We start from the raw sequence: 72,089 nt of genomic DNA on the forward strand, positions 1-72,089 counted from the left end.
AAAGTAGGGGTTATTCAATGGATCGCTGTTTTGCAAAGATAAGTGTGCCTTGAACACAGAGGCATCAAATGTGAAGGGCTAAAATGAGAAGGATTTTGATTTTTGGCCCAGAGATTATACATGCCCATTTAGAGATGTACTTCATGGCCCAGATGACATAAGGCTGTTGGCAGGATGTTGGTTTTTGTTTGTGGACCTTCATGCAAGAGAAATTGTTTGGCTTGAGGCAAGATATACTATACATCTGCATGTCTTTGATGCTGTGATTCTGTTGATTTACATACTGGGTCTGTGGTCAATGAGAAAGCAGTCATTAAACATCTAAGTAGTATATATAATAAGTAGTTATTACCCTGGTTGAGAGTTGAGAGTAAGTGTATTTAGTATTCAGCTCCTTTTATTTGGTGTTTTCAAATGTATAGAACATGCTGAGTGGATATTCAGTGAATAGGGTTTTTATAAAAATATCATGGTGGCCATTGACAAGGTTTGTGACATAGCAAAGGAACTTTGTGCTGTATTCAAGTTATGACTCTCAAAAGGTAGCATTTCATTAGCAATAGGTGTTTCATAAATCACTGCTTGGTCCTGTAGTATCTAAAGTGGAGTTACCTTGGAGAACAGTTGGATAATAGATCTTATTTAATCATCTTAATTAATGACGAGTTTGTTTTTGCATATGGAAAAATTTAATGGAGTTTGGAACCAATAACCCATGTGTGTCTGCACTTATGTTACTAAATTATGATGCTCGGGCCATTCTGTTAATTATATGGTCAGTGCTTCTACACAACTTTATTGCCAGACAAGAATAACAATTCTGGATGAGCCTGAAAGCCTACTCATTATGTTCAGTGACTTTTTTGTATTTGATATTTTCTACATTTTATATGTGCACATGGCAACTATAGTAAGGTCAGGAAAAATTCATAGTCATGGCAAATAACTGGTTAGATATTGAACTTTGTTGCATGTCATGGTATTGTGTCTCCAACTGTTTCTTGTCTCTTTAGTATCAATTGTCTAAAAAATGTGAAATGCCCAAAAATAATCACAAAAAGAAATTTTAGCTGCCCATTCACCACCCTGACCCTACACCTTTATATTAACTTCATTACATCTACTCTACTACCTGCAATGGGGCTGAACATTTACCATTAGATGGAAATTTTTGTGTTTAAGACTGAAGTGGGTGGTTGGGGTCTTGGTACAGATGTGTGGCAACCTGCTCATACTGGATAGTTCCAATGTTGGCAACAAAGGAAGTAAGAACTCGGTGGCCCATCTGCTTACATCTTTTCCACCACAATGTGGTTATAATATTCCTTTAACCTCATGCTGACTAGACACTAATGGAAATCCACATCGACACTTTCATTATTGTCTGAATATGCACAAATGCCACACGCTGTAACATGCATGTAACCATATTCACATGCAGGTGCAAACAGATGTGCATGCTCATTTGCACATTCTCTTATTAGCATATCACATTTGCATGTATCCATTTGACTAGGCAAATATTGATGGTTTGTGCTAACATATTGTGTAAAAATAATAATCTGATGATTGCCAATGTCTAATTGCCACAGCTGTGTGTATGTCTCACACTCTCTTTCTGCTAATAGAGCAAGTGGGTCCTAGCTCATTACTCTGGTAGGGAGAGGCTGCTTTATCTACTATCTGGCCCATTTTAAATGCTAGCCTGTTTTAAATGGTTTCCTCCACATTGCCTTGTAAGCAGCAAAGAGCATAATCTCTCACTAGGCTTCTCTGTAACTATCCAAGCTTCTCTTACACTTATTGACTTTCCTTTCTCTGATGTTACCTCAGATAATTATTGTGTGGGAGACACAATGCTGCATCTTTTTTCAATAAATAATGAGTTTCACAGGAAACAATGACCATGACCGTATAAATTTGTTGCTATTTCTGTTTGCATATAAAATGACAACAAATTCAGGATAGTCTGTGTTACTGTTTATGTTATGACGCTGATATCTGATGCGTCTTCACTTCCTGACTTCAAATTTAACACCTGGCTAGAGTATTCAGTACACTGGAAAGCTAGCGAAAGCACTGTACTGCAGAGGGGATGAGCAGCTAAATGGGTAATTGTATTTGCCTCCGTGCTGGAGATTGACTGTGTTGTTTCACATCTACAAAATGATCTGCAAAATGAACTGCTTCCCTCTGGAGCAAATCTTGAGCGCTTGTTACTTGAAATGATTTAAGGATTTTCACATTGTCCATCTTCCTCACACTCTTTGCCTCCTGCTTTTTCTCATGTCCTCCCTTTTATTTTCCATCTGTTTCTCTTTGTCCCCTGTTACTAAGGGTAAGCTCAGCTCTCTGGCTTTTGCTCCTCCACCCTCCCTCTCTCTCTTTCTCTCATGTGGTGTGCAGGGGATACTTGGCTGAAACCCAATTTGTTGGCAATGTGTTGTAATTGCTTTTAGTTGGTGGTAAAAAAAATGAAAAATCCATTTATTCTATCGTATTTGTTTATCACTGCATTCCTTAACATGTGCACAGTCTATGCATGTGGATCAGACATACCTGTATTCATGTGATGGCTTTGTCTGCAGGTGTGTTTACATAATGTAGGTTATAGTATATTGCTTTTGTACATGATCCCAAAACTATCAGTTTATTGTTTTATGTTGCATACAGTACCTCAATTCTGAGGCATTTGCATGTCTGGGAATTGGCTGCAGGAATCTGCTGTGAAGGACAGTCTCTTTGTCTTTGGAGAGAACTCATTAGGTGTGCAGACGTTTGCCCCATCCTTTTTAGCACTTACTCCGTCAACACCATTTGTGCTTTTCATTTTTCACGCCTGCTCTTTACTCTCTTTGCATCACCCCCTCACTCCTCACTCACATCACCCATCAACCCCAGCCCGCCTCTTGCTGTTTCCCCTTTTGACTCCGTCTGCTGTTTTTTTTTTTTTTTTCCTATCCTCTCGTCTTGGCCCACTGCAAATCTAGAACATTCTACTGCAAGGGCTGATATTTCTGAAGCCACATAACACATACGTTTATGTTTCAAGCACCCATGACTGTGACGGACATGTGTATAATGTTATCAGACTCTGTCAGACATGCCAGCTCTCTGCTGTTGTTCATTTGAAAGTGTCAGGCCCATGTGTAGTGGAGGCCGACAGTGGCACTTTGCTATACCATGACTGTGATTGTGCAGGTGTTAACACAGTACTGCACATGAATATGAAACACATTTTACATTTAAATTCAAGGTATTTACCTGATGCTGTCATCCAGAGTGACTTACAAAACATGAGCAGCATGGGGAGTTAGTTTCTGTAGTAAACTCCAGACTGTCATGGCTGTTGCAAGGATGGGGAGAGAGAGAGAGAGAGAACGGTGGATTTAATGTTTTTCATTGTTAACAAAAGTCTAGAAGTTCAGCTTTTCAAATCCATGGAGAGTAGAAGTCTGTCTTTATCTGATAATGAGCCTCTTCATATATGTCCCCTCTTGACTCTGTGCTCCAGTTGAAGAAGCCGTTTACCCTTTGAGTATACAACCAATCACTGGCTCCTGAGCCCTGTATCAACATCATACCATCTTTCCTCAATCCTCAGAGACACCATGTTTCTCTTTTAAAGGGCTAACATTTCAGCTGTAATGTAAATGTCTCAACATTTCACTGCTCTTTGGAAGATTTAAATAGCAGTCAGAGATAACTGTAAGTACATTGAAGTTGTACAGTGGGACATCAGTTAACTCTACAGAGCATATTTTACTTAGTGTAGAGGTAATGGTTTATATGACAAGATAAATGTACAGCGGTGCAAAGTAGCAAAAGTTATAATGTGGGAATGTTTTGATTTCTTTGGACAGAGAAGTCATTGGCTGCGGTTCATAAGTTTTATTTTGCTGCTGAATCTTATCTGTTCCAGGGTTGTAGCTGGGATTTCAGAATGACAGAGGTTAAGATCTGAGTCCCTCAACCCAAAGGACTAAAAGGAACAAAAGACCACCAAAGAGAAAGACTGAGGGTTGTTTCATTTAGTGGTGGGATACTCTGCTGCATAGTAAACTGATGCAGAATTTAGTCTGGGCAAATGACTTTCATATTGCAAAACTGTAGATGTTATCATTAACTAAATCACTACATCATAAAGTGCCTGAAATTAAACACTTTAAAGTTGTACACATTGAGACAACATTTTCTAACCCACCTCTGACACTGTTATAGTGTTCCCACTTCAGGTTTGAGGGCAATGTGGTGTGTTTTGATGTGTTGGTGGAGGTCCAAAGCGGCTCTTCAAAATTAAACTGTGGAAAAGCCCCACAGTCAACATTGGCTTAGTTAGTGCCACTGGCAAATCGAGTCAGACGTGCAAAAGTCACCTTGACAGTTTCCACAACAGTGCTGTCATTGGTAGACAGCGATGTCATCCAAATAGATGGTGGGTGTTAAGCGCATTAAAGGACATCACACACAGTCCAGAGGAGAGACTGCAAATGTTGAAATACAGCAAGCAAAACAGAGGCAACGTAGTGTCTTACCTGTTACTGCAATAGACACGGGCAATATCATCACATACACAGGTAGGTATATATGCCATGGTTCTGTCTGGTATGTGTGAATTTATGTGTATGCTTTTTGGCTTATGATTCTTTATTTCTGCCCTGTTCATTATGGCTTTTATTTATTTTGGTAACTTAAGCAAGAATAAATTGAGTGGTATTGGGTTTCATCCAAAGCCTTTAAGTCACCTCCCAACCACCTGACCTGATATGCACCATTTCCTCACACTATAGAGGATTAATGATTTTCCTACATTACTACAATGCACTGCATATGTTGAGCTGACACTTTTAGTAAATCTTGTCAGCATTGTTTTTAATTGTAACGTGCACTTTTTTTCATATTATGTAGGACTTAAGAGACATAACAAACTATGACACTATCTTTGATAAATGGTCCTTGAGTCACAATATTAAATTCCACTGTTTACAGTTCCTCAGAAGCAATTTTGTTGCATAAAATCAAAATTACCAAACATTTGACTGAAAAATATAAACAGAAGTGACTTGGCGTGTTCTACTGAATTCTTCAATATAAGTGCTGGTTAATTTGTTGAAAAACATCTTTTCATGAATGCATAGCAGTCCCACAGTATATATATCTTTTGATAATCAAAACTCCAATATTCTACATCTGAAAATGTTATTAGGCAAGTGAAAATCCTGTCTTTAACCTGCAAATGTTTCCCACACTCAATCTGTAATAGCATTGAGTTCCTAGGGAGTCCTATTGGACTTCTGTTTGGCAGGGGGGCTATTGATTTCATTAAGAAGACGTGTGGAGCACATTACAGAATGATGACTGCTTCATGGGAGGTCAACAAGAAATCAATATGAAATTATATTACAGCTTTGACTAGCTGGGGTAAGGTCCGCTACCAGTAGTGCATACTGCCAACACCCGACTGGAATATAAGGAACAGATTTTTTTATTCTTTTCTTTTCTTTTTTTTTTTGCAGGATTGTGTGAATGATAAACTTACAAAGAAACTGAGGATTAACAATGTTCTTGTCTGTGGATAAGAGGCTGACGAACTAGGCCAAAGTAACTATGATCCTCTTCACTGTTTCCTATTCACTGTACTCACTGGATGTAGTGTCAGTGTAGAATTTAAGATGTTGCAAAATAACATGGAATGCTACACATACACATTTTACACACACAGACACACATTTTTACAAAAAGACTTGAGATAGTGAGTCCTAAATTCTCCACAAATGGCCATGTAACTCAAACATTCAACACATCTGCAAGGTATTCACATTCAACTTACTCTCGAATCAAAGTCGTACTCACGTTTCCAGTGAACCAACACAGCTGCAGTTCTTTCCTCTAAAACATTATTTACCAACTTTTAGTAATAATTTCATTTCTAGGACACAGAGTTGACATAAAATATCAAAGGATAACATGTTGACATACACTATAAAAGATTAAAAAATATATCATTCTCATTAAAATTTACAGACAAACCCTTACATGTTATGTTATCTGCAAGAATTCGAAAAATACACCACTGGCCAGATAATGAGTATCAGGTATTTACTGCATTCTGGTTTGAGTGTACACAAAAAAGCAAGCTCCAAGTAAGCAGTGCATATCTCTGTGCTGCAGCTGGGATTAAAGAGAGGGATGGGACAGGGTTGTCATACTGTACATGTGCTGGAATCTGGCTGACAATCATAAACAATGTATGATCCTGAAACTTCTAAGAAAAAAGAAATGGCAGAATAATAGTAGAGTACCCCCCAAAACAACATAACATACATTTAACCATTAAATTCTACACATTGTTTGAGGCAAAGTCAGACTGAAAACATATTCATATTCAGTTCCCCACCCCCATGCTAGATTAAAAATGTACCCTCATGTGGAGCAAGGGAAAACCCTGATCATTAATATAATCATTACTCTCACATGGGTGTTAATACTACAGTACATATTACTGATAAAAATTACTTTTGAAATGGAATGTCTGACCTCTTTAAGATGTCTCGCTCTAAGGTCTTTCACTTTGCTAAAACATATTCTCATATTAATGAAGTTCATATTCACAGTTCTCTATGGTGAGGATTCATCTACTACTGCCCTTGCGCTGTATCATTAAACACTGCTGTATAATTTATTGTTGGCCTACATTCCACACACTATATTCCAATGCACAGATTTTGTTGCATCGCACTTTGCAATACTATCAAACTGTATGAATAATAGAAGAGTGTTTGGCTTGATCAGATAATGGTGGAGAAACAATAAAACAATAAAAAAGTCTTAGTATTGTGAAAGAGCTGTGGTAGATGCCAAAGCACAGTTTATTACAGAGGGACAAAGTGCAGCCTGCTGCTTGTATATAAAATGTTTTTTTTTTTTACTTTCTTCTTTTTAATTTTGAAAGTATTTGAGGATGTAAAAAACAATAACTGTGGGATACATTTAGCATATGTTTTATTTGCTGAAAACCACTAGACTGCAGTAAGGGCATTTATCACTGATATAAACACACCTACGTAGTTAAATGAATCAGTTCATCACCACGCAGATGCACTTTTGGAGGCAAATGCGGACACAGATGAGATTTATCAAAGCTGATGCTGGAACCATGGTTTATGAATAATCAAAATAAGACAGGAAAAACATGGCTCCCAGCAGATACTTTATACCTGCTTTTCAGAAATAGGATATCTACATAACATTGTGAAAGACCTTGATGATAGATGATTAATTACTGTATGAATTAATTTGGGATTAATTACATTCTCCAGTAGACATTATTAAGGTTCTAGATAGACTCTGGTTCTACACTGAAACCTGTTTAAGTTTCCAGTTTGGTTTCCTTATTGTAAAATCTAAATATGTATGGCTAAGTTAATCATATCATTTATAGTGTATCATAGATAAAGTAAAATTTTATTAGGAATTCACATTTTTAATTGATTGAGCCAAGCCCTAACAACTGGCACATTTGCAGTCCTTTCTTCTTATATAAGTCTCCTGATGGGAATTCTGTGTAAAGGTAATGACATACTGGAGTACTTGGAATGGGGTGGGAGGTTGCTCGGAACTTAAGCCATTTTACCAATGAAGCCATGAAGTCTCGGTGAGGAAAAAAAGAGCAGAGTGAGTGACAAGTTAATTGGCAGGATCTGTGGACCTCAGGGTCTGGTCCTGATGTGGAGGCCAGACGGGTGGGATGGTATGCCAGCTAATCCGCCTTTGTCCTTCCCACGGTGCAGGCCTGGCTCCTTAGAGAGGAAGGACCTGTTCAAGTAAGAACTTCAGCAATTTGATTGCTGCCAGCACTAGTTCCCAGTGTTACAAAGGCTGGATTTCAGTAAAATTTATGACTTTATTTTTCAGATAACAACTTATTTTGTGAAAAGAGCACAAGTGTACACAAACAACAATTACAACAAGCAATTGGAGACAAGTTATGTCTCTTATATATTATGTATGTAATATATATATTTAAAGTGGGATTTTGTGAATCTTGTCCATTACTCCAAACCAAACTATAATGCTGAAAGTCAGATTTGATTAATTAAAAAAACATATAACAAAAAAAAAAAAAAAAAAAAAAAAACCTTGCAGACTTGACCAGAGATGGTGCTATTGTACCAACATTCTTCCACAGATCTGATTTGCTGACAAGGAATTCAGTCTTATTTGCAGCAGTTATGGTTTGGTTTTAGAAGCAATGTTGAGATATTTCCCTCTGCATACTTTTCAGAAAAATTAGCCATTTGAATCTGAAGCCATCCCACAGACTGTGCTGTCCACAATGACTGTTTGTCTGACTGTTTGATGAACCAGAAAGGGCAGGACCCATCAGATGAGGTAGGATAAGGTACAGATTGAGGTTCATTTTAAGCAGCTTTTCTAAATGGGGTTGGACTACTGTACATTGAAAGCACTTGAGTTACAAGAATCCTGACTTATACCTTTAGTTTCTCTAAGCGTGGTGAAGTTCTATATGTTAGCAAGCAAGCTGTCGGGGGTCAGTCTGTGAGTCTAGCCCTTTTCACACTGCCTGTTCAAGGTGGGAATTTTGTGCATTTTCCACCTTGCCATTCCATGTAAAAGGTACAGTATCATCATGGGGGGTTGACCCTCCATGCATTCTTGATTTTTTTATTTTGAAAAAGACTCTCTGCCTTTTACCTGTACACTCGCGTGACCTGTTTTTTAATGTGCCCTGTTGTGATTCTGTCCTTTTCTTATTGTTTTCAGATCTTTTGTAGTCTATAATTTGTTGTTAGAGAACACCTTAACAGTTCTTTTTTTGTGGGGATTGTCATCTCTTCACAGACAGTAATATCCATCCATCCATCTTCTATACCCGCTTTTCCTGTTCAGGGTCACGGGGATCCGCTGGAGCCTATCCCAGCTCTCTCTCGGGTGGAAGGCAGGGGTACACCCTAGACAGGTCACCAGTCTGTCGCAGGGCCACATATAGACACACAAAGACAGACAACCTCACACACTCACACTCACTCCTACGGGCAATTTTAGAGTTTCACACACTCACACTCACTCCTACGGGCAATTTTAGAGTCACCAATCAACCTGACATGCATGTTTTTGGACTGTGGGAGGAAACCCGAGTACCCGGAGTAAACCCACGCAAGCACAGGGAGAACATGCAAACTCCACACAGAAAGGCCGGGATGCGAACCCACGACCTTCTTGCTGTGAGGCAACAGTGCTAACCACTCAGCCACCATGCTGCCAGACAGTAATATAATGAGTAATAATGTTAGCTGCCTCCCCAGGGCTGCATCCACAGCCTAGTCCATACAGTCAAAGCAGCTTTTTATTTATTCACTTACATTACTGTCCTACATTTTTGTATCCTTCTTTGTCGCCCAGTTGTAATTTGCAGCCGTAAGTGGGGCTGAAATGGATAGTGTTATGATCTGATCACCTGCACTGAGAGGTACAAGGATTTGTATATATCTTTTATGTTGCTATAACGACAGTTAATTGGCTTTTTAGCTCTCATAGTAATATATTACTAGTATGTGGGAAACCATTAGCGTCGCAAAATATTAAGGCAGAGGAACATGGAGAGATACACTGAAGAGGGCATCTTTGCATTTACATTATCCTGCAGCTTGTCCGGTTAGTTATACAGGGATTGGACTTTAACTGAAATGAAGAAAGGATGCAGAAAGCAAAACTCTGTGCCAGTGACTCTGTACAGTGTCTGCCTGATTCCCCCTTAACTTGGTTACCTTGTCATGTACATCTTTCATCGATGATTGTGATATTTTCCTTGGTGTTTGGCTAAAGAAGCTCCAAGCTCTCTTCCATAATGTGCAAGTTGCTCTCCATAGTCTGGTGCAGAAATAGCTTATTCCATGTGCACAGCATTTTCTCTGCTGTCTCCAGGTGAACTCAGCTCCAGCGGTGCTGGGTTAGGCGTGTTTGTAGATCAGCAGTCAATAACGTAGTCGCATGATAAAGAGAAAGCAGTCGTCATCAAGACAGAAAGTTCTGCTATCAGTTTAATTAACTATATTAAATAGTAGTATACACATGCTACCAGTGTTCACATGTTGAAGCCATTGTATGAGTCACCATTATAATGCCCAACCATGATTTTTACTGAATGAAATGGCCTTTTGCATGTACATTTGGGTTTATTTTCATCAAAGAACGAATGTCTGCAAGCTTTAGAAAAATCAGCAGTTATGTAAAATGGTAACTTTGTTTTTGACTATTAATAACCTTTCATTTTAAATAATTTATCTTACTAGCCTATACACATATCATGAATTCATTATTGAATGGCTGTGAACTCACTGTGACATTTGTAACATTTCTAATGTGCCAGGATCAGAAAGATCCATTAAGGCTAGCCTAGCTGTGTAGCATCTATCAACATCTATCAACAACAACCAACAACACAGTTTAAAGTGTTTTACAAAGACATCAAATGCATTAGGTCATGACAGAAAAAACATCAGAGGATATTAAAAGGGTGGATTAAACCTCCATAACTGTGTTCATAAAAAACAGCAAATCTGCATTTGAAATGTGACATCTGCTATTTTTTTTTTTTTTGGCATAAGCAAGATCATGAACTTGGACACACAAGGTGTGATGGCCATGTACAGGCAATGTTGTAAGAGTTTAATAGGGTGTTTTGCACAGTAGTCATAGTTGAAAATGCTAATTACGCTGCCCCCTCTTACTGGGTCCTTGATTTCACAATTATAGCCATAATGATTTTGGCTACATTAAGCTGAGTGGTTTTTACCTCTCAGTTTAAAGGGACAATTTTGTTCAAAATGGGCATGCTTGGGGCATTTTATATTACTCTTCATTGCACACTAAGCTCACTGGTCTCTACTTTGGGTAGAATAAAAGCATATTTCTCAGACTATACTAATATGTAAACATATGATATTCTTTTCTCTTGTAACTATAGATGTCCTTGCTCAGACAATCACCAGAAGCAGGATAAGATTATCTTCAGTTTCAAATGATGTATGATATAAGCCACTAATAGATACACTAAGAAAGTATATCCAAACTTTCTCTGGTAATGTACTTTAGAAGAGTTAACAGGTTTAGGCACTTTTGGGATACTCTTAAAACCTAAACATACTCTTTAAATAACCCTCACATATCCTTGCACTGTTAACATAATTAGTGAATGTCCAGTGTTAGCTTGTAATATAATTCCCTTATTGGTTTGACGTCCCTCAGCGTTTTCATCTATGTTTGCTCCATTTAGTCATTTCCAACTTTTAGAAAATCCCTTCTGAATGGATGGATGGACTTTTAGGCTTTTCGGTTAAAAAAACAGAAGAAAAAAATAAGTTTTAAACCAGCACTCTTTCTTCCAGCTGAGAAAAACTCTAAATGAAACATGTCCTGTGTCTCGACTGCATTATGGTCACTAGAGAAATTAATATCACCTCTCCTTCTATTGTTAAAGAATTTAATTTCAGCATTATCAGTTTCCTTGAACTTTCATAGCAACACGAATAAAATAAAGGCTGTACTTGAAGCAGTTTATATGTTTGATTTAAAGGACAATGTCTATAACGTGAGATCTATAGGATCTGGCACAATGACAAAGGAACGAGAGCTCAAAGAACACAGACTACCATACCACCATAAAAAAGTAACATTGCAAAGAAAACCTCTGACTCATTCATCACAATTTAGTTACTTAGCCCCATATTCCACACTTGGGCACCCAGCTTGCCATTAATGTCAGCTGCTCACCAATACAAGACACTGCAGAATATCCACTCTGACACTCTCTCCTTGCTTTGCAGATTAGAGATTCATATTTCCATTAGAGATGTTATGTTTACAGCTCTGAGACTTTACATCCGATAATATTTCTGTTCAGAAGTGAGCAACTTTGGAGCGAATGGCATAAGTTTAAAGATAGAATGATAGATATTAAGTATTGAAACTCATTACATGGCCAAAACAATGCAAATATTGTTAAAGTTTATCATGTAATCTAATTTAAATTTGCTGATATTTGGAAAGTACTGCTGAAAAAAGTTTGATATGACCTACCAAGCACAGCTTTTTTAAGACAAAGTGATTTGTGTCCTCTGAGAAGAGGAAAGACATCAAAACAAATTTATTGTGAATTTCCAAATACCATCTCAGCACATCAACTTCATACTGTACGCCAAAGAATTAGCAAGGTATTCCCTATAATTTACAGGGAATTATGTACAAGTGCAGTGTTTTTCTCTGTATTTGTTAAGTGGCATATGCTATACCTTCTGTAAAGGATTCAGTTTGCAATAAAAAAGATGTTCTTTATTTTTTACTATTTAAACAAAAATTTACTTCGAAGAGCCAGAATCATTACACAACTTGATAGATTAGATTAGTGAAATCATATATAGAAATGAAAATTCACATTAAATTCATACTCTAAAAGGTTAAAGACAGTCCCATATTCTTTCACCCTAAATTACTTACTGACCCTTATGTCATCTCCAACAATCTGTAATGTTGACTGAGGTGTTTGACGCTGACATGTGATCTGGGAAGTGATAAAAGTTGTATTTTTTAAATAAAAATTTAGAGAGTTTTTGCATAAAGCTGATTCACATATGTCAAGAGTAATTTATTGCATGGCATAAGGTCTTTGATATTAGGGAGCAACAACATCGCTTCAATAGAAAACAGAACATCAGTTTGAAAATGGATGACTTGCCTCACTCATCAGATGTCCTTTTTGTTTCAACTACTGCAGTGATGAATATTTGTCTGTGTTTTTTTATAGCAATATTGTTGTATCACAGATCCCTTGAACTTCCCCACTGCAAATAAATGGCCTTCAGAGTAACATCACACACAATAGACCCCACACAAATATCTAATTAATGGATTGAACCCAATTCAGAGACATATTACAATCAATATAAAATGTCCTTCCTCCTTTGCTGAGCCAGCTTGAGGTCTCTGTAAATGTACATACTGAATGAGCACCACTGAGTGCATCTGCACACATCTAAGGAATACCACCATTCCAGTCTTAATAACAATATTAGATTTGTATTCATATCAGGCCCCTGAGGACATGTCTAAGCAGGGTGCCACTGTGGGGGGTGTGGTAGGATGGGGTACAACCCTGCAAATCAACAGCTTACTCAGAAGCAAGTGTTAAAATTGCATGCATGCATTTTCACCAGCCAGAGTAATGCTTGTTCATTCTAATAGGGTTCAGTAAACAGCCTGAACAGTGTTGCTGATAAATTCTGTCCTGTACCGTGCCATTACTGCAACTGTATGACATCAGAATGAGTCCAAGTTCAGGGGATACATCCTTTGAAGGACATGGTCTACAAAGGCACAGACTTCATAACCGTTGTAGACTGCATAGGCCAAATTACTGTATGGGCTGAACTGAAATGAGACGGCCCAGCCTACTGAGGAGTTCCTATTTGCATCTCCAACTGTTCCTGCCCTTGTCATTGAGTTATGAATCACTGTTCCGGTCCTCTAGCAAACTAGTACTGGGAAAATTATCATTAATGATGGAGCCAGAAATGTTGATTACATTGTCTTGCTCTCTGTTGGAAATGAGATGCCTCACCACCACCTTTAGAAGGAGCAATGCTGTGATGCAATCTGCTTTCAAATGCAGCCTTTGGGATGTGGCCCCTGAATTGGGACACAGCCATTAGACAGTCTAGTGACCTCACCAAACCTTTTGAAATTGTTAGTTAGATTGTTACTGAGCAGACAAACAGCAAACAAACAAACACTGTTATGTAAATTGTATTTCTTTAGCTCTGTCTGTTTTCTCCATTTCATCTTTTGCTTTTGCCCACAGACTCATGTGCTTACGCAGAAAAATCACACAAGTTTCTGAAGTTCAACCAGCACACAGAAGCTGAACGTCTCAGATACATATGCCTCAGTGTTGATGAAATGTTGCTGTATACTCAGCCTTTGTTCTGCAGCTCTGTAAAAATAAACAAGTCTCACCACGCCTCTTCACACTGTGAATTTCAAGGCTATGTCTTAATTGAAAAGCTCGAGTGGGCCATTACATTTTGTGTAGGAGGCAGGAAAGAATAATTTGAATTCACGTTGTCTGTTTAAAGTGATGACTCAGATGCCTTGACTAATGGCATTTCTCTGGCAATCAAATGAGAAACAACATTATTAGTAAATCATACTGACTTCTTTATGTTTGTAAAGATTTGTCCATTAAATCCCCAAAACAGGTGTATTTGAATTAGCCCTCAACATTAGTACCCCTGGATTTTATTGGTACTAAACCGGTCAGGACCAAGTTTTCAGTGATCATTTGTTGGTCAAATGTCAGGAAAACAGTAAACACAGAGCAAAACAGTGTTCTAATAGCCACATCCATAGTGAAAATGAACCATTCTTCTTATGGCTTTCCTGTCACTATTTTAATCAGTTTTCAGTTTACACATGTATATGAATGAACTTCTGGCAAGCATACTAGAAAGGTGGTTAGGGTAATATAACTTAGAGGTACAGCTTGGAGGTAAAGTGGTAGAAGAAAGTAATAGCTGTATGGTAATGAGACCAAAAAAAAGTAGAGCACTAGAGAGGCAGGGTTTCATCAGCAAGTGTTGACACGTCATTGAGTTGAGAGAACCCACAGGGAATGGCAGCCCATTGCTATTTCTAGCCTAATGCTGAGATAAGATGGACAAGGGAGAATCTTCAGCATATCTTCAGGACAGACCATGTGGAGTCTTCCCACACTCAGTTGTACATTCTCATAACAACTCTTGGGTTGATTTATGTGAATGGTTGGAGAACCTCATAAAATAGATTATTGTCACAAAACTAGTCAATTAATCAAATGTTAGGCACTCCAATATTGTAAACTTTTGAGTGCAAATTAAAAAATGACAAATAAATCAGCAAGTTGCTTCTATTTCCCAAGATGATAAGATATTTTATAGTCATGTTTTGGAGAAATTAGTTTGCCATTTAGACACAGAACACATAGGGAACTGATTGATACTGGGATTATACTTTTGTCAGCCAGGAAACTTTAAACACAATCTCTTAAATTGAACCATATAAGCTTTTCTGTACGCACAACCAGCCTTTACATGGTGCTCCTTGTGAACCCCCGAGGCTAACCATGCTCCAGGTATGGCTCCTAAAATGGATTAAACAGCAATCGTTGAGATAGAGGGGTCCTGAGCCTGAGGTTATGTATTCATGAACCACCCACCTCCCTGAGGGTGAAGGCAAATAGAAAAGCAAGCCTTATCCAGAGTTTGTTTTTGTTTTGTTTTGTTTTTTTTTTCTGTGCAGGCCCTTAACAGCACAATGCCATCAGCCTCTCAGAATGACCAATAGTTGCAGTTTCATTTGACTAAAATTGGCTTTTCCTGTTTTTGTGTGTGGAGTGAATTTCCAAAGCAAAGTGTGTGATTTAGACTGGCAGTATAGGCCAAATGAAATCACATTTAATGTGGTCCTACAGGCAAAATGGCTGCTTAGTGGCCACTAAGAAGTGCTGCAATTATGTTAGAATACTGCTCTGTGTGCAGTTAATCACCAGCTTTTGCATGGCCTAACAATACTGCATATTATCAAAATATATTAGTTTTAGTGTGCTCCTTAGTGCAATTAAACAGAAGTGAAACTATTTTGTAATAAGGTTCACAATCACATATATTTGGATGTATTTAAGGTTTTCCTATGTATGAGTTTTTAAAATGCTTTTATTTTGTTAATGAAGAAAACGCTGTCATCACTGAGCGTCCTTTTCAACTGAACACTAATTGCACGATCTGAAGTAGGGATTTACAAAGACCAACTTTTTCCTGTATGACCAGTGATAAGCTTAGTTGTCACAAAAGGTACATTATTCGTCTGTCTGAATGCAAATAGCAAATGTTTTTTTCAATTTCTTTTGAACCATCAATTCTTTGTTAGTAACACCACAGATGGTGTGGACCGACAGACGTGTCTCACACACACATGATGAATCAGTGTACTGTATGTATGATAGACCGCATGACTGTGCCTCTGTGAAATCGCTGCCTGTGTTTGTTCCTGCGTATGCATACGGATGACTGCATAAATGTTGTATGGATTTACTGCACCAACTAGGTGCATGACACCATGTAAGAAAGTCAGTTACACAGCACGTGTGTGACTGCAGCAGTTTGGGGCTGTGTGTTTACATGTTCAACATTCAGCACCTTTTCAAGTCAAACTTTCACATGACCTTTTTTTTGGGCTGCCTGTACATGATTGTTTCAAAACGCCATTAAGGCTTAAAGTTTAAAGAGGCATGTATGTTCAGGCAAAAAGGCCTCTATAATTGTATAATTGTAATTTGTATTTTAATATGAAATATTTATAGGATTTTCCTGTACTGAGAGATTATACTTTTCTTGTATGTGCATGTTGTAATATAAAAGTAGAGGGGCAACAAAATTTGAATTGCATGTCTGTAGCTATGAAGATGTAGCAGATGTATGGTAGGGGAAAGGTGTAAAAATGAAAAAAAACAAAAAACAAAAATAAAACAAGATTCTATAGGTAAAGCCAAAAAGTCTGTCATTTGTCTTCCTGTGCTGATGTGTAACAATTTGAACTAATAGGAAACTTGTTGATTTACTGTAGTTAAGTGGACCCCCCATTTTATACTTTGGATTTTGACTTTGGTTATAGGCACCACATCTGCCCCATTTTTTACAGTCAGTGTGTCACTAAATCTGATCAGCTTGGATGTGATCGAGATTAAAATACAGTATCAGCAAGTTTCATGTTATGGTAACAGAATCTGCAAATAGAAAGATACAGATATTTTGCTTGGTCATTTCAAAGACAAAACATAGAAATCCCATTCCATTTGATGGAATGCACACCCATAAGTTTCTGAAACCTTTCTCCTCATGCACCTGTTCACCATCGATCCATTTTGTTGCCTTCCAGACAAGGTTTTTCAAGGTTTTCTTATCTCCACTACTTTGGGGATAAGCAGTAGATTGGGGGATGTTAAATATGCCAATCCCAACTTTCACTTCCTGTAACCCCCCCCTTTTTTTTTTCTCTTTCACAAATCTAACCCAGATATTTATACTAGACAAAATGGCTGGGAGCTACATCTAGGTCCCTGACTGAATTGAAATTTATTATGTCAGTTGCAGCAAAGCCAATGGCTTTCCACTAACAACATCCAAGTGCAAATTCCATGTGCCTTCACAGTAATACGTCAGTCCAGTGAACAGATTTATAAGTTCTTCCATAGGCTCGTAGAGTGGGCTGCACACAAACTGACTGGAGACATCCCTCACTCTAAATGAAGCACATAATTAATCAAAGGCTGTGCTAATGTCAAGGCCTACTAATAATGCCTCAATGTGATGCATTCCTGGATATTTTATATCTGTAAGGCGGTAAGACTAGGTGTAACACAATATCCAGGAAAGTGGATGAAAAGCAGGGGGTCATGGAGGGACTGAAAGGACAACATGACACAGTGTGGGATTTAAGAAAAGCAGAGAACATAAGGAGGGTGGGCTGGGAAAAAGCTTTAAGGAGGAAGACTGTCAGTGACCTATCCCTAGACAGTCCCACTGCTGTACTGGGTCTGCTGGATGTCTCTGGGGAGGTAAGGTGCCTGGACAGTGCATTCCCAAAGAATAGGGGGGATTAACATTCCTAGGATGCTACAGTATGAAGAGTTACAGTATGAGAGAGGTGGCCCCAGGGGAAATCATTTACTAACAAGATGTAATGGAGAGGAGGGGAAAAAAAAATCTGATTTACTTACTGTTTAATGTTTTATGTAAATAAGTGAAATCAGCAAAAAAATTGTGTATTTTCCACATGTTTAAGCAGGCATATTTATGAAAATGTAGTGTCTTTTTTTCTTAGCAGCAACTGCCTAAATCTTGTTAATCACTGAGTGCTTACTGTACCTCAGTTGTTTACAAATTCATCATCATTGGACTGCACTGTAGTACACCTTGAAAAGAAGTGTGTTGCTCCGCTTCCTGCACCAAGAAAGGCGCTGTTTAATTTTCATTTCCCCAGGCTTCCTCAGCTAGGCCCATGGAAAGCTGAAACAGTTGTGTTGTGAGGGTGAGCAGGATTGGAGGGTGGAGGGGTAGGGGGGCATACTTGGTTAAGGTTGTCACAGAATGAAATATGGGTATTTAAAAGGAAAGTGTTGTGACATGCAATACCGCACTGAGTAAGCCAGAATTTGTGTGTGTCTGTGTCTAATGACATAGGACGGACACTGTCTTGTCTGTTTTGCCCTCCCACTATTTCCTCTGAACTTGTCTGTGCACATAGGACAAAAGGCTCCTTCAGTGGGTCTGTCTGTGGGCCAGCGGAGCAGCGGAGGCTTTGTCTGAATACACACCCATCAGGGTGTGTGAGCATATGCACAATTTTATTTGTGTATGCAATTAAATATAAAACAAGTATGAGTATTAATGTAAGTGTGCACGCTGTGGCAAGATTGTAAACTTTGAGAGGAAAGACATTTTTTTTATAAAGTGAGAACACTTTGGCTGGGCCTCAATTCTTCAAATGGTTTTGAGAGGTGATGACTGGTTTACGTTGAGGGTACGCTAAAGGTTGAGAACAGGCATTAGTAGCTAGTTAATTTTAGATTTACATCATTTACTGTACATCACGATCTAACTAAGGGTTCACACAAATAGAGACTGTGTGAGTACATATCTCCCTCAGTTATTTCAGCCCAGATGCAGCATGCATGTGTGTCCCAGTATTCTTGCTTTCTCTTTCTTTGTGCAGTTTTTGTTGGAGTGTTACTGTAAGTTTGATGACTGTGTATGTTTGTGTGTTTTGTGGGTCTGTCTAGGTTTCAGTGTGTGGGTGTGGAGATGACAGTGGCTGTCAGACTGTAAAGCATTGTGAGGAGTCAGGGGAGGAATGGGTCTGTTCTCAGATGCTTCCCTCTGTGACCTCAGACCATCATAAATCTCCTAATCCCTCATTCCAGTGTCAAACAGAGCAACGCTGTGATATGCTGGAAACTTCCCTGCTCTCAACCATTAGAAAACAATTCTTACATAGCTCCACTACTGAAACCTCTCTGTACAATCTGACAGGGGAATATGGTCATCCATGACGTTTACTGCCTACTATTGGTGACAACATTGACAGTTCAACTTTTGTCTTATAACATCCCCTTGTGCCATGAAGGTAAAGTCAGTTTTTCAAAGTGTGCCTCTTCAACAATCATCTACTGAGAGCAACTGCGCAAAAATGTGCAATAATAATAATAATTCATCCAGTACAAATACTACCCAAACAAAACGCTACCTCATAATGGAAAATAAAAAAAAAAAACAACAGACCTTTTAGGAAGAAAATGGAAAGGGTGGGTTGTTATATGTTATCTTTAGCACCTATGACAGAATAATAGACCAAGCTTAAGTGATAAGATTAGGCAAAGCTTATCATCTTAAATGAAATAACATACGAGTGCATTGTTGGGTTGTAATGCAGTAGTGGCTGGTACTTAGCACATATCCATAGCAGTGACAATTATGTGTCACTGGACTGTATTTATATATTGCTGTTCTTTTTATCCAAAAGATGTACCTTTTGTGGCTCTAATTCACTCCTATTCACACACTAATGGCTGCACATTATCCTGCAAGGCACTGGTCTAACCACTGGGAGATTTGGGGATTTTTGCTCAAGGATATTTTGACATGTGGACACGAGCAACCAGTAATTGAACATCCAGCCTTGCAATTAGGGAACAATATGTAATGGCCTGGGCATTTGAATGGACTGATCAGTGTGACAGTGATGAATTCGTGTTCCCACTGGATTATTATGAAAAGGATATGTTTGCCTTTTGCTTTCTGTTTTTAGAACAAAGGTTTTCAGTCTTTGTAAAAGAGATATCCTGTAGTCTCTGCTGCTGGCTTATAGGTCTGTCCTCCATCAGTGAGTAAGCTGCAGAACAGTCGGTGGTCTTGAGAGATTGAGAGAGTCTTGCCAACAGACAGATAGTTTTTTATTCATCCATCCTAAACCCTGCATTATGTTCATTTTACAGTATGAGGGAGTCGGAATGCTGCTTACAAATTTTAGCCTTTACAACCAAGGTCATTCATCACCATCAGCTAGTTAAAGAAATGACAATCCACATTCAGCACAAGGCTTGTTCATACCAGTCCATGGTTCTCTGGTAGTGGGACATTTAAGGCATAAAAAACAATAACAATATAATACTGAGTGGCTGCACATTTCTGGAAAGCAATTTGTGGCAAAATGCAATGTCCGTTGTGTGACTTTTTGTGTGTAAACGCATACATAAAAATCCCCCAATTGTTTTGTGAATGACGGGCCTTTACCCTGAGAATTTGTCACAGGTCTACCACACATTGTTAATTTTCCCAGAAAATTACAATCATTACATGGCAATTAAAACTCCTGAAAACCCTGCGACTACTGAAAAATGAAGATCAGTCATAAAAGAAAAATAGTAGCAACAAAAAGGGAAATGAGGAAAAAAAAGGAGCAAGAAGGGTAACTTGACTGAAAATGACATCCCAGCGATCACGTTTCAACAAGATTTGCTGCTTTAATATCAACTCAGTTAATTCCAGTGTAACAGGAGTAACGTGTGGTGTTATTAGGGCAGCTGTAAAACCTATATACATGTTTACAGTGATCGCTATCCACATATGCTTTGGACTAGGATTTGATCAGAAGTACTCTAGCCTGTGGCCCTGTTGGGCCTTTGCATCCAGGGAACCATCTTTCTCCCATGCTTCTGTTTATTAACCAAACTCATGGCGATGTGTTTCTAGATTTACTGCTCACTTCATCTTGAAAGCTTTTTTATTGTTGTAATGTTAACCCTTAAAGAACATACTAAGTCCCAGTGCAGGTCTACATCAAACACAGGAGTCTTGCCTGTGAATTCAAACCCTGTGGTATATGTACACACATAAATGAAGGATGGCAGCCACGTACCATTAACCACAACCACATATACATGCACACATATATTTACACATCCCAGCTGCCCTTGAGGTGAATTCTATGTTTCCACAGGCCTGAAGGGATTAAAATAAAAGATTAGTAAACATGTTACTTTGTAGTGTGAAAATTAAGCCTCTTTCCTCTTCAATTAATGACAAACACAAACTCTACACACACTAATAAATATTAGGTAAGAGTAAATTACAAACACACACACTCACAGAAACAAGGCCATTGAAAGCGAAATGCCAATGCAGCCTCAATGCACACTTTTACCTTATTTCAGTTCTGACCTGAGGCTTCACATCTCCTGAGCTTCACAGGAATGTGCCGTGTAATGGCGTTATAGGACGGCTGAAGGAGGGGTAGCAGCAGTTGGGTGTGGGAGGAGGTGCCCGAAGGAGGGAGGAAAGGGAAATCGTCTCAGTGTATTTCTTCTAAACAGTCCAAGTCTTGACAGCTCTGCCTTCCTGAGGCCCATCTCTGCCCAGGTAGCAGCTACTATAGCATTGCCTGAGAAAGACATTTTTTAGTTGAAATGGCTCAGAGGCTGAATAGGTGACAAAGGAGTTCATACTGTGGAATTTAAAGTGCCAGTGAATCTGGGTGGGGTAGGGGTAAAGGAGCATAAATGGAGCGAGCCCTTCGGGGCTGCTGTCTCCTTGAAGCTGATCCCACCGAGCTTAATCCTTGACATCACGTGAGCAAAATCCTAATTCTGCCTTTACTGTCTTCTCCAGACACTCTGTGGATGTGGGTTTTATCAGACTAGGGATGGATATGGGGCAGCATGTCAGTGAGTTCCTGCTTCTATGCTTGCTTTGCATTTTTCAGAATTGGATATAGGGCATGGAATGGCTAGATAAGGTCAGGACCATTGGTTTCATTTTAACTTGTAAAGGGGAGGCTATGTTCCAGGTCGTAAACCACGCCTGATAAACATTCACAAGTATATTATACAGCACTATTCAAGGCAGTATTTTAAGCATACAAGACAGAACCTTTGTTAAGGCTGAACACTTTTACCACATTGAATAATTTATTTTCTCTTCAATGTTTAATGTTGGATTGGATTGTAATATTTTTAAATATTTTATGGGGTATTTGTTTGCATTAATTAGATGGGAGAAAATAGAAAAAGACACAAAATGTGGGGTGATATATTTATGATTGTTTTAATTATACAGATTGTGTATGTGATGCGTGACTAAATTGATTGAAACTCTATCTCTCTCACAGAGGAAACCTTTGATTTAAATGAGACTTCCTGAATAAATAAAGCTTGACAAGTGGAACAGCTTAACAACTACTGTAGCCTCTCAAGCCCGGACTGCTGAAAGATCACATGTCAGCCTGAGTGCTCAGTACTGTGGCGTGCTTTTTGCTCAGACATTCATTTTAGCTTCTTTTAACCTCAGTTTAGCTTCTTTACTGTTGGTGCCACACTTGCAGCCATTTACAAGTTACTGTTGTGACTATTGCTCCCAATCTCAACCATTTCCTTTTCCTCTGCATTTACCAATTTCAAAGTATAGGGTCTATATGTAAAAGCAGATTTTAAAGCTGTATTTCAGTTAACTGACAAATGTACAAAGACAAAAAATGCCATTAAGTCATACCATGCCAGACTAACCATTAGAGGCAAAGATTAGCGATCAAGTTAATGACTAAATACGGACAAACAGTGGCCTGTTTCACTGCTCCACTGCCACACAGGTGCACTCATCCACACTCCAGGTGCACTGATCTCATCTGAACAAGACAGTGCGACCTAACAAATCCAGATTATGGTTAATCCATGACATGTCAAAACATCTGTCACTGTGAGGCAATCCAGGATACGCATCAAAACATCTGTCACAAAGGTCACTTGCTGTGAGCAGAGCCATTCAAAGCTGAACCAACTATTCAAAAAGGCAGTTTACTTTCTAGGTTTAAGATTTTTCTGGACAGATTTCCAGATTTTTTAAATTGAGTTTTTGATCGTCTCAAAATGCAGGTTAAACTAGTGAATCTACAGCTGACCCCAAACAAAATCTGTAGTACGAATTTTTAAGGCAAAGATACTACAAAGAAAAATTGTTCTTAACATACACATACATGCACAAGACAAATACACAAAGAGAGGACAAGGAGTGACAGGGACAGAGATACAGAAAATTGTATATATGAAACTGAGTTTTGAACCATACATTTTTTGTTTAATTCAAAAATTAGATCAGTATATTGGAAGAAACAAGGGTTCTGCATGTGTCAATAAGCACAATATGTGCCTATGATGTGAGATACACTATAATCTATAGATAATAATTGCTTCATTCGTGTGGTCACACCTGCGTTTGTTGACAATCCCAGTGCCAATGATAGTACACCGAAGTGAGTTTCACACTGTGGTTGTATTTTCACTCATCAGAACAACACAAAAACAGATACCCAGTAGTATCACACTTATCTACAGTGGCTGGCTTATTCTCCATGTTTTGCAGCGGCAAACTGAGATAAACAGCAGGTTTCCATGAAATACTCTCCAACAACAACTGTGTGGTATTTGCTTCAGGTCAAACACACTTTTTGATCATATTATCTAGGTTACTCTTGAGTGCAACATGTAGAAAGTCACAATGTGATGAGTGCTGTGATTTCATATTTGATATATGGATAAAGGGCAGCATGGTGGCTGAGTGGTTAGCACTGTTGCCTCACAGCAAGAAGGTCCTGGGTTTGCAACCCAGTCTTTCTGTGTGGAGTTTGCATGTTCTCCCCATGCTTGTGTGGGTTTACTCTGGTTTCCTCCCACAGTCCAAAAACATGCATGTAATTCTAAAGTGAATGTGAGTGTGTGTGGGTTGTTTGTCTTTGTGTGTCTATATGTGGCCCTGTGATGGACTGGTGACCTGTTCAGGGTGTACCTGCCTGAAAGAGAGCTGGGATAGGCTCCAGCAGATCCCTGTGACCCTGGTTAAGGAATAAGTGGGTATAGAAAATGAATGGATGGATATATTGATAAAAGGTGTCTCAATTTTAGTCAGTCCCACAGATGAAGGCAAAGACTTTCAGTTATCCAGTGGGCCCCAGGCTGCTCACCCATTTAGCAGGGTGCCAAGTCACAGCAAGACATGTTATGCTAAAATGTAAAAATATTAGCACACATCAGGGATGTCTAGATCTTCTTGATTTATTTAATGTATGCATCTTTCAAGACAAAAATATATCTAATAACATTACAGCAGCTCCCTGAAGTGAACAAACTGAAAGTCTGAAAGTGTTTTTTTATCATTAAACCTAAAGAAGCTGGAAATGAAAACAGCAAAATCAAAGTAATTTACTTTTGGAATGAAACAGCCACCTCCTGACCTTTACTCTGGAAGTAACAGCTTTGACCCAAAGTTCAAACAAATTCATTTTGTCAAGTGGCTCACCAGTCTGCAATCATCCCTCTGTGTTCAAGAGCTCATGTCAACCAATGCTAAAATGTCACAACACACACATAATCTCTCTCTCTCTCTCTCTCTCTCTATCTGAGACACTCATATGCTTGTCAGAGGAGGCCATACAGCTCTTTAGTTGCATCAAATAGCTCGTTCAGCACAGTTTAGCAGCAAAGGACAACAACCGACCGTATCGGCAAAATCCATATCCCAATTTCCTTGACGTCCCATGGCAGGCGGTGTTTTATCACAGTGACAGCTCCTTTCGCTGGATGTGGAGATAGTGTTATTACAGTCTGAACAGGAAGCTTAAAAAGGCTGGTTCTTTCGTCTGTCAGGAAGAATGGTTAATGTTACACTTTCACTTTAGGATCATCATGCATGTTCACTTTGAACATTGATGGATAGTATGATCCAGTTCATCATCACTATCTTTGTAGCAAGCTGGATTGTGTAAAACTTAGGATCTTGAAGGCCATTTATAATTCACCTTGAGATGAGCGCAATGACAGAAGGGTAGTGGTACACCTTGATGATATTGGTGTCCATTGTCGCACATGGCTTAATGGCTACTCGAACAGGATATTGACCCAAGCAAAGCATGCCTTCCTGGCTTTATGATTCTTATCAGAATGAATGAAGCTGTGGATCCTACTGAGAGTGATACTTTAGCCATCCATTCATAGTCATTCATCACTGAGGCGGAAAGTGAGATTCCTATATCCATTAAGCGAAGATAGATTCACAGTTCCCTTGTGGCCATTTAAGTGAGCAAGAACGTCCAGAGGAGGTCAACTCTCCTGAAATAGCCTTGAACCTACCTTGATATTTCAAAGCATTAATTTTAGATGAGCTGCAACATCTTAATACAAAGTTTTTTGGCCTTGTTTTTTCTAGAGCTATTCTGTAATAATTGAAAATGTGATGTTATTGTATCGCAGTTAGGTTTAAAAGCAGAGTTTTTTCAGTCAAAAACAATATGCTCCATATTAAAGTTGCAAAATTTTAGTACTTTATCTTCATGATACATTTTCTTCCATCATCACAAAGTCATTAAATTGCATCACAATAGTCTGAACGATAGTTTTCTAAGTCCAGAAGCATTTGTCTGATCAGTGCTTAGATGTGTGCTGTTGCAGGCTCTTTTTCTTTTTTTTTCTTTTTGCTTTGTAATCAAAGTAAGACTCGATTTGTAGCTGCCTTACCCTCAAAGAGGTGAAGTGTTAAATCGTATGATGGACATTTTCTCAGCCAAGAAAGAGCTGCCACATTCAAGGGTGTTTGCCGACCATCTCAATTAATGCTTTTGAAATGCCATCTCTCATTAAGCCATGAGAGCTGGGGCGACTCAGCAGCCAAAATAGAGTATTGAGCTTTGGGTCTCAGAGGAAAGGACTGCTGCAATACCAGATACAGCATCTGCTATTGATTCAATTACTTCCATAAATAAATAGATTTCTCTGGGTTATGGAATGTGGCCAGCTTTGAATATTTAATGACTTTAGTCAATGGACCTCATGAGTACAGTCTTCCAAATGAATAGGGAATTTGATGCTACTTATGTTTGCAGAGATGAAGAATTTCATCTAAAGATTTGTCAGCAGTTCAAAATAATGGGGGTGTGGCTGTATCTTTATAATCATAACATCAATGGTTCAACATGATTTAATAGCTTGTAAAGAAAAAAAACATGGGTGTGAAAGTACTGGTTGAATATTGTTTCAAATTTATCATGCCTGCGTTAATATATGCTCTTGGTCCTTTGTCTTCTGCCTAGAATCCTGAATGAAAAAATGGAATATCATATTTATGACTAATGTTCTCCTTTGTTGTTTAAGACATTAGCTGCATCTCAGTGTATCACTGGAATAGTTGGTGACAGTGACATTCCGCTCCATTGTGTGTCACTCCATCATTTGGAACACAATAGTTAAATTGCGGGTTCATTGCACTTTATGGTGAAATGCTCACTCTCTTATCTTAGTTAGGAGCCTCTCTTTTTTGGATTCCTGTGGAGCGGCTTGGAGCCCACTGATGTGACATACAGTATATTTCAGCGCGGGGGAGGAGGGGCTCAGAAAATAATCAGGTTAGTGAGAGAATGCTCCCGACAAAAGGAGCAAAGGCAGCCAAAAGGATTGTGCTCTGGCACATCCATAGTGATGTGTACATTCATTTTTGATGTTAGCATTTTTCAGAATGCAAAGAAATGGATTTGGGTCACGCTGAGTGATTCTGCCAGTTGGAGAACCTGTCTGCTTTGTTGTGCTTTCTGGGCTCTTGAAGAAAGGTGTTTTTGATTTTTCTCTTGTGTGGATGACTTACCAGATACTTTGCATTTTGATTACTACTGTATTTGTCCGACCTAAAGTGACAGTGATGGCTCAAGCTTTTAGAAGTCATATAGCCTAACAAGACTGGAGTTACTGATGAGGAGATGCTGAGGAAAAAGTAGAGAATCTTGTGAAAACAATGAGTAAATGAGCAATAAATCAAAATCAGTCAATCATTCTACACCACTGTAAAACCGCTACTTCACCCTTTGCAACTCACTTGCCTTTGTGATAACTTGCCATCTGCCAGTTTGTGTCTGTGTTTCTGTTGTGTGCACATGTCTGTGTGTTTTTGACAGCCATTTTCTCAGCCGCTTCCTCGCCTCTGATTCTCTGTTGGCATGGTGAACAAGCAGCAGGAAGCCTTCACTCCAATTTGCCATCGTTTGTCATCACTTGCCCCTGTGACACAGACACACACAATCACCCACACACCACCGTCCACTTTCTGAGGCATGCCGACACTGCTGACCCTGTTACTACAGTTTTAGTTTCCCTGTTTATTCCTTAGGTCCATGCTGCCATCTCAATTTAATATGAGTAATCACGTGCACTGTGTATACTATATAATGGTATTAACTATAATGCTATAAATTACTGAGTAATTGTAGACACACAGATTTACATTTTACATTGTTCTCTGTAAATATGCAGCTGTTACCTTTGAAATGAATTAGGTGATTCCACTCTGGCATTTAAAATGTCAATTTATCTGTTCAAAATCTAAGTTTCTTTTTTTTTTTCATAATTGTATTGTGGCAGCTATTGAAATTAATTGCCCTACAATATTTACACTACTTTGACTGCATGCTTAATGGGCATGAAAAACTGGCAAATGGTTAATTAAATCCATTGTTCTGGCAATTTTCAGCATTTTCAGCATACACAAGTTTCAACATTTTTTTCACCCAAATATAAATACACATATTTTCCCTTTTACCTCTTGTGGTGTGCATAGTTTTGGTTTTATGTTCACACGTTTTGTGCATCTCTACACTTCTTCTTACCCTTCACCCCAGTTCAAATTATTCTTCAACTACTGAAAAGTTGCATTAAGAAATTTAGGTGCTGTTACGAATTGGTGGTGATGGTTATGAAGAAGGAGAGGTAGGACCCAAATGCAGACACAAGCAGGCTTTATTAAGCCTGGATTGACCAGGCTTGGGTCAAATACATAAAATATCTCCGCCACTCGGCGGGCAGGCAGGCAAACAAAAACGCCACTCGGCATTCTGGACACGAAAAAAAAAACCTTCTTCTCACAGCTACAAACAACGTATATACAACACCATGCTCCGACACTGAACAAAGGAAAACAGGATATATAAATACCTTCAGGACAGAACTAATTTAACGCAGGTGAAAGTAATTTAGCTACTAAACAAAGCTACCTGCGACTAACCTAGGGGGCAAGAGGAACTAAGGCACCAAAATAAAAGACAAACAGGAAAGGGAAACCCAAGACCATAACAGGTGCAGATCCTTGTTTTTCCAACACACTGCTCAAGATAATCCATGTATTTTGCTGTTTTATCACAACCACTTTCTGTAATTAAAAAAACTCCACGGAAACTACTTACAGTGTTTTCTAAAGACACACTCACTCACACTGAAAAGTCAAATGAAACTTAATGAAATGCAATTCACTGTTACACTGGGATGAAAGCAATGATCATACACAGAAAACCATAACCATAAACTAGTCAAGGATACCACAAGAGGTAGCTCAAAATAAAATGATTAATAAAGCGATTTCTCTGATTTGGGTGAACTATCCATTTAACACAAATATTAAACAAATACAGAATGCACAACCTCTGACTGTTTCCTCCAGATGTGGTAAGTTGAAATTATTGCAGTGTTGTTATGTCCCAGAGCACAGTGTTTAAATAATGAGGCACAAGTATGATTTGATCAACCCCTCTGGCTCTTTATATAATTGTGCATTGGACGCTTGTAGGGATCTTACATTTGACGACAGTAATTAGGGAGAAAGCAGAGGTCTAATTAAGCAAATTACCTTGTTGCTGAAAATTTGGGAGTTAAGAGCCTTCCCTGGATGAGCCGTTGTTCCTCTGTATCATCAAGGATCATCTAACCACTGGGAGAGGTCTGATTTCATCACATATTTATTCCTTTCTAGCATTCATTTACACTTCATTTCATAAGCATCTGCACTACTAGGTTCAAACAGTCAGATATATGCATCAGTCTAAAGTGTCTTCATATATGGGGCAAATTACATTTATATATATGCTTCATTCCATGTCAAGAGAAAAGGGTCCGATTTCTCTCATTTTGTTCCACTAAGTTTAACCACAATAAGAAACCCTAACTGGACATAAATCCAGCCCAGGCATCCCATGGTGTGGATTCATTTTGTTGATGGATGATGGTAGAGAGGACTCAGGAGGGGAGATGGAAGTGGATTCTCTCTATTATTTTGGGTCCTGCGTCCTGGCTGTTCACTGGCATGGTCAGTTGGTGCTCCTGCCTGTTGGTGAGACTGAGCCAGAACCCTGGAATGAGCAGTAAGTGTGTTGACGTGAGGGCTCGATGCCATCTGGGCACCGGGATTGACGAGATGTCAGCAATAACTTTCTGTACAGTTCAGAGGGACAGGAAGATGTCCCTTGTCCCTGCTGTGGTGGCGGCACCAAACCCCAGTGCTAAAGATGAATGACTCACATTTCTATGCACAATCAACCCTGGTTTTCTACATGTAGACCAGAAACTGGGAAAATGGAGACGATTTTCATTATGATTTTGATGGCTACTTTCACATACACAAAGCAACCTGGCTATTGGCCATAAACTCATTATGGTCTCATTCAGGTTTCATTTCCTGCCATCCAGGTCCAATATTACCACCTGCCAAGTGCCAAATGCTGGCGAAATTTGCTTTTGGCAGATATATCGGAGAGGCTGCACTCTCACGGTTGTTCTTTACATTTCTAGGATGATAACACTGGCATGCACTGGTGATATGCAGATCACACAATATTTGTCAAAGTGATTTCAAATCAGAAGTAACAAACATCTTTAATGCAGTGTTGCTATTTAACTATTTGATAAATGAATAGTTGTAATTATATCTAGTTTGTAGTTTTTACTAGTTTTCAACCTTTGCTTCAGTTCTTGTTATGTTCTTCAAACAAAATTTTTACTTATAGTGGGTAAGACTGCTTCTTAAAAAGTGCAAAAACACCCACTGGAAATTAATGATTGTTCAACTCAAACCTGGACACTATCTGTAACAAGCAGATCCATGTTATATTTAGGGAGGAAATCAGGCACCTTAACCAATTTTCTCTATTTAAACCAAGTTATTCTAGCCACGTTATAACATTCAATCCAAACCTGATTACTTGCATAATAGGGTAAATGCAAAAACATGTATGTATACATAGCCTATTGCATGTAGTCAGTGGCTAATGCTTTAGTTCTGCTTGGGATATAGGAGATGTTAGGAATGTGGGCTATCAGGGTTGTAGATCAGGCAAACCCAGCGAAAAAAGCACCCTCTCCCTACTCAACAGAGTCCCATTTAAGAGCTGCAGATTACATCTCTGAACATACCTTTTACAATTTGATGTGCATTACTGATTAGCTAACGTCAAGTGGTTAAAGTAACTGATACTTCATACTAGAGGCACCGCTTGCACATTTGCTTGGGCCCATTTACATTCACTATGAGGCACATTTATCAGTTCGGAAACGTTTACTGAAACACACTTTAAAACACCTTACATCCACTATCACAAAAGATGCTTACTATGGATACTACGTGTATCAGGTGTCTCTAAATATCACAAATTAAGTATCATAGATGAAAACACTCTTCCATTTATTTTTTGTCAGCAGAGTTGACCACTGAATTGAGTGCAAAATCAGCTTGACCTTCAAGATATGTTGTTTGTTTAAGAATGAACAAAAGAAATGAATCACGTGTGTTAACAATTCTAAGAGACAATGTGTCATATAAGGGACTCTATTTTAATCATTTTGCCTAGAAAATGAATATGCATGGAATTAATGATTTTGTTTTTAACTCTCAATTTAACTCTCTAATTTAATTTTTCTTCCATCAAATATACTTTATATACCTCCCTCTTATCGCTATAATTTGACAATATCACAAAGCTTTTTGTGTTTGTGTAAAGCAAGTAATGATAAATACAATTACTGATTCCATTTAACTTATCTACTTTCTTTTTTTGTGCACAAGCTTGGAAAATGCATACCCAAATTAAACTATAGCTGTTATATTTCAAGGGTTATATTGATTACCTTGGTATCACTGGAAAGCAAACACTAGTTTATTGTGAAAAAGTCAGAGAGTCATACTGTACTAAACTTACACAGACACAAACTTAGACTTATCCTCAGCTAATTGAAAAAATAATATATTTTTAAGTTTAATACTCTAAACCTCAATTAGTCAATGTAAGTCTGCTTTGGTCAGATTTGATTGCCAGTGATCAAACAAGACACATACTGATCCTGAATAATATGCTGCTCCAAATTCCTGAATGGTTCATGGAGATACAGCAGGTGATGTTTTTTTTTCCCATTCGAGCCTCATCTACTTCAAACTAGTGAGAAGAGGACAGAGAGGAAAGAAAAAAGAAATACAGAAATCTGTCAAACTTTGACAACAAATGAAGGGTTCATTTGATGTAGAAAATAGTTTTTTCTGGGCCTTTTTTTTTCATCGATGTCTTTGCACTCACTGCAGCCCTGTTGTATCCCTCCTTCTTTGATACTTGTTTTATTATTTATTATGCCATGAATTATATTAACAAAGACTTTAATACATATCATCCATTCCTCACAAATACTGTAACAAACTACACCATCCATAAAAGCTTACACCTTTTTTTTCTTACAAACAGCTTACAAACAGCACTATCTATAATCACCGGACTACCTTGAAATATTCCTTAATTTTTCAAAGTCATAAGCAACTTTTACAGAAAAAAATAACAGGGTATAGCTGTGAGTCCAATAGCATCCTAAGCGTAATGTTGACGGGCCAAATCAGCTACAACTTCTAATCAACACCAAGGTCATGAAAGAGTTTTATTTATTTATTTATTTATGTTTTGAGTATAGGAATAGATGATAATAGCTACCATGTTGCACTGAAGAAGGAATGCCAGTGTGCTAGTGTACTCAAATTGGCCACAGCTGAGAAGCTTCACTGATTTCACAAGATTCCCTATTTTGTCCCCAGTATCCCCTCAGCAGTAACTTGTAACTTGTTGTTAGGCTTTACAACCTTGAACCACTCTTCCATTATATGTAATTCTGGTGATCTATGAATGTAACCTTCTTGAAGTGTTGCACATATGTAGCATATGCATAAAAATGTCAGCTAAATTCCAGCAATGTAAATGAGATAAAATCGTTGCAAAAAAGCATCTGCATCTGCATCTGCATCACACTCCCCGAGAGTCTGTGCTTGTACCCATTATTCATATGCTCAAAACGTTACAGATCTGGGATGCTAATGTAGTCTCATAGCCTCTGCCTTCACACTCATACTTTGCCGGGGCCTTGATTAAATTTGTTGCCCCAGCTATCCGCCTGCCGGCTGCCAGATGACTGTGAATATGAATGAGACACTAACATTGAATGTTGTGAAGCTCTGTCCTTGCTTTTCCTTTCTTGTTGGCTCATTATCCTGGTTGGCTTGCTCTTTAACTTCTTTTTACTTCCTCTATCTCCCCCCAGCTTGTCAGCACTGACTTCCATACAGTAATGAAACACACAGCAGCACACATAGAAACACAATGACAGAACAAGCAACAGAGGTGGTTTCCTTATAGCATTATGAGGAAAAAAGTAGTTGACAGATTTTAAAGATTCAATTACGGAACACACCACCCAGACTGGAAAATATCACAAACTGAGTATTTGACTGGTGTGCACCCTCGTTGTTCCAAATGTAGGATATAATTAAAACATGCAAGGTTAAATACATGAAATGTGATGATGGAAAACTGCTAATGCTGCCCTCATAATTGTCAATCCAGACAGACTATAACAGATGGGACAACAGAAGCAAAACATCCCTTGTTGCTGTAAGTCACACCAAAGTAGATTTTAGCAAAAACAGCCTTGTTGAACAGTTGAACAGAAAAAAAAAAACATAAGTCGCTTCGGTGTATAAGTCGCATTTATAATTATACTAATTTTGGACAAAATTACGGACATAGACTAGCCTTAACAAGCAGTAGTGCGTCACGAAATTCATTCATCCATGTCAAGTAATGTTAAACAACTATGCCGACATCGGGCGGAAAGTATCTAAACTTTGTTTTGGCTGCATACTTCACTAGCTGCGCTACCTGTGGGTAAAAGGTGAGATGCACAAGACACTTTTTTTAGTGACAGAGCCAGACTGGAATTCAGGCTAGTAAGATGGCTGCATTATTCAGTCATTTAGTTATTTATTTAAAATCAGACTTTAATGAAGCTTTAACCTAGCTCAGTCTTGAGTATCAATTCTGTACCAAGTGAGCATTACGGTTGTGTTATTGCACTGCACGTTGTTTCACGTCAGTCAGTGTGATCATTATTTTTTTTGTTTAGTAAATTTACTGTCCTTTCTTTGTTTAGTCACAGTGTCTATTGTTGCTCATGTTGCCCACCTAGTTTTTCGAAGTTGTAACTCTAAAGAAACCAACTGTATTAATGCTTCAAATGCAAAAGAAGAATGTGTCTCTGATCTACAGCAGCATGTTTAACAACAGCAAATGTTAAAGATAATATGATAATATATCAATAATTTATGTGCACCGCTCCTTAGTGGCAAGGCACCGGGGGTGGATGAGATCCACCCTGAGTATCTCAAGTCTCTGGATGTTGTTGGGCTGTCAAGGTTGCCACGCCTCTGCAATATCGCGTGGCGATTGGGGACAGTACCCCCAGATTGATAGACACGGGTAGTGGTCCCTCTTTTTAAGAAGGGGGAGTGCAGGTCAATGGTAGAACCTCAGATCCAGGAGGAACAATGTGGTTTTTGTCCTGGTTGTGGAACACTGGACCAGCTCTATACCCTCTTTAGGGTTCTTGAGGGTTCAAGGGATTTTGCCCAACCAGTTCACATGTGTTTTGTGGACTTGGAGAAGGCATTCAACCATGTCCCTGTGGGAGGTGCTCTGGGAGTATGGGGTCCATGGCCCTTTGTTAAGGGCTATCCGGTCTCTGTACAACCAGAGCAGGAGCTTGGTTCGCATTGCCGGCAGTAAGTCAGACCTGTTCCCAGCTCCACACCCTATCTCTAAGGTCACCCGGGAGGAGCTCGGAGTAGAGTCTGCTCCTCCACATTGAGAGGAGCCAGCTGAGGTGGCCCTGGCATCTGTACCGGATGCCTCCTGGAGGGTGTCCTGGGTCACTCGGCTGGCCTGGGAGTGCCTCGGTGTCTCCCCAGAAGAGCTGGAGGAAGTGTCCAGGTAAAAGGAAGTCTGGGCATCCCTGCTTAGGCTGCTGCCCCCGTGACCCAGATAAGCGAAAGAAGATAGATGGATTGATGGATAATTTATGTGCATGTAAAAGCTACGAACTGTAAATTAATACATGAGCACCTGAAAAATATATTTTTCATTAAAATGAAATGAGTCCTGAAATGAAATAATAACACACACACAAATATATATATACACCCATACCAGCGTTTCCCTAGTCAATGGGATCTTGCAGTGGTCCTGGACTGACTACAGACAAACTCAGGGAGGGGAGGAGACACCAGGCGCTGCCAAGGGCAATGGATGGATGTCCCTCCAGACTCCTGGGGTGTGAGAAAGCACTGTTAAGTATACATGCAGTCTACTATAAATTCACCATTTTGGCAGTTTGTCTGGTCTAAATAACAAAAGTTAAACAAACACAGTAAAATCTAAGTTGGATGAAAAATGTTGAGACTGAATCACTAGTATAGTGATAATTTGATTTATGATTTGTGACTCGCACGGGCAAGAAACAAGATGAAATTTCAATTGTTACTTGAAAACACTGAACTTTCAGTATCCTGCTGCAGCATGCCTGCCCTGAAGTACATTATGTGCATCTGTTATAGAATGTCTGAAATCATTAAAATGATTATGTGTCAGGAAATGTCAGTGATTTCAGATATTTCAAGATGACTCTGGTCTCACATAAACTGAAATGGATAACTGTTGGATGGGCCAGGAAAATAATTACCAGACAGTTGGTGAGAATGAGAAAAGACGACCATCATTACCAGTCACAAAATGAATAGTGCCTCCTAGAATATCTTGGGTTTGTATTGGATGAATAGTTAAAAGGTCAAAAGACAAGTCAACCAGATATTAGTTTCAACCAAGTCAACATATTTCAGAGCATTTGAAAAGATGTGTTAAATGCCCATGGGGGCCTCCCATGCCACACGTTGTAACTGTTAAAGAATTTACAGGTATAGATACCTCCAGTCCTAGGAGGACTCCAGGGGTCAGGTCTTAGTCTGCCCACACTGGATGGGGAAGAATCATAAACCTAAAAGGAAAATAAAAGGGCCAACACAAGCAAAAGATTTATGAAGTGCTGAAACAGTCTACAACATACTGCTTTTCCACACACACACAAATTCTCCACCATGCTGGAGGGAGAAATGAAAAATAGTAAGATGCCAGGAGAGGTGATAGAGAAAATATAGAGAGAAGGATGGCCAACCAGAAGGAAAAAAAGAAGACAAAAGTAGGGTAGAAGAAACCACTTTCCCTCAAAGTCCTAAGCACTGTTATCCAGCTATTACAAATGTCAAAGTGCTTCCATGGGTCATTATGAACCAGACATGTTGTCAATGCCCTCAAGAGGCTATGCTATTTGAGCTCCTCCAATTTACCTCAAAATTTATTGCTCAGGAAAAGACTAGCATACTTAATATAGATTGGAATGTCTGTCCCACCACATTCAATAGTCTTCCCAGACCTGATTGGATATTGTGTATCACCTTTGGTTTTGCAAATGGGTGTTATTTCCAGATGATCAGGCAAAATCCTGTCTGTCACCAGCACTTTCCTGCTTCTGGAGATGCTGTATTTTATTTTGATGTAAAATTGGATAGCAGGTGTTCTCTTATCACAAAAAAATTCAGCCAGATACAAAGACACAGTTTAGGCCCGCCTTACCAGAGCTTTTCATCATCTTCTAATTGGCCCATCTGCAGTCAAGACAGGCTGGACTCGCTTGAGCAACTTGCCTCATTGGGTTGTATCACTCTCGATGCCCTCTGCAGTCTTGAAATGACCCCTGTGTTTGGCACATGATGCTTTTCGATTCCCTTTTTCTTCTGAACCACATGCTTTTTATAACATAAGGGATTCATGAACTAACACTTCTGATCAGACTACAGACAACATAAAACTGCTTTTGTCTAATTTTGTGTAGCTGTTCCTGTGACTGTGCAAAAAATGAGCTGCTAGCGTCTGATCTCTTTCTAGATCCACAGATGCAAGTTCCCAGATTTGGTCTTAAAAACAAAGACAGCCACAAATTTCAATAGTAATGAGAGAGAAACAATAAGAAAATAATAAAGTTTTAAAAGGTCGATTTGATTCAGTCCATGTTAGAACTTTTGGAAGCAGCCCAAGCCCTGGTAGTAGTCTAATTACGCCAAATCAAACCAATAACATTGCTTCAGATGTTGCTTTTTTTGCAACCAAAGTTAAGAACATCAAGTACTGTAGTCACCTTCTTTGAGAATACTAAAATTCCTATAAACATATTCAATTTAACATTTTTGTTTACAATTTACATATCTGAAATGTGCAGTTATTGTTACTGTTTATGTAAACAAATGCAAAACTACCTGCCACACAAGGTTCATTAAGTAAACAATCCCACTTTGCCAGTTTGTCATTTATAATTTCTTATCTTCCTTGCAGTTGGAGTTTGTCATGGTTAATAAAATTGATTGGTACACATTCTGAATGTAAGATGCAAATCTCCAAATAATGGGACATTTTTATGTAACACCAATTTGCAGACAGTATGATAGAATACTGATAGAAACTGAAGTCATCATGCAATCTGTAGTAGTTGTGGTATTACAGTACACTTCTTTAGAAGTAAATTGCCTCTGCTCAGTCAAAGTGTCATACATTTTGAAATTTCAGGCACGCATGCCTTCGTTTGTAGTTTGAAATATGTTCTCTGTTAATTAGAAGCATTAATGTGAGCTCCTACATCTCTGATCATGCGTCTGGTCATTGAGGGCTGCAGAGACACTTTTTTCTTCTGAGCGATTGCTCTTAGATGTAGTGCTTTGATTTGCTCAGTTTTATCAAGCACTTGAGAGACTGACCTTGCAGTAAAAGCAAACTCCCCAAAGGACACAGTCTGGTCTGAAGCCACTGCTTCTTGCCAGTCTGTTCCCCGTTGGGGTGTATTGGCAGCCAGATTGTCTTCACAGCTCAGGCTTTTTTCCTATATTGAGTACTTTTGGTGTTGGGGAGTCTCCCAGTTTATCTTTATCAATATCAGAGGTGGCTCCCTGCTCTGATCAATTTTCGCAGGAGCTCTTGATGCTTTGGGGCTAAAAGAAATCAATGCAGGCGCAAAGAGCACAGTGTCTCTTGATTCTGAGTCTGAGACACATTTTCTTGCGGCACAGTGAAGCTGAGCCTGATCTCCATTCAAGCCACCCTCCTAATTGCCTCATTTGAGAAAATGGAGCAATCGGCCCCATTTTCCCGCTACTCCACCACTGATGATTGAGACAGGCATCCACAGAGTAAAGCAAGACTGGGACCTTTATTGTCATTCTGTCTTCCTCCATTCACTAGTGTGCATGGTCCATCAGATAGACAGCGCGATTCAAAAACCAATTTCTCGGTGCATGATGGGAAATATACACATTAGCATGCCTAATTAGTCATTCCAGTAATTAAAGCCAATCACTCCTTCAGCCAAATAGTTTTTAAATAATCTAACTGAGCTTGAAGATAACTCTTAAGTACACTGTTTTGTTTTTGGCCTTAGCATAATATAGAACTCTTAAACTGGCATGGTAGCAGTAAAACACTTTGACTCCATCAGTTTTAAAAGTTTTATTGATTATATGTGCAGAGTTGTTGATCTTGATCTCTTTGTGTGTTAAAATCCTTTAAAACCTGACCCTATCATGAATTCAACATTGTTCATAGGCCAGGGGAGGGGATGCAGGGATAAAGATCTGAGGGACCAGAGGGATGCACAAAGTGCCAGCATGAGGAGAATTTGATCCTGAATCTAGGTCTGCTGCACAGTAAAGGAAATATAGGGGGCTTAGGGACCTGACAGAGACATAATTCAATATAGCCTCTGGAAAAGATGGAAGCTGAAAATCACACAGACCCGAACACGAAAAGCAGCTACACACTCCTCTAAGGGGTCAGTACCACTGACCAAGACATATGAGTATTCACACTTGGTTATCTGGGGTCAAGCTATACACTGCAGGATCCAGATTGTTGCAGTCAATGAAAAGCTCTACAATAGAGGTACGCCACGCTTCCCGCAGTGACAATAGGCCTCATGTCATAGAACATGACTGATCGCTTTCACGGGCGCCTCTAAGGTTACCTCTGTGATAAAAGGCGTGATGAGCGAGCAAACTCGGTGCTATCAGAGTTGTAGTTCCAGCAGAGTAAAGCCAGTACAGTTCTGCCCAATCCCTCTGCAGAGCAGATGGATCTAGAGTACAGGAAAAATCTGGTGAAGGAGACCAGAGCTGCTTGTCTGGCAGTGTCCAGCAACAGACTGTGTTGATGATAGGGAAGCTTCCAAGAGATAAAATGTGCATTGTTTGCATGAGAAGCTGCCAGTAGAGAGAAATCCATAGGGTTTCAAAGTTACATCAGGTTAACTCCTTCAGACCTAAACATTTTCTTTTAAATTGTCCTCCTTAAGACATAACAGGAGGGCATAACAGCTCCACAACTATAAGGTCAAGTTTTGCATTTTATTAACAGATACAACCGGGCCACAATGGCAGGACCACTAGGCTGGAAAGTGTTAAGTAGCAACACTACACCAGCAATCAAATGACTGGTGTTTTACTGTTGTTTTGGTCCACCCACCAGTTGAACATCATATTTAGGAAATGAACATTATAGAGGCTGTATCACAGAACAAGTATACTAAAAAGCAGAACTGTGTTAATGTATTGGCACAAACATGTACCAAGTGGGGTCAAATATACTGTAAGTGTATGTGCACACATTAAGAAATTGTCTAAATAAAAAGATTTTCAGTATTCATTTAGAAATCTTCAGAGACATGTTTGCAGCACAATTTTTTTTTTTTTTTGTCTCAACCAGGGTTGTGACAAGTCAACAAAGACTTCTGCACACTTGCTAGCTCCCCTGATGTGAGTGTTGAGAGGGGAGGATGGGGCACCAGTCAATCTCCCTCTCAGTGGTACATTAGGCCCTTGCAGTGTTTAGTGGCACTTAAAAGTGCAGCCCTGACCTTTCAACTGTGTTCTAATTACATTCATGTCCTGGGGTAGGCACCAAACACAAAACAACCCATCGTCTTTTATGAACTCACCACTGGGACATTGTCCCAGCAGCCCGTCACCTGGGATCTTGGCTGCCCCCAACAAACCCCTCCTGCCAGGCCCTCAGTATGTGAACGGAGCAGGTCCAGTTCAGCAATGCCATGGTTCTTTCTGTTAAAGCATCTGGATCCTTTCACATGTCATCCATATTGGCTCAAAACGGGGCCCACTTACCCATCTGGGTTTTTGGAGGTTAGAGAGTGTCATGGAGGCGAGTACAGTAGGTTGGATTGCGGTTAGCAGCCAACCCATGTCAGGCCCCTTCAGCTCAGCATGGGCATCTATAAGGGCATTTGACATTTTCCATGGCCAGCAGGCTTTGAAGGATCCAGGCTGGGATTTCTGCCCAGCTAAAGGCTTCCTTCTATCGAAATGCTTCACTGCACCCACTTTCTTTTCTAATCTAAAAGGGCCTGTGTGTTACTGGGGAGAGAACAACTACTGAGGAGTGGATTCTATGAAGCTGAATCGATTGACACTTCGGTTTTTAGTGATGAGCTGTGATGTAAGTTTGTTGAGTTTCTGTGTTCTGATGTGGTCAGCATAAATTTACTCCTATGCTTTAAGGGCTATTAGCTTTCTATGCATGATTTATCAAGCTCTGCACTATTATCACTCAAAACAATGAGTGGATCAGAGTTCTCCCCCACAACAAGTAGTGTTTCTAATTAGTGACATCTAAATAAGTGATTCTGTCATTAGGATGACTTATGAGCAGCCGTTTCAGTTCACTTCATTTCATTGAAATGCTGGTGGCAGCACTCACCATCTCATAGTGTTATTTTTTATGTCTGTCAAGAGTCTGTGATCCGTGAAACTGGCAGGAACGGGTCCGCATTGAGGAGTCATAGGGAGCCAACATAGATGGACTCTTCTATGAAAAGGTCAGATGGAGAAAATTGAGTGGAAGGTTTCTTACAGTTTCATCAAATGAGTAAAATTGGATTCCAGAAGCTTTGTGAATGTACAGTAACAGATACCCCACAAGGTGTCGTCAAAGATGGTGAAAAGTAAAAACAAAGGGTGAGGTGGGAGGAGACGCGCATAAAAGTTAGAACTGGGCCAAACCTTAGAGATAAAGATAACAGGGTAGAGGGAAGTAAAAGACAAAAGGAATTAAAGTCAAAGGACAATGGACATTATGGGAGAAATATCTAGCAAATAATTCTCAAAAGCATTGACATTACATATATGGTATGCTAGCCTGTATCAAAAACTTTAGAAAAAAATTGTAATTGAGACAAGGTTGGTAATCATCCATTCCAGTCACATGCTGTGCTTTATGATGTCTGTGCTTCACTAACAATTTTAACTGCATGTTGCCATAATATATTTTTAAAATTTAAACTTAACCACTGTTAAGTACTAAAAAAAAAAAAAAAGATCAAGTTTCTCTACTGCACCTATATTAAAACTACCACCTGCACCATGTTTTCTTTTTATCATTGATACAGATATCCTATCAATCAAAAGCGTTGTGTAAAACATGACTCAAATCCCTCGGCGGCTCTTAACAATAGAAATTTAATACACAGTAGCCACAGGATGTGTAATACAGACCCTGTCTCTCTTTCATGTTACATCTCTGTGCTTACCTTTGGTGAGGTACCATATTACATTTTGGGGTGATCTGAAACTCTGCTTAGAGGCTGCGATAATCTTTTGAAATGTATTTTAATACTGCCCTTTGGATCTCAGACAATCTGCTATGAAAAAGAGAAGAATCAAATCATTTTAGGATGCTGGAAACAAATATTGTTGCATAGATGAAAGAATGTCTGAATTGATTGTATCTCTTGTTGCTTTTCTTGAAGGTGGTAGTGGGTACCTTCTAACGTGCAATTGTCACAAATCTTTACCTAAAAGTCTATTTACACATATATGAATCTTTTTTTTTTTTTTTTTTTTTGAGGCCTGAGGACAAAAAAACTAACATACATGGTGAATAGTATCTATGTTATCAAGTGATTTACACTGTAAACACAGTACAGCATACAATTTTAACAGTTATTTATCTAAGCAGGAATTAAACTTTATGCGAGTCTCTGTGCTTTCCAGAGTCTGAGGCAGCTTTAGTAAATAGGAAGAAAAGTCTGTTAATTAAGGCCCCTTTATGAAAATGCAATGAATATTAATAGAGAACAGAAGCCATTTAAATCTGTGTTAGCCCGAGTTTCCTTGCAGACACTCCCATAGTAAATTGTGCTGTTCATTATGTTATTTTCACGATCAGTCGTTTCACTTGGGGAATCTCAACACATTGTTGTGGTGTTATGGGAAAGAATGAAAATAGGCTGTCGCTTAATTAATCAGAGACCACTTAATTACTTGACTTTACGGGCTTCTAACGAAACCTACTAAACACAAGGGAAACATCAAAATCTACTCACTTGCAGCACTCTTAGTTGAAGAATTATAACATAATCTCACTCATCACTGAAGTGTCACCATATATCACAGTTTCTTAAGACCTCTGTGAGTAGTGTTAGCACCCTTTGGCATAAGCTCTAGTCTTGTTTTCTTTAAAAATAACTTAGACAATAGAAATACAATAACACCCACGAGGATTGAAAGGAGCCACATGCACACACGTATGTACAGTATGTTCAGGTTGCCAGTGTTTCATTTACATTCCAGTTTTGTTCTTTACCTCTTTTTCATGTTAGTCATTTTCGAAATGGTTTATGTGGATGTGGGTTTGTGCATGTGGGTTTTCATGTGTGTAGAAAAACACAAGTCATGAGGCCTGTTTTCAAAAAGGAGGTTCACACCTAAAATGATTAATCTTGTTCAGCCCTAAATGTCTTAGAGCGTGCTTCTATGAAAAAGTGTACACAAGCAATGTTGCTCTTGTCTCGTCCCACTTCTGAAAACACTAAAAGCTATTGGAAGTGCACTGGAAAAATCCAACCCTTCACTTGTCAGGACACCGATAGCACATATCCCCAAAGAGTCTGTGTGTCTGCCTGCCTGGGAGTGTGTCACATTCCTGAGTGCACCCTAAGGTGGGTAGGGAAGATGAGATGGACACACAAGGAGAGAAGTGCTGAAAGACAGGACACAAAGGTAGTGAATGGGACACATTATCAGACTGAGATATGAAACCCATTTATGGGACATACCAGTCTGAGACATTTGTCCATGTTTATGCTTAACACAGGTTCCCCAGTGCCCAAAATGTTATGGCTAGATGTGCTTTTGTACATAGCTTGATGATAGAAATAATGGATATGATGACAAGAGTTGCAGTGATAACAATGCAGACAAGGGTGATGATTTTTGCCAATAAAATTATCAACAAGGTTGTACTGTGTGAACTGATCCTAAGAATAGATAATTTGTACATGAAAAAGCCCCCCACTGCCTGACTGACTTGTTGTGGATATGCATGTCAACTAAACCTTTAAATGCACTCTACTGAAGTGGCTGTCTTTCTATTTATAGCTACACTTTGATAAAATCTACCTGCAAGGAACAGATACAGAGATATTGATGTTTTTAATGTTGCTGTGGTGGAATAAAAAAACATACCAGTACATAAAACATTTTTTTTTTGATGTATATGTATGTGTTTGGTAAATGTAGGTGCTTCCTTCTCTCTGTTTCCCTCAAATCAACTAGAAAACAGACAGCACGCCATCATCACACATCACTATTAGCTGATAAAGAGACTTGGGGCCCCTATGCTACGTATCATTAATGAGTTAACACATGGTGCTCCACTGCTGCATCTGAAAGCCAGCAGCCTGAGCTGGATGTGTGGGTGGAGGGAGAGAGGAGGAGTTATAACACCTGCCTCGTAACTCGCCTGGGCTCTGTCTTGGCTCAGTTCCATGCTGGGGTCAGCTTGTCTGCTAATCTGCTAATATGGTGGATATAATTGCGATTGAATGGTCGGTGGCTTCATGTGTCCAGGGGAAGCAGTTGTTGTCTCCCAATGCCAATGTTGTGATACCCAATCAGAGATAATCAGCACCATTGAACCAATCAGCCTAATGAAATCTGATGTGTTTTAATTCACACACCTGGCTGTTGTGTGTGTGTGGTTGTGGGTGTGACTGCCTGTGTGTGCGATTCATTTATGAGCTTGTCTCTTTGTCTGTAGGTTTCTATTTTTATGTGTGAAAAGCCAGTATATCTTTTATACGTCATACATGTCTGGGTGAATGTGTGTCAGTTGCATGTGTATGTTCATGTGAAGGTGGAAAGGGTTGTCTGTTAGTGTCTGATAGCTTGTGTGTGCGCATATGTCCTCTTTTGTGTGTCTGAGCCAACACCCTGAATCAGTGGAGTTGGCCACAGCAGAGACGAGCACAGCAGGATTAAGAGCATCCTCATTCTGGCTAGACAGGAGCCTCTGTTTCTCTTGGACACGGCAAGAGAGAGAGAAAAAAAGAACAAATCCTCCTCCTTCTTCTACTCCTGTCATCTCTCTCACAGTGTTGTGCCCTCCAGCTCTCTCTGCTGCTTCTGCTTCTTCCCTTCACTGCATCTTCCTCTGTCTTCTCTCTTTCTTTCACTATCTTATGCTGCACTCCCTCCCTCTCTACTGTACCTCTGGTCTCTGTTCCATAGCGAGGAATTGCTGGCACAGGGGAGAGCAAAGATCCCCTTGTGAAGTTCAAGGCAGTTTTGAGATTGCAGTAGCTTCAGGAGGTTCATTAAGACTTGGACCATACTGCATACTCGGGTGATATAGCCTTTAAAAGCCTAATGTCAATGCATAAATGTCTTTCTTCTCTATTAAATAAGTGACCATTTGGTTTTATAACAAAAAATATTTAGTATTTACTCACTATTTAATCCTCTACTTTAAACATGACTGACAGTATTTAGCCCACGGTGGGACACTGAAATAATGAAACCAATAATAATGTCATGAATTGTAAAATCTGCAATGCAGACAGTGTTTGGGACACTGATCTCTTTTATTCAGAAGATTTATTTCATCAAATGAAGCTTACTACTCAAGTCTTGTGGACAGTAGTTATCAAATTATTGCAATTAAACTGAACTGAGCATTTTATGCGAACAGTCAATGGCTAGTTTGTTATCAGTCAGTGGAGCAGTGCCTGATTACTGTCATATCACAAATTCCAGGAGTTGTGATTTGTAACTTTACAGTGGTGAAATTTCACAGATGCAAACTTTTCTGGCACACACAGCTATTTCTCAAAATGAATGATTTTTTTTCCCTCTCATGGAAAGGTTGAGTAAAATCATATGTTCACATCTTTTTATTGGCAAGAGACACCACTAGCTTTTAGCTGATATTAAAAGGCAAATATGAAAATATCAGACTGCTGTATCAGTCTGCCTCCCACATACACAGATGAACACACATGGCAACATAAACACTGAAACACACTGCATTCTTAAAAGCAGCAAACAAGATAAAAGAACGGAAAAAAGACCAGATCCAAACATTGCCAGGAATTCGCCGACTTCATCTATTTATACAATCAACTCACATACCCCTTTTATTCACACACTTGTCAGATGAAATGAGTATCTCCAGATGTGTACAGCACTGACAAATATTCACATATGTTAAACTAGCGCCCACTCACTTTGAAGTCTTGTTAAACAGGCTCCCACACTTCACAACAGACACTTTGTCACACTCAAGCTGATGCTCGAGTATTTGGTCATGCAACATGAACACATGTATACAAACAGAGGAACACTCACAGAAGTGTGGAGTTATGTTGCCCTGCTTCAGACTCATAGAACTGATTTTCTTTCTCTACAGTGAAAGGAAGTCAAAGGACTTCTGTATTCAATAGGCTTTGTTTGCTACCAAGTAGACTGTATTTGAGACTGTTCCAAGAAGGCAAAGAAAGAAAGAAAAAGAACTCTTTGCAAACAGAACCAGTGTCTATCTACTGCTCTGTTCACTCATATTTTCTCTTCTGACTAACTACAAGGTTGTCTTTTGGTCTTGGTTTGAGTTTCACCCAGCCTGCGTTATTCAGAAAGTCTCTCCAATCAACATGGATATTTGATCACACCCTTGTCTTTCTGTCTCTTGATCTGTCCATCTGTCTCAGTTTTGGCCTTATATTCTTTTACCAGATTCCATATGGTGGTGACAGTGGTAACACAAGATGTTTTTGACCATGAGGCACCGAGACACTGTAATTTATGTGGATAACGCACGATGACCTCTGCACCACGGCAACTAGCAACGTTTGATTAACTGCCCGGCCTACTGTTTCGATTCATAGCAGTAGGGAAGGGGAATTTTAAACCAGTCAAGACTTTATTCCCAGGTGTTATTTATTTCTTTGCTACTAGAAGTAAGAACTGAGGTGCAGTTTTGCAGTGCTTTGAAAAAATGAACGAATAAAAAACACAAAGACAACATAATACAATGGCTGCACTCTAAGATTCTCAGTAGAACTGTATTTATTTAGCAAGGCTGGCTTATGGCATTGCTACTGATGGCCCCAGTGGATGTTGGTGATTGTTTTGAATAGCCAATATATCAGAGGCAATTGCCCTGTAATGTAGTTGGCTGATAATGGCATCATGACATCATCTGCAGCCCTCCTCTGGTCCAGACTGAGAATCAGGTTTATTGTGCATGGAGTACTGCACAGGGACTGGGGGTAAATGGAATTAAGTCCATACTGGTAACAATTTCAGTTAAATGAATCCACTCAACTTATTGTAAGCCTCAGCATTTCTATTAATGAAAGAAAAACACCCCCTCTAAGACTTTCACTTTGCATCTATATAATAGGATTTTTCACATTATGTCTTTTGATTAAATTTACGGAAAGACTTTCCCTTGTAATATAATTCTTAATCATCAAAAGATTTTCTTCTTTCAGTGGGCAGTCTTTTGAAGTCAAAGTGGAACATAAAATTGTGAAGATAATACCAAGACCATCACCCAGAGAAATGCAGAGTTGTGTCATGTAATGCTTAATTCAAGTTCACGTACAGTGCAAAGAGAACCTTGAGCAACTGTGTCTTGGACTGTAACTGAAGTCTGCTTTCTAATTGAATGAGGTTGCCTGCAGTGTGAGTCACAGGTCACACCTTCAACAAACTATCACCTTTTTGGGCATAACTCTCTGCACATAACTCTCTCCACCTATCCATCTAATTCCCTCACTCGCCTTTGCTTCAGCGATATCATTTTATAAAGAAGAAGAGACAGAACATTATTGATCGGTGACACTTCAAGAAAATAGATGTGCTTCTGTAGTGACTCTCTCCCCCAGCCAGCAAAGGGTGATCGGTGTCTGCTGCTTTCACCTTACCCCTGCACTTTCTGATTGTGCTTTCTGGCTTATTCAGCTCATGTGCAGCCATGCACATAAAGAGGGGCCACAGCTGCTGAGCTGGATAAAAAAAGGAGTAGGGTGGCAAACAAGAATTGAAACTACACCTGACGTAGTCACAAGATTGCAGACCTTAAGATTTGTAATAACCACCGCCCAACTAGCCTTTCATTTCCATCCCTGAGTGAGCTGCTTGTGGCTTGGGCTGGAATGGCTTTTTGGATAGCACAAAGGGCGTGTGTAAGATATTATATATATATATATATATATATATATATATATATATATATATATATATATATATATATATATATATATATATATATATATATATATATATATATATATATATATATATATATATATATATATATATGTAGGTGCATGTGGACAGGGCTGGAAAAATAAAAACAAAAAGTAACACTTTATTTTCACAAAAGGGCCCACTAGTTGTTTGGTATATAAAAAGAAAGGGTTGCAGACAGAAGAAATAGAACTGCCATCATTAGCTGCAGAAAGAGAAAGAGGGAGAAAGAGAATAAGAGTTAAAGGGCTTAACCTGACATTGTGGAAGTCGGCAGGGACAGCATAAGAGGTCTCGGGGCAATTGCTTTCTGGGTAGTGACAACCGCCCACCCCATGCCTCCTCATTCCTCCCTGCCTCTTTTTGAAACACCCCCACTTGCCTAAGCCTCTTGTCACAGGTGAAGGAGTCACAGAATAATTACCTCTGTTGCTCAGATGCACAGTCTCCCTCCATGCTCCCTTTCTCTCTTCCCTCTCTCCACTGAATGCATTTCAAACATTCATTTCCATGTTCATTTCAGTTTGGCTCAGGAGAAAACACCTGCCATGACTCTAAGCTCCTGTGTTTTATGTTTTTTTGTGGGCCCCTATAACTATGCCATTTCCCCACTTCATAGTTCACTCAGTTCAGGGGTAATTATATATTAACATTTAACTTGATAGAATGTGAAGTTGGCTGAATGGAAATGAGAAGGGGTTGGCCAGGTAGAAAAGAGCCAATTTCTTTGCAGGTTGGGAGCAATTTTTTTTCCCCCCCTTGTCACTTTCAAAGTCAAGGAGGCAAACCTGTCGCTAAATGGCATGTATACCTGCTTGTGTGTGTGTGTGTGTGTGTGTGTGTGCATGCGACACTGTGTGCATTCATATACAGTACTGTATGTGCAGAACCCGACTCTACAGCAGTTAAAATTCATGAAAAGACAGGCATTTTAAGAAACTGTAAAAGAGACATGTCAGACATTGTCTGTTGTTGTAAACTCTCTTTCTTGTTTAAAATGCCAATCTTTTCAGTTGAGCTTGGCATTTCAGGAAAGGAATTTTAGAGTAGATGGTTCACATAGTAAAAAGTTACTTTGAATGTCCAAAAATACCTCAGTTCAATGTATGTCACTGCATGTAAATAATAAAGTAGGAAAATTAATAGCAATTCCTGCTGTTTTCATCTTCTCACAGTGACAGATTTTTGGAAATATTTCATAATTTTTTTTTTTGGACCCCTGTGCCTGTGTCCTACTAACTCTTCCCTCAGTCCAACCGTGTCCTCCCACACATATGCTTTAAAAAATGAACACTTCTTTTATTAATCTCTCCCCCGACAGCCTCCCTGACACTATGCTTGTTTCCATTCTTCCTTCCCTCTGCCTTCTGTTGCTCTGACTTCATGCTCTCATGTTCCACTTACCTTCCCTTCGTCTCTCCTTCATGGTATTTAAGCTTCCTCTGTATTTCCACTTAGCCCCCAGTCTCTTTGATGCACTCTTTATTTAAAATATTTGGCCCCAGCTGTGTCCAGGTGTAGCACTCAGTGTGAGTGGGGTTAACAGCTCTTTTATTGGCCTACTTTATGAAAGCAGGGTGAACAAACAGGAGACCCCATCTTTGCAGATTTGAGACAGATAAGCATTCAGGTCCCTCCTTAAAAATTCCAACAGGCTAATGGAAGACATTCCCCTTTATGGAGAAGCAGCTGAAAAACCTCAGTAGGAGATAAGAGTAAATCTTCCAGGCATAATAATCTACTGATTGGCCATTTAAGAGTAAAGACAATAACTCATATTTGTAGCTTCTAAGTGTGCCTGTTCCACCGATTTTTTCTTTTCTTTTTTTTTTTTTTTTAACTTTTTTGGTTCTATTTCAAAAGATTTGTCCAAAAAAAAGAGATTTAAGAGGTTACAATGTAGCAAGGTCACAGAGTTGAGTCATAGTGGAAGTAGAGAGAGCTTTATGGCTGTTATACCAATGCTTTTGTACTCAACCACACAGCTCAACATTGTCTTTTATTTATCCATGCTAATGATATGTACATGTGTGTGAGGGTGCTTGCACACACTTTGTGGTTTGACCACTGGTCAAAGTAGTTAACAGTTTGTTCGATACCAATTAAATAATAATAATAATGCATTTTATTTATATAGGCGCCTTTCTGGTCACCCAAGGTCGCTTCCAGATAAAAGATAAAACAAAATAACTTTGTAAAAATAACTCTGAACAATATTAATGAAACAAAAAACAGAGTCATAATTTAAAATACCTGAAGACAAATAACTTGAGTGGATATTTGAGTGCAGCCTTACATCATGTAGGATAAGCGGTTCTGAATAAATTAGTCTTAAGGTGAGATGTGAATTTGGTTGGAGAATCTATGTTATAGATTATTTCTGGGAGAGAATTCCAGAAACATGGAGAAGTACGGTTGAAGGCTCTAGAACCCATGGTGGTCAAGTGAAAAGGGGGTGTAACTAGAAGCCTTGATGAAGAAGAGTGAAGAGTGTGTGAGGGGGGGTAGAACTGAACGAGCTCCGATAAGTAAGGGGGAGCGAGATTATGAAGTGCTTTAAATGTGAGGAGGAGAATTTTAAACTCTATACAGTCTTTGATAGGGAGCCAGTGAAGTTGTTAGAGGGTGGGGGTAATGTGATGCATTAAGGGAATTTGGGTTACGATATGGGCAGCAAAGTTCTAAATAAGTTGGAGTTTATGTAGGAGTTTTTGTGGTAAGCCAGTTAGGAGAGAATTGCAGTAATCAATGCAGGAGGTGACCAGAGCATGTATAAGAGTGGCAGCAGTGTGTGGGGTGAGCTGCAAAGGACAGAGTGCCATCAAGGATAACCCCTAGGTTTTTAACCTGAGGAGAGTGAGAAATTGAAGAACCATCGTTGCAGAGTGAGAAACTGAAGAACCATCGATGCAGAGTGGGAAATTCTTGGACTTAGATTAGGTGGATTTTCATCCTATGAGGAGAACCTCTGTCTTATTGCTGTTAAGTTTGAGAAAATTTATTTCGTTGAAGCAGTTGGTGAGACAGGAGAGTGGAAGAGCAGAGTCAGGCTTTGTGGAGATGTAAAGTTGTGTATCCTCTGCATAACAATGGAAATACATACTGAATTTTCTGAAAATAAGACCAAGAGGTACAAGATAAATGAGGAACAGTAGGGGACCAAGGACAGAGCCTTGAGGGACATCACGGCTAACTGGAAGAGGCTGAGAGCGGAATTTTTTTAATTGCACAAACTGGGTATGATCAGAGGGGTATGAAGTGAACCAGGTGAGAGGTATGTCAGTGATGCCAATTGTAGCTAAACGGTTTAATAGAATTGAGAGAGAAATAGTGTCGAAGGCTGCGCTCAAATCTAGCAGGACAAGGATTCTTAATAGTCCGGCATCAGCAGCCTAGAAGAGGTCGTTGGTAACTTTTGCCATAGCAGTTTCCGTACTATGTTTAGAAAGGAATCCAGACTGTAATGATTCAGAAAGGTTATTGTCACTGAGGTGAGTGTGAACCTGCATTGGAACTACTTTTTCCAATATTTTAGAACTGAAAAGATAATTTGAAATTGGACGAAAGTTATTGAGATCATTAGTGTTAGCACCAGGTTTTTTTAAGAATCGGAGTAATTGCAGCTGTTTTGACGGATGAAGGAACAATGCCGGAAGATAGAGAGGAGTGAATAATTTGAGTTATGAGAGAGGAGAGTGAGGGCGTACAGGCTTTAACCAGCTGGGTAGGTAGAGGATCGAGCTGACGTGGAAGATTTAGATTTATTAATGAATTCTGAATTTTCAGATTCGGTGGGGAGTTAAAAGAGGAGAAATGAGTATGAGACATCAGATAGACTGTGAGGCGAACTGCGTGGGTTATTTGATGAATAGGCTAGCTGTTTATGAATTTTAGTGATTTTGGCATTAAAGAAGGACATAAAAGCATCACACTGAGCAGTGCAATACAGGTGGGGTGGAAGTGTGTCAGATGGTTTCAGAAAGCTGTTCACAGTGGAAAACAAGACATTTTTGTTCTCTTCACCAGATGGAAGCAGATTATTGTAGTGAGCAGATTTAGCTGAAGTCAACGCGTTTTTATAGAGGAGCACATGTTCGCTGTACATTTCTCTGTGTACAGTAAGTCCAGTTCTTTTGTACAGGCACTCCAGGTGATGGCCTCTGGATTTATGCTGATGAAGCTCTGGGGTAAACCAGGAGTGAACAAAGGAGACAGCTTGGGTTTTTAGAGGTGCAATAAGGTCCAGGAGGGTCTGTAGTTCAGAGTTGTAGTAAGATACCAGGTCATTGGGGGGGATAGATGGTCACATCAAATTAAAAATTATTGATTGCAGTAGACAAAGTGGAAGGGTTGATGGTTGATGTTTTTTATGTTCCTAAAGGGGAAATTGAAGATGTTTTTCAATGAAAACATTTCCTGGATTTGCCTCCAAAATAAGGACGAGACATTTAAACCATGATATATAGCATGATTAGAACTTTAGGAACATTATTTAAACATAAAAAACTTTTAAAACCACTTTAAAAAATGTTATGACTAACAAAGCACTATTGTGCCTGTAACAACATGCGTATTACATACTACATACTTCGGTGTCATTCCAGGATGACAGTGTCCATGCCTGGGGAATAGCCCCAGTATGGGATCCCTATTCCGATGACAGACAAAAGGGCAAGCCAAGTCTCCCACACATCCTGAAGGACAAAAGCCAGTCATAATAAGTCAAGGCTGATCCCTGGACTCTGGGCCCCACCAGCAAGGAAGACAATGCGTTAAGTTCTCTTCACAAAGGCAAGTTATTACAGCCGAAAACCTCACGTTGCTACACTGTCAGTCAAACTCTGGTCTGATAGAAGAGCGGGGCTGGCCTGTTTTTCTTCCCTTAATTTGAGGAAATCAAAGGTATTTTCTCTTTTAGTCTCCCCAACCTACTGCTGAAGCACTCTCTATCCCATTCCCTTTTTTACTTTCTCATTACTTCCACTTGCTCCCTCCTCTCCAATTACAGACCAGTCTTTCATCTCCTTAGCCAAGGAATGGAGTGATAGGATCAGGAGGAAGAGTAAGAAAGAGGCTTTGTTGCCCCTTACCCCCCCCCCCCCCCCCCACCAACTTCCCCGATACCCCACCATGGCCTTCTAATAACCTCAGGGATACTCAGGTCACTCAAAATTGAGGCACAATATCAGCTCTGTAGTGTTACATTAAATTATAGAACATATATTTCAAACTCAAAATCACTGTACCGTCATGCCATTCTAACGTGATAACAGCAGCTCTGAAATTGGTTCAACAACTCCATTTTATGTCTCCACTTCTTTCTATTCCTCAGTGTAACAGAATTGTTTTGCAGAGTTGCAATATTACTCTCAAAACATCACAGTCATACAAAACATTAAAAACAAAATATTTACCAATAGTCTGTTTGCCTTTAGATTCCATAACATAGTTGCACCAAGGAATTACAGTCCATTGGGTCATGTGTTACAGAGACACAATGCATGAGCTTAAAGTCTCATCAATTGTGGTTTTCTCGCCTATAGGATTTTCTGGCATATTTGAAAGCCAAAGTCCTTGGTTGGTATCTTAATGTCATTCTTGGTTTTATGGAGGCTTACTTTCTTTTAGCTCTTGTGCCCCAGAAGTCCCAGCTAATCTGTTTCTGTGTCTTTCTTGGTGAAGATTTCAATGACACTGAAGTAAATGGAGCCAGACAACAAACATTAACAAAGGGGTAAGGCTATCCATAGCTAAAGTCTGACTTGGCCTCCCCCTGAGTGATCTGTTACTTTTAACAAGTTGAAGCCTCCATAAATTTTGGATTTATTTGAGTGGCTTAAAGTCTGGAAGCTGCTGACCTATAAAGAGATTTGTGTACATGAACATGCTTAGGTCATCAGAGTCCTCTTGTGAAAATGATACTTATCTTCTAAATATGAACACTGATGTCAGTTTCTGGCGTTTTGTTCCCTTTGGTGTGGATGCCTGTCTGCACACCAGCAAGGAAATTTGAGTTCACCACAGCCCCTCCACCCCCCCATCCCCAAGACCAGGGCCTTTCCCAGGAGCACAGCCCTCCATAGGGTTTGGGTAATTAGGACAGGTGAATAGGCCACCAGCCTGCTTACAGTGGGGCCTTGTTCCCTATTGTAGCTTGGCCCATTGTCTCAGGACTGGGATAGAGGGGGAAGGTTTCATTCAGGAAACAGATGAGGGGTTGAGACTTTAATTAGAGTTGCCATAATTGAGAATAATTCAGTTGTAATTGAAGATTCGCTAAAAGCAGGGATTGGAGCAGGGTCCGGCACAATAGAGTGTCCTGGTGAGGAACCGTTTGGGTAGAAGAGGGACTATAAATCACTTGGGGAGCTCTGTCATTCCAGTGCAGAATAAATAACATCTGGTAAGTGATTAGACCAATTTTCAGGCCCCAAGAAGAAGAAAAAAACTGAGATGATGTTCCTGTTTCTATGCAAATATTGTCATGCAACATATTGACTTTGAAGAGTGATTATACTACAAGTATGTTGAAAAACATGACTGAAGATCCCAAAGCTGCCAACATGGACGTGTTCTATATTACTGGCCATGGCCATCTTTGTCTCTCCCCCTACTGTCTTTACCCAGCCTGTAACTATGCTCTATTCCAGCCTGTTTTTCTCTGGTGCATGGAGCTGCTACAGGCATGATAAGGCTGGTGTCCCCGAGTTAGGGCTTAGGATAATCCCTTTTCCTTCCTCAGAAAAAAAAAAAAAAAAAAAAAACACTGCTCAGGCTCATCAACACATGACTGAAGAAGAGAGAGGAGGGAGTGATGGAAGAAGAGAGAGAAGCAAGAATAGTAATGGAAGTGGAAAGGGTAATGAGAGAGAGGGAGAGAGAGAGAGAGAGAGAGAGATGCAGGCGAAGGGGGAATATAGTGAGACTGCTACCTCACATTTAGCAAAATTTCACCAGGCGTGAAAGAAGTACAAAGGAATGTGAAAATGTGGTGGCAGTGGCAAAGGAGAAAAAAAGAAGAACAGTTCTGCATCCCGATGATCAGAGTGTGAGCTAATCCTTTGACAAGAGAGTCTGGGGAAACCCAATCCCAATGCCCAAAGGCCTGACATGCCTAAAGCTGGCATCCTAACTCCGACAGCAGGAATTAGACAATGTGTCTATGAGCCGGTGCCATTTACTGGTTAGGAATAAGCTGGCGCGGGCACAGCAGTTCAAGATGGGGTAGAGACAGAGCAGCTCTCCGCCTCCACTAACAACATAAAAGAAATGGTCTGTAGTGAAAACAGACAAAAATAAAAAACTTGCAGTGTAGATGTTCAGATGAGTGTGCTGAATGATATATAGACAGATGGATTCAGGGGCTTGATGAATGGATTATAGTTCTGTGAGTCAGTACCACTCACATGAGAACTTGATACAGGATGAATTAGGTAAAGACAACCACACCACTACTGTCCTATTTTTTGGCCCATGTGAGGTGCAGACAATAAAAGAATAATAAAAGTACTGTTGTCACTTGTCATTATGATCGCAGAATAGAAAAGATTGTGAGACTCAAATACAAATAACTTAAAACAATAAGAATGGCAATAGTGATACTCCTATCACGGTGATACATCAATATTGTCTTGACACTATCTTAAAGAAAAGAAGAACTTTTTTTTCTCCATCCTTTTTCTTTGTCATGTTTTCTCAACTCTCATTTATTCTCGAACTAAATAAAACATACCCCAAATGATCCCTCTGAAGAATAAAAGAAAGTACAACAGGACCTGGCAGGTGCAACTGGGTGTGACAAGCTTCTGTGACTTTCCAAAGTCAAGATGAATTCCAGGAGGTAAACCTTCATTACAGATGGGAAAATAGAGCTGCAGTAGGTTTGACACTTCAATAATAGTCCATGATTGAAAGATGGCAAGAAAACCATTCCCTGGTAATGCAACACCAAGGGAAAACACCACTCCACCAAATGCCCTTTTTATCTTGATGTTCAAGGTTCAGTGCTCAATCAAAGACCAGAAAACATGCAGACTAACATAATGTCGTCACTGTCATATTTACCTGATAATTGTTTAGTGATTGACAGCTATTTGGGAGTTTTGGCGTTTTTAGCATCTCTGTCACTCTTATGTCAAGAGTCAATGGGTTCTTTGTTAGGTAGGTAACTTTAAGCAGGCGTGGTGCTTTGATTAGACCATTTTTATCAAAAAAAAAAGAAAACATTTGCTTGAGCCCATGACAATGGTGATAGTCTCTTGTTCAGGCATTTCAAAAAGGACTTTATTCAATGTGTCTTTTTTTAATGGCACAAGATCCTATAATGTTGAAAAGAAAAATATTTCTGGGTTACAAAAAAAGTTTGCAAAAACAAAACGAATACAAAAACAAAATAAATAAAAATAAATTAGGTTGGGTTTGAAATACATCATAGTGTTAATCATTTTGTGGATGGAACCCTAAATTAAATTCAGATGAGATGAATGTTTTAATCAGTTAGCATTCTGGAGCTGACATGAGATTGATTGAGAATGTTTCATTATCATCAAACAATTTCCACTCTCTGGAGCTTTGTGTTGATTTTCACTTGTGCCACACTGTACCACATGTCGCTGAACTTCTTGTCGATTAACGTGTCTGTCATCTATTCGTCATGTCGTACTGGTCTGCTTTATTTCTTAGCTGAAACGTGTGGTATGGGTATGAGTATGCATGTGGCTGTCTTTGGTTATATGAGACCTTACACGCATGTCAGGCTGAATGCGTGTGTTTGTGTCTGTGATGAGAGGAAAGCATGCAGATGAAAGGATTACTAAAGAATTTTGTCTGGAGAGGTTGTGTTAGTCAGATGTGCCCTGTTCTGATGTGTCCTGACAGCATAAAGAACAGATGATATTAAAGCCAGATCACATTTTATAACAATAAAATGAAACACCTATTAAATTAGTAACAGGTTGGGGGTGAGATGCTCATTTTCATTTGTTTTGGACTTGTACTCTGTATTGTTTATATTACTGTCAGTCACTGATAAGATCACAGTCATGTAACTGTATTACCAGTTTGGGTGCGACGTATGGTGTTTGATATTGATGAAGAAACAGTTTTGAAAATATTAAAAAAACCCATAAATATTTGTGTATATGAAGAAACATTTTCCATTGTGTGCATTCTCGGTTAACCTGATCTATTTCAGTTATTCACATACCTTCAAAAAGTGTGGCTGAATCTCACTGTGCTCTATAATATTAACAAACATATTTTCTGCTCACAAATGACACAAACACAGAATGAAAAACTATCCTTCAACATCAACACGAAATGACTATTCCATACAAAATATTTTTGCAAAATAGCATAGAAGATAATAATACAAGCTTTTTTGAGAGTTTTTATAATGTTTCTCAAACTGGCAGAAAGACCAGTTTCTTCATCCAAGGTAACCTCATGAGACCAGAATGCAACACAGCAATAAGATAGGAGGTGTTTGAAGTAAAGGATGTGACTTTTTCCTGACTATCAGAACCTTTGCTTCTTTTACCTGATCTCTCTCTCCACCTACACATAAAGCAGCGAGCTGAACTGCAACAAGATACTGCACATGTCAGAAGAAATTTTGGAAAATGTTGGGAATCATTACCAGCCATTTACAGCAAATACTTTTGGCTTAATCTGCTGAGGTTTTGAAATATCCCCTGCTAAGATTTCTGCCACACTACAACTTAGCGGGGGAAAAGGAGTTTTATTTGTGGTGTACAAAATGTTATATTCGATCAACAGCTCAAACCAACAACAACGTGTCTTTCCAGGAGCAATGTTGCGGTTAGCCAACTCAGTATATTCCACAAACCACGCTGTCAACAGTTTTCTTCCAGAAGAACTGTTTTTTTTTTTTCTAATCAGGAATAATAGCAAAAAAAGCCCACAAAATTGTCTCATCTTTGGCCACTGAGCAGCTTTTTCTACTATAATCCAATGTTTTGGCTTGATATTAACCCACAATTATTGTTCTCCATATTGTTTAGTTGTATGCCTGAGTTGAAAAACAGCATTAACCTGCAAAACAATGCCTATCAGTTTTTCAGCATCTCTTTGAGTTCACTCTAGTCACATTCTGTGGTGTTTTGTGGCTATGTATCGTAGGTAAAAATCGGTGTACAATGAGAACCTAGTTTTTATTACACTGAACTTTGAATGCATTTGTTTCTGAAATAATGGAATTTGAGTGAAGTGTGTAGCACCCAGTGTCAGGCCAAGACTCTTTCCAATGAGCCATAGGACATGTTAATCAGGCTATGCATAGGGGACAGTAAAGCCGTACGTAATCCTGCATCTCCACCATGAGCTCCAGCAATATTATGCACATGCGGTAGAAGCTCCTTTTTTTTCTTTTTTTTAAATTTAGTTTATTTTTATTTTTAAATACGTTTTCAATCTCTAAGCCTTACTAAGCTTGCTTAGCTGTTCTCCAGTGGGGAAAAGCAGCGAAAAATGCAAAAATGTCATAGAAAAGAGTATTTTAACTGACTCAGAATATCATTTAGATTCCACTTGGAGACTCCCAAAGTCATTTCTGGAGATTCTCGGATCACAAAAGCTTTGTAGAATTGGTGTGTAATATTTTTCATCAAATTTGAAGCAGTTATTTACTGGTATTTTGTTTATATAGTCATAGCACCATAAAACCAAAGGCAGGCTCCATTAAGCTGCTCTCTCTCTCTCTCTCTCTCTCTCTCAACACTGAATATGGTGCTCTGTGTCTGAGTGTTTCTGACACTTGAACAAGAAACTTTGTAGGGAGGGCTTTATTTCTGGATCTTATTCATTCAAATAGTGTGATTTGGGAGAAATTACACCCAGGCTGATTTTTCTGCATGCACCATTTTTTAAACTTTTCAGCACAATCAGGCGTGGTCAAGCGCAGGCCTCAGCTGACCCATGTGAAAGTAGTGTGGCTACATGTGCAGACCAGAAAATTTCAGCTTGCATAGAACAGTGCAATTCAGTGCCTAATGTTCTCTAAATGTTTTTGGATTTAATGTAGACTTGCCCTTAAAGTATTCTGAAAGGTTAATTGAATCATCCTGAACCTAGTTACCTATAACTGTTCCCTTGTATGGATTTAGGGTGAAGTTTTCATAGGCATAATGATCTTTAATGTTTCTCTGGGGAACTTTTACAATGTGCTTATTTTCTTCAGTTCATTTGATTTGTTAGACCCAAACCAGTGCATGCTCCATCAGGTTTTGAAGGAAAGAATGCTTACACATTGCAGTATCACCTCAGATTTTATCCAGCTGTTAGTACATAAGTAAAGATAAGGGGGGATGGCCAAGTTGGATTTGTTGTCTTGCCAATCGACAGACTTGGCTCCAGCAGAACCTGATCTGAATACAAAGCTCCCCAGGAGAGCCATTGTGTCTGTCTTGTAGGGAGGTCTGTATCTCTAAACCATCTCAGTGTTGGATTTCTGAACTCTGGGGATGCTAAGAAACCTGTGATCTAAGGGTTAATCAACAGATTTGATAGCCACCTCAACTCCAAACAGCAACAAATGTATTGCAAAAAATATATTCAAAACAAAGGTATGTAAACTAAGGCTCTGCCATGGCCACTACAGTTCAACATATTAAAGTCATCATATTAAATATTCTGCTAATTATGTGAGATAATTAATTAATTTGCAAATTTCTGTATTTCACTACACTTGTAAGTACAATACATAAATGTAAATGATTTTAATGGCAGGACATAACTCTATGACATGAAGCATTACAGTATATTGCAGCTGTGTTGTTACAGACCATCACAGCTGCATGGTATCCTCCCCTTGTCGTGCCAAGCCCTCACAGGTAAACTGAGACAATTCAGCTGATCTATTTCTCAGGCTGGATCCCTGGGTGAAAAAAAAAAAAATGTTAAGCTTGGCTGCAAACTGTCAAAACTGTTTTAAGCAAACACTGCCTCACCTTTAAATGGAGGGCACCATGCCAGCATAAACACATTTTAAGAGCCGTGGCATACAAAACCAGTGGCATGATGCAGAGAATTCTTAATGGCTCTACCAGGTGTGGGAGATAAAAAAAAAAAAAAAAAAAAAAAAAAAAAAAATATATATATATATATATAAATTTCCCTTCTCACCCCTATGAGTGGTGTGTGTGTGTGTGTGTGTGTTTCTTCCTCAATCTCAGGTCCTCTACCAGAGGCCTGGGAGTTTTAGGGTTCTTTGCAGTATCTTAGCTGTTCCTAGCACTCCGCTCTTTTGAACTGAGAGCTCTGATATTGTTCCTGGGATCTGTTTGAGCCACTCTCCCAGTTTGGGGGTCACAGCCCCAAGGGTGCCGATTACCACGTGGACCACTGTTGCCTTCACCTTCCACATCTTTTCTAGTTCTTCTTTCAGCCCCTGGTATTTTTCAAGCTTCTCGTGTTCCTTCTTTCTGATGTTGCCATCACTTGGGATTGCTACATCTATCACTACGGCTTTATTCTGTGGTTTGTCCACCACTGTGTCCGGTTCTGGAAAGTTCCACAGGATCTTAGCTCAGTCATTCTCCACCACCTTTGGAGGTGTGTCCCATTTTGACCTTGGGACCTCCAGCCCATACAGATGTTCCTGTACACTATGCCGGCCACTTGGTTATGGCGTTCCATGGACGCTCTGCCTGCTAGCATCTTACAACCTGCTGTTATGTGCTGGATTGTCTCAGGGGCATCTTTGCACAGCCTGCATCTGGGGTCCTGCCTGGAGTGGTAGACCCCAGCCTCTATCGATCTTGTGCTCAGGGCCTGTTCTTGTGCTGCTATGATTATTGCCTCTGTGCTGTCTTTCAGTCCAGCTTTTTCCAGCCACTGGTAGGACTTTTCAATATCAGCCACTTCTTCTATCTGTTGGTGGTACATACCGTGCAGTGGTTTGTCCTGCTTTGGTGGTTCTTGCTCCTCTTCCTCTGCATTGGGCTTCTGTTGCCTGAGATATTCACTAAGTATTCCATCGCTTGGGGCCATCTTCCTGATGTACTCATGGATCTTTGCTGTTTCATCTCGGATGGTGGCTCTGACGCTCACCAGTCCTTGGCCTCCTTCCTTCCTCTTAGTGTACAGTCTCAGGATGCTGGATTTGGGGTGAAACCCTCCATGCACTATAAGAAGCTTCATTGTCTTGACATCAGTGGCTTCTATGTCCTCTTTTGGCCAGCATATTATGCCAGCGGGGTAATTATTATGCAGGGTTATTATGATGACCGGCAGGGCGTAGGTGTTGATGGCTTGGACCTTGTTCTTCCCATTTAGCTGACTTCTTAGTACTTGTCTTACTGTCTGTAGGCTGTGGCGGCTTTCCTTGTGGCTTCTTCTTGGTTCCCATTTGCCTGTGGGATTCCAAGGTACTTCTAGCTTCCCTCAACATCCGCTATGCTGCCTTCTGGAAGTTCAACTCCTTCAGTCCTGACAACCTTCCCTCTCTTCGTTATCATTCGGCCACACTTGTCCAGTCCGAATGACATTCCAATGTTGTTGCTGTATATCCTGGTGGTGTGAATCGATGGTGGAGTCGATGTCTCGCTCACTCCTGGCGTACAGCTTGTCATCCATCCTATATATATATATATATATATATATAATTTATAAAAACAGGCATAATTGCCATGTGCTTTGTAATTAGCATGTCTTCAAAAAAAATTGAAGCAACACCCTGCCAGTACAGAGGTTAGGAAAAATCATGATCTGAGGTAACAGTAGGTCATACTTTTTTTTAAAGATTGAGCTCTTTTAAAACTGACACCCTAGATTTTTAAATGTTGTATGACACATATAAACTGACATGTTAATTTTCCAGTTTTCCTGTTTCTTGCTGCCTGCTGTTGTGTGTAAGCTAGATTCTATATGAAAATTTTGAAATAGATTTTTGGTATGAGCGGTGCACAGTATATCATTTCAGCATCATCATTATAGCGTTATTACCCTTTCAAAATTCACAAGCATCAACTGATAGTTTGAGAGCATAATTTTCTTCTGCTTGTGCTCAGAACTTTGTGCTCATACACTGATTCTTTCTGCTCGTGGTCAAAACTTTGCACTCACACACGGATTCTTTCCACTCGTACTTAGAACTGTGCGCCCACACATGGATTATTTCTGATTGCGCTCAAGACTTTACGCTCACACACTGAGAATCTGAGACAATCTGAGATGCAGTCATAGTTGCTAAATATTGATCCATTATTAATTGCTAACTCTTGCTGTAAATGTTTATTAAATCAATTGTGGATGATTAGTGATTGCAGTGGGAGAAATTAAACTTTGCCACCTGTTGCACATGGTTGTCAGTCAAATTATCTCTGCAGTTTTTAATTTTGAAGACTTGTGCAGAACATCCAGCATTATCTCATTTTGTATAGTGTTCTTGTGAGTCACTCTGGATAAGCTTAATGACTAAAATAAGTGTAACTACTTATTATTTGCACAGTTGTCAAAGTGGGCTAGTCTACTCTTTGCATCACATAGAATTGATGCTGACAAGCTACCTGAAATCTTTCTTGCAGTATCCAAATTTTTAATCTTTGCTTTAGGTTATGATCTATCCAGCAGGTGCAGGTACATTGAAATGCGCATGATCACACAGGGATTTCACTATGACAACATGTATGAACCGACCTGAGAGGGAAACAACAGTAAGAAGGTGAGATATGAGCCGTGTGGGCAGGGGCTTTTTTCTTACTGTGCACACTTGAATGCACAGCAGAGAGTTTACTGGTGTAAGATTCCATCTAGCAATATGATTTGACATGGGTTTCACCGTGTTAGGATTCTCAGTCATGTTCAAAACCATTTTTTTTCTTACTTTCATCTGCATATTATGCAGGAAACCAAACCAGTTATCAGTCATTCATTGAGATTTTAAAGTTTTTGTGTTTGTTGTGTCAGTTTCTGTAGATGGCGCTCCTTTTGCTCTTTCATGGTGGTTATTCCTGTTCATAGCTACTCTGCTGAGCTCTATATACAAACAAGCAGCTGCAACATAAAAGGATCACTTGATGTATGCTCGAGGATTTATTCTGGGAGAGCCATACTTGATTTAATAGAGCAGAAAGCCTTTATGTTGTTAGTAAAGGTTGCATCATTACTGTTTCGTGTAATTTAGCTCTACAGGACAGAGAAAATACTTCATTGGCTCATCACATCAAACATTGCATTTACCCAAGTTCAAGCCAACTATCCTTTAATCCTTTTTACAGTAAAACACAGTATGCACACAGAAAATAGCTACTAAAAGACAAGAAGAGGGATCAGCCTGGTTTTTCTGTCTCCCACCTCTCACCTGTCTCTGTGATAAATTGGACACATCTGGCACTTCCCCTGGGGCCACTGGCCACTGTGTTTGCTTGCCAATAGATTCTACTTGCTTTTGCTCAATCTTTCATCAGAGCTATATTTTTCACCCAAAGAAAGAAAACTTCCGTGAGGTGTATCAAATGAATGTCAAGAAATGTTGCAAATAGCATGAGCACTGCAATACCTCCTACTCTCGTAATATGTTATTAACATTTCATGCAATTAAAAAAAAAAAAAAAAACTAAACTTATATATGTAACTAACATATGTACCTTTTATGTGTCTAATCTCAAAGAAGGGAGAATTGAATCAGTCTGTCTTTCTCCTCGTAGCTGCTCCATTGTACCCTGGCTGACTAGCTCTTCTCCTCTGGTTGGAAAACAAATGAAAAGCCAACTCATTGTGACAGCAGCTATTCCTTCCTTGGCCTTCAGAGGACTGAATAGAGGCTGTGTGTTTGGGCAGGCGAACATGGGGGTTGTGTCTTTGAGGAGTGCCAAGGGTTAAATGTTTTGAGCTGAGGCTAGAAGAAGCCAGATGGGTCTACTTCTTGTATCTCCTTCATCTTAAATCACAGTGTGAGAACAGAAGTGATTGACCAGCCGTGTGTTGCCTGTGACAAATGACAGTGCCCACTCTCCTCAGCTCTTGTCAGTCATTCACAAATCAAACTGACCAATGGCAACTTACTATGTAAGAGTAGATGTTTAAGGTTTATCCTTACTTGAACATCACCACCTCCCTCGCCATACCCATTCTTTGTTGTCCTTATTCTAATCAGAGATTGTGAGAAAAAAATACATTATGCTCTGCTGACATATTTTTTTCATGCCCTAACTACTTTGTAAAATATGCATCTGGTTTGCTGCTCATTATTTTAAGCAGCATTGAAACACTGGGACCATTCCCAGGCTCTAAGTCCCAGCATCTTTGTTTCTCCTCTGCTTTTCTTTCCACCGTACTTAGCATCATTAAAGAGTCTAAATCCACTAAAACAGGGCTGGAGTGAAGAAAACAACTATGTCTTGCGTTGGAGGGCAAAATGACAGGATTTACACAAATATTCTTTGATCGCTGGGAATTATCAGAAATATGCTGACTGGAAAGCCTACAATACTACCATGTTATTAGGATGAGGTTGGGGGGTGGGTAGACTCATATTATTCATACACATCAGAAGGCAAATTTATATAGTATTATCACTGACTGCATAGCTGACACCAATAAAATAATCTTTAGGGAGTCTATGCCAATAGTTATTCAAGACAAGGCACTATGTGTCTGTCACTGGTGTGTGTGAGTATGTTTGTGCACACACTTAGCTGTGTGAAATTTGCTTCTCTGTGTGCAAGAAGATATAAACATGTGAAGTCATCCCTTTAATTCCACTTCCCACAATCCTCATTTACATGTTACAGTGGCAAAAGGAGGTCAGTAGCAACATGCTTGCTTTCTCACTGTGTGTGCAGCAGGCACACACAGCAACACGCTGCTGCAGAGGAAGTATTAGCTGTGTTCGATCAAGTGAGGACTGGGAGTAAAAAAATATTTATTTGGCCCGAGTAAAGGAACAGCACCATCTCATTGACAGACTCATCCATATTCATGAGGTTTCTTCAGATGAAAAAAAAGACCCAAATTTGAATATAGAAATGAAAATTACAAATGCATGAGATTTTTTAATACTACCACCTACCATCCCGACACTCCCTCCTTCCTTCACTCTCTCCTCCCTAATCCCCATTTTCTCAATATTCTGCTTCGTCTTTCATCACGTTTTTCATTTTGTGTCAGTCTCACTGATTTGGTCAACCCCTCCCTCTCTTTCTGGGTCTAATTGCCCATCTCATTCTTCAGCACAGTCAGGAGTCTGACGTAGTGTGGATGACGCTTAGTTGTTACAGCTATTAACTGTATGTGCAAAACATCCATCACTGCTGAAGCTTAGCTTTACACTGTTTGGACATGTCTAACTTATAGTCAAAACAAAGCAATCTGGGATACATTCTTTTGGGGAAAAGCAAAATATACAAGAGTCATTATGGTTATCTGTTGTAAGTTGATGGTTTTTGTTCAGCATTATTAATGTCATCACACTGCGTAGTCCTGTATATAGTCTTGCCTGCTGTGATTGTCACATCCCAGCAAGTTAAAAGACAGAGGATTGGGTGCATCTGATGCATTAAAATGCCATATGCTGCATTATTGGCTACAGCTATTGATTTTCCTTTCATGATATGGAGATTCATTCACACAGAAGTGGCCATTTTTATCCCTGATAACTTTTTAACCTTGAGAAATATGCATGACCAGGCAGTCCAGAAAGTGCGTCGTGTCCAGGGCTAAATTGATGAACTGGCATGCATTAGCATAGTTGGAGTGTTCCCCTAGGGAGCGCCAGTAGCCTGAAGCTGTTCACACAGTTTGCTTGTGTTTGTGAGCGTGCATGAGAGTGTGTGGGAGAGACACCTACTCTGTATATGTGTGCCCGTGGCCCTGCTTGTGCAGGTGGGTGGATGCATGTAAGCCTGTCAAGAGCATTTGGAGAGGAGCTGCCAAGGTGAGCGAGAGACTGACCCTGGCCACCTGTCCCTGACACCCACCTAACAGTGCACTCTTGCTCTCCTTGCCCTCCAAGGAAAGCAAGAGAGGAAGAAACCACCCTTTACACACAGCCATTGCTCTTTACACAAGTGATTGATTAAGCCAGAACACCCAGCATTTAAGGCTCAAGGGAGAGGAAAAAGGAGGGGGAATGGATAAATGACTGAGTGCCACAAGCTCTGTCGCTTATTCAGGTCTGACCGAGAGACAAGCAGACAACACCTGTATCCAGCTGTGGCATCACCTGGCCAATGTGCCACAATGTGTAATGCCGCAATCCCTCAAACCTAATAACAGGTCAGCACTGTGAGGCTATCTTTATTATTACAGTGCATAATCGTGCATCAGCATTCAGTGAGATAATACACAGTTATTTTGTATGAAGGGGTAGATAAAAATCTCTCCAGAGATGTAACATGCCAGGACACATTTCTAAGACAGTTAGATGATTTGTTTTTGCAACATGAGCCACATTTCTTCTTTTTGTTGTTTGGAGGAAGTTTGTCTGTCATCTACTAGTCATGGTGATTTCCGAAGGTTTTTTTTTTTTTTCATTTAGTTTCCGATCTTAAAGGGCCTTGATGACACAAAATGGTGTGACTCCTTCCCAGATGAAAGGGAATACCGTGTCTGGTTCTGGAACAACATAGGGTTGGTGCTGCTTTCAAAACTCTGCAGACTTGGCATGAAAATGGCCACCCCCCACATTCAACCCTCTGTGTTTATGCTTCTCTGAGACTTGTGAAAATAAACACTCTCCTTGGCAGCTGAAGCACCGTCATCTCACTGCCACATTGATTAAACACTTTTTTTTTTTTTTTTTTTGGAATCATCATAGAGGATATAAATTACAAAAGAAAACTGGAGTTTTAAGGGGTTTGTCCTTACAAATAAAGGAGTTACTTCCTGGGTTGCCACATGCATTAACATAGACATCTTCTGAAAAAAAAATCCTATTCCATTGTGTTCTGACATGTTTCTATTGTCACTGCTGTACTGTCGATAAGGGGAATTCAAATTTTCACACATTTCATTGAACAGTGGTATTTGTGCACAGAGAAGGAGAGAGAAAAACGCATTTGCTGCAAGCCTTACATTATCCACACATGACGTGATTCATGTTACTTCCAAACTCATCTTTCAAAGGTGGAAAGCATTGCCTTCTGCACTCTGGTCATTCAGTCTTCATTTAATCAGGTAATCCAATAAACTGCCATGATGGGTTCAAAGAAATTGACGTCTTACCTCTATGGTAAATGAATTTAACTTGGCAAGCAACGTCATAGCGGTGGACAAATGTAAATAAATAACTCTAAAAATGAATGGGGTGAAGCATGATTTTTGAGAAAGAGTTTAAGGACAACAAATTATTCAAGAGAATGTTCTAAATGTCAGATGCAAATCGGCATGTTTGTTAGCAATGGGAGTCACTTCACTATTCAGTAGAAAGCACTACCGTTCCAGTACAGGGCAGGACCTTTTAGTCACACAAGATGTTATTCAGAAATAACAAATTGACAGAGCCTACAACTAACACCACCTATTAACAACCTTTGTGATAACCTTTGCTAAATTAAGTCTAAAAATCAAAAGGGATAGATAGAAAATATAAACTTATTTAGCTTAGTTGACATTGATAATGTAGGAATGCTGTTGAATAGTTAAGCATTTAGATCCTTATCATCGTGTCGGGCAGTGAGACATTTGTTAAACATGTCATAGAAAGACACCATAGACCCTGTCTCTCATTCAAATCTACATTACAGCCACCAAGCTGACAGAAATCACTTTGGACAAAGATGGCATTTGGAGGGACATTGTCTACATCAGCAGTAAAATGAAATGGTGTTAGAAATTAGAAGCACCTAAAAATACAGACCGATTTGTATTTTATTTGGTGGCCTCAGAGAACAATTGCAGGGGAGATGATTCTCCCACATACGCTTTCATTTTTATGGGATTTTGCTGGATAACCGGTCACCTCTCGTTCACTCCATGTGAACACTTAAGTGCTTTGCTCAAGGGTGCCCCACCTATAGCTGGGCAAATAAAAGTGCATTTCATGCTTTTTCACCCAGTCCAGAATGTCTTGTATCAGCCCAGTAACTTCCCAGCTATATCCACAAGACTATGGTGTGACTGCTAAGTGGAAGAAAGGCAAATATTGATGGTTATAGACATCCAAATGAGATGCTGTGTTGGGTTAGACAATTTCAAAAACTGAATTAGAAATTAGAAATAACCACATTTGGTCACATTTGGACACACAAAGACAAACAACCACACTCACACTCACGCCTATGGGCAATTTAGAGTCACCAATCAACCTAACATGCATGTTTTTGGACTGTGGGAGGAAACCAGAGTACCCGGAATAAACCCACGCAAGCACAGGGAGAACATGCAAACTCCTCACAGAAAGGCAGGGTTGCTGTGAGGCAACAGTGCTAACCACTCAGCCACCATGAACAAGGAGTGAAAATAACATTCTATGACTATATGGGAATTCATTCTATAATATTACAGCACCTCTATGCTAAAGCACATCTTTAATCTTCTAGTAGCCCTAATTCTCCTTTCTGACAAAATCCACAATATCTATATTTCAACATCAGGTCCAAAGGCTACATCAACTGAAGAAAATTAACTACGCAATGAAATAAGTAATTTGACAGAATCAAGTTCTAATTTAGGGAAAAATAATTATCAAAAACTGTTATCCTTGATACTTACTTTCTAATGAGCTTTCTCTCTGATTTGTATATCTGTAGGTCAATTCAGCCTGTTATTGTCTGCTTCATTTGTTGTTAGCTTCTTCTGAAAACACTGCACAGTTGAGTTGTGCCCTGAGGTCTGCTATAGATACCTAAAACCCAAGACTCTTCACATAGTCTAAATTTACTGTGCTGCACTCAGCTTTTACATTAATGTACAATGTGCTAGCCCATTTCATCATTTATTCATTTGGGCTAACAGCAATGTCTTCAGGGAGTCCATGATCCTCTACTCCGAAAAGATGCACTCTGCAATTCACCCACAAAAGCCTCTCCTTGGTCTTGCAAATTGCATCTTTATGAAGGAATGAGGAGAGGCCATTTTGTCACAAACATGGTTGTTGTCTCTTCAGGGATTGCCTTGGCCCTATAATTGACTCTGAGACACTGTCCCTTTTCCCCAGCCAAGGGGTGTGGGAAGTAAGTACCAAAGAGCTGAGTTGTGGAAGGCCAGGGCTGGATTAAGATGCTGCTACAGTGAACACCATTAGGACTGCTAAGACCCAATGGCTTTCTGGTGGGAGGACAGCACTAAATGGACTAGCACCATAGTATTTTAGCAATGTGCTCCTCAGGGACTGTCACACTCAGCCTTTTAGACCAGTCACAGCACTCAAAGGTGAACAGCCGGTGACATTTTTGAAACAGCAACATAGCCCATGCATTGACTGGATGCCAGGCTACACTTATAGTTCTGTTTTTAAAGTCAAAAAGGATTCTTACTGTTAAACCCCTTGCCTGTGGTTTTTGAGTGGCCAAAAATGAAGTGACAAATATTATGACTTAAATGTACAGTTGTCTGTTTTATTACATTTTGTTGATAAATAACACAATTTAAGGTCACTTTCTACAAAATCTAGTATTTTAAAATTGGAAAAGAAAGACTTAAAACTGTCAGATCTGTTACGCATAGTGAGAAGGTTTTTTCCGTCGCCTCCATTTTGAAAGTTTTCATAATGTAAAAGAATGCAATGGGTGAATTTATAAATCCCATAATATGTGCCGTGATTTAGACAGCTTACAACCCTTTATAGAGAGAGGTGCATCAAATGGTAGGATGTACTTCTTAAGGGAAAGAAAGGTGCAAGACTGTCAGCTTCAAGATGTGTGTTGTCAAGGAGGATTTTGAAATCTCGGAGGACATAAAGGCAAAAGCAGGCTTCTTAAGACACCTTTTCAGCAGGCCATCTCATCTTCATCATTGGAAAAAAATATTAAGAGTAATCGGATTTAGGGAAACATTGTGCTACTTATGGAAGTCAGAAAACGAGAAAGGAAAGGTGGAGATGGAAAAAAAGGGGCAGCACATGCTTCTTTAACATATCTGCGAGGTTTGTATAGTGACACGATTTAATGAGAATATATTACTTTAGATAATTATATGTATATGCCGTCATTTTGTGTGTATGTTTATGTCTATGTGCGTGCGTGTGCATTCATCTGTAAATGTGGCGTTCACCTGTGGTTGACCTCTTGCTGGCAGCTGGACAGGTGATCTATGTTGCTGCCTCATTAAATTCAGGCACTGCAATGCTTGGCCTGCAGAGTACTCACACTACTCTAAAACTATATAAACTGACACAGCAGCATTCATAGACACACACACACACACACACGCACACATACACACACACACCTCTTGCTGGTAGAATAAACTCATTGCCCTCTTTCTCCTCTTCATTTGCTCACATCCATCATTCTTTGTCTAGCTGGCTGGTATACCATCACATGCACATGCTTGCCCCCATGTATGCACACAGTTCGAAGTTATTCCTCACCTTTTTTGCATCGCCATGTATTAGTTACAAGTATGCTGTTGAGTATTATAAACACTTACTGCATTTGTATATATTTCTTTAAAATGCTGAAACGTTACCAACACATTTAGAGCGACTTTAGAAATACAAATTTATTGCATTTGTATCAGCCAGTAAAGCAGTCTGCTATAACAAGCAAAAGATGAATGAGTAATTTTTATCAGTATTTTTCATCTACAGCTGTTTTTTGAAATGTATGAAAGCTTTCCACTTCAGCTGATTAAATGCGTACAGTCATCTGAAGCCAGCAGGACGGCTACTGTATGTGTGTTACATCTGCAACCTCTAATTTGAAAAGTGCCGTACCAAAGTGGAGCACTATTATGCATAATGATCCATTGTGGTTATCTTCATTAAATCATCAGCCAACACCAAGCTGCTGCAAATTAAGCTCACAAACCTCTGCGTTTCTCTGCACATTAAACAGGTCAATTGTAACTCAGTTTTGTGACAATTCAATGACCTGATGCTCACAGGTCACAGAGAAAAAATTTAAGTACTTTACAGTACATCGCTGAACTACTGATCTTAACCAGTATATTTTCAGTAATTTACATGTCCACATGTCAGTGAGGGGAAAAACTAGTGGTGATCTGTACTTTATCCTTTTTTAAATGATTTGGCAAAAGATTTTTATCTTGTAATGCATAGTAGTGAACCAAGACAAATTCTTTTTAAACAAAATTTAGAATAAATTCACCTCTCCTTTTTCAAAAGGATTAGTATTGTTTTCCTACAGAGATTCTGATCGGCAGTCTGGTCCGCTTGTGTAGCTTAGTATAAATTTTTTGAGATAGGTCATGTGTGACTGGGTGAGAAGAGAATTATCAGTTACAAAAATATTTCTGGTTCAGAGGATTGTTTCCTAATCTACCGTAACTGCCACTTTGTGGTAGCTGTCATTGTAAAATTTCAACAATTTAAGAAGCTTTGGAAGTGAGACAAGTGAAGTGATTTTCTATGAAGAAGGCTAATGACTTCGGTGTCGCTGGTAGCACCCCTCATATATCTTCTGATCAGTATTCTTGCCTGTCCTTCAAAGTGAGATCTTGGAATGAGAGCCAGAATGTCAAATTGATCCCCCAATCAAAACCATATGCTCTACAAAAATCCATGTGCTCCACATTTACCAAGTGTGTTTAAATTCAGCTGCACAGCAAGATAAGAACATATTCATCAATCACATTTCATCACATTACCTTTTTACAATGTCCATTTTAAACCTCATCTTTTGTCTTTTGGCTCATGTGTCTCTGCGTGTTCCCTACACAGTAAAAGGCCATACTTTATATATTTCTCTTGCAAATATGTTGTATATCTACATGCCTGCTTCTGTTTTGGTAGATAGGCCAGGAAAACACATGCACACAAGTACCGAGAACATTTTTTTTTTTACTTGTTGATATATCCACCAAGAAATGCCTTCAAATGAATGATATTGATTTGTTCAGCTTGTTCAGTGGAGCAGAGCAGCATTGGGGGCTATTTGAATGGAAGTCAGCTCTTTTTAACAGGCCCTGCCACTCCACCCTGTCCTCCCTGGCTGTTATTGGCATGCTACGCTTATTGATGTCTCAAACGCATGCTTTGATTTCTCCTCAGTCTGGAAACTCTGCAGCATTTAAAACTTTTAATCGGTTGCGTGCTTGTAAACGGGGTTATCTGGAAGACCTGAAATAGCGCAGTAAACTTTGTGTAACCCTTTTACAAAGCCGCTGTTGAATTAATACAGCTAAAGTGTAAGGCTTGGCTGAAATTAAAAGCTAGGGCTTTAAAAAGATGGTTAAAATGGATACAAGGAATCATGTTTTTCCACAAGTACAAGAGGTAATAAATTAAGACTGTTATGTGGGCATAAATGGTATTAGGGAGTTTGGAAGTGTGACTGGAGCATGTGGTTTTCTACTATGGCTATTGAGTCAGGAACAGGAGCTCTCTAATGACCAGCAAATGGACAAATGTCGCCACAGCGCTGGTCTGTTTGTAAATATTTAACCTGGAGAGTTGTAAAAGGAGATTGAGGAGAGGGCCAGGGGGCACAATCCACACTTCTAATGTAAAATCCACCAATTCTACTAGTCAAAAGCATTGTACCCCCATAAGCCCAAAATATTTGTGACCCAGAACCACCTTCTCTCCAAATACCCTTTTTAAGAATGCTGTCAGTCTCCCAAAGTTAAGGGCACCCACTTTACAGAGGGCCAGCAGAGGTGAGGGGTCAAAGGTTAACTGCAGCTCTTTGGGGTGGAATGAACTTTGATGACAAGTTGTGCTGCTGATGTGCCAGCAGTGGAGGTCAAACAGACTCTGGTGGAGCTGTGTGCTCTTCATCACTTTAACTGCAGGAATAACAATCAATTTGTCAAGTGCTGAACAGGGGGGCCTTCATTTGACTGGCCTGTGCTTACAACCCATTCTAGTATTTTCCTTTTTTTTTCAGATTTCATGAAAAAGTGCTTTTTATTTTTTTTTATGTGAAAAGAAACATATTTCTTTAAAAAGTAATTTAAAAACACCTCAAGACTTTTTAAGCATTTGTTAACTGCATTTTTTCAGGCTTGCTTCTAAGCCAAAAACAGTTAATTATTGGATAAACTCTGAAG

This window comes from Mastacembelus armatus, chromosome 4, assembly GCF_900324485.2.
Source record: "Mastacembelus armatus chromosome 4, fMasArm1.2, whole genome shotgun sequence".
Classification (NCBI taxonomy): Eukaryota; Metazoa; Chordata; class Actinopteri; order Synbranchiformes; family Mastacembelidae; genus Mastacembelus; species Mastacembelus armatus.